Source organism: Nicotiana tomentosiformis, chromosome 4 (genome assembly GCF_000390325.3).
Source record: "Nicotiana tomentosiformis chromosome 4, ASM39032v3, whole genome shotgun sequence".
NCBI classification, from domain to species: Eukaryota; Viridiplantae; Streptophyta; class Magnoliopsida; order Solanales; family Solanaceae; genus Nicotiana; species Nicotiana tomentosiformis.
Window position 1 is genome coordinate 41,883,925 of NC_090815.1, and position 72,089 is coordinate 41,956,013.

Consider the following 72,089-nt stretch of genomic DNA (forward strand, 5'->3'; position numbering starts at 1 on the left):
ACCTTTGTTTATAATATACATTAGTAGTTTGTGACTAATTATTATGTTCTGCTTTCACATGTTATTTTTACTATTTGAGTTAATTATCTCCTGATAACTTGTGATTATTCTAGTATTGTCGATCAAGTTAATGAACTTCATGACTTAACAAGATAAATATATTCTATAATGAATGATACAAGTCCTGCCGAACCTTTGTCATTAGTTAAAAGTCTTTTGATGATTCTACATATGCTTTGTCGGCTATACCTAACATAATTGAATCATGCTTTAGACCTCTTCTGATGTCCTGATAAGAGTTCATGCTTGTTGCAATATAGTGATCCTCATCATAGTTCCATGTCACATATTTAATGTATCTATTTTGACTGAATAATCTATTATTGAAATCATGCTTACTTTAGACACTTCAGAGTTCATGTGTCGTTATAATCTGGACTTATGTAATAAATTCATTAGCATAGTCATCATGTTATCTGCTTATCTGATGTCCTGTAATTATGAAACTCTTTAGAAACCTTGTCGTATATAGGTTGAGTAACTTTTGTTGACCCCCATTCTTGTGTTTGCCTAGTTATGCTCATGAACCTTCTGTTTGATATTCATTTAATAAAGACTCATGCCTAAACTATTATATTCTTCACTTGAAACTTTCTTATATAAGAAGAAGTTTAACCCTGCCCGCTTTAATAACTTAATAATGTAGAATCTAAAATAAGAGTCTACTGTTGTCATTCATAGGCTTAAACAAACCTATTAATACTTGTTTGTCTTGTTAAAATGAACACTTCTCCATACTTTATTGATGTCCTTGTCTATAGAGCCTTAATCATGAGCCTGGAAGTTGTTTGAGAACATGATAGAATAAGGATCATGCTGTTAAGTTTGAACTAGATCAAAACTAACCTTCTTACCTCTATGAATGCCTCTGCTGATGTTGTTACCCTTTAGGAAATCTGAACAAGGTTATCAGTATATGTGTTTAGTAGAGTGAGACTTCAACCATGTATTTGTTTACATCTGATTGTTATAAGGACCATTAGAATGGCTGTTGATGAACTGAAGACCTAGTTAAACGCCCTGAAATGTTAAGTCCAGCAGAACAAATAAAATTAGTGCCTGTGTATGCTCCTAATATTCACCAATGTTCATATCACTCAATTAGGTATTCTTGAACTTAGATTAGCTTACTGATAGTTTGCCATTAATCCTCCTTGTTTAACACCTATGTGAAAGTCTCTTTAAATGTTCTGATGCATACTATGAATGATCTATGACATCGCTGGATACTATAAGCACTTGCAATAGTATTCCTCCTTATATTTGTATTCTGATTCTAAGGTTAATGGTGTACTGATAATATTCTATGGAAATTATGTCTGAACCTTTATATCCACTTCCGCTCTCATGATGATTGCTAGGTGAATACCCTATTTGTATATAAACCTATGAGGAAGACTAAGTGTGAGTAGCTAAGGGTATTTGGAGTGAAGTTGGATTTGTGGCTAGAATGCCCTTGCATGACACAAGCAATGCTCGGGGTCTATGAGATCCTTATGAACTCTGAAGTGCTAGGGATCCAAGGGGTACCTCGTCCATGAATAGGGTTTTATTTCAAGCTCTTAGTCATTGACTCTCATTAATCCTTTTAGGATTAATGCAAACAAAATCGATTTCACTATACTCTTTCATCTTATCTACTTGTTACAATTTTTTGTTGGGCGTCATATTGATTTCACTAATTGACTTTATTTTCCTTTATGTGCATGTATGAATTATGCTTGTCGAGTTTTATGGAACTCTTGCCTAAGTTCCAGTCTAGGATGCCTTTATTGAATGAAGTCTGCTGCCACTTGTAGATTTGCCGGGCCTGGTCCACTGGCCCAATATTGAGAGCCCAGTTTCCTTTTCCTTTTCATTCTTAGATGATAAATCTAACTGTTTAATTATATGTATATGTCTGATACTAACATCATTATTGAATACTTTTGGTACTTTCAACTATTTTAGGAACCTAGGAAAATCAAATCCCATAGGTAAATAAAAAAAAAGAGAGTTTATATCATGTTCACTAAAATATTTCGATGCTTTGATCACTTACTTCCTTAAAAAATAAAGGATTGATTTTTTATTGCTAACCCCTTTTTCAATAAAGTTTTGAGAATTATTCAGATTTGAAAAGCAAAAAGATATCTCTTTGGAAAAAAATCAGAATCGAAAGGATGTATACACAACCGATTTTCAAGAAAGAAAAATAAAAAATCAAACATGGCTTGAGATTGCAAACTGGAATGAGTTTCAAAAAATAAACTCCTATTGAAACAAGTACTTAAGAAAGGATACCTATCACAATCTAGGATATTTATTTCTAGTAGTTTTTATTTCATTAAGTCACGGGTAACCACACTTTTTCAAAAGAGATAAACGTTCAAATCTTCTTTCAAATATAGAAATCTTTCACAAAGCTTTTCCTTAACTTTTTTAGGCAAAAATATTTCAAAGGATTGTTTCATAAGTTATAAACCTTATAAAATCTATAACTCTTTTCCAAGAACATATATAACTTTCTTTCAAAATGTAGACTTTAAACGAGACTTAGAATATGCCACGGACTTTAAAGACTTAATCAAGCAGAATATAGACCTTTACTTCTCCGAATCTAGCCTAAGTTTAAAGGATCTACCTTAGGTAGATTTTAGGAGGTGCCTAACACCTTTCCCTTAGAATAACTAGAACCCTTACCCAAATCTCTCCGGTTAGTAGACTATTAGGTTAATAATCTACCAGACACATAAGTACTCTAATATAGCGTAAATATTAAGTGGAGACTCTTTTTATCAACCACAGAAGAACCACTAATTGAATCTTATTTTGACCTGTGCAAAATAGGGTGCAACAACATGGAGACTCTGCTGGGGATTTACACTTAGGTTCTGATCTTAGCAGACTTAGGCTAGATCTCAAATTTAGAGACGTTTGCTTATATGCTGCTTTAACTCCACTTAATTTTACGAATATGTGCTTACTTGTCTTACTTATTTATATTTCTATAACCTGCCAAGCATGTACTTATTTTCCTGCTTTTAATATTGGTACTGCTATCATCAATTATCTGTTACTGCTTTATACACTGTCATCATATTTCTCCTTATCGAGTCTTGGCCGTATACTATTACACACAAATAACACGCAAGGGTTGTCTTTTACACCCCTCCGAACCTTCTTTCAAAATTCTTTAGTTTCAGAGAACTGCTTTGTCAGGTCAACTAACATAACGTCGCCCAGTGTTTAATCCAACTCCAAAATTAGAAAACACTCTATTTTAGCAAGTATAGTTCATACTGCATAAAACCTTAGGCGGGTCGATCCTTCGTACTGACTCATGATTAGGAAAGCCACCTTAATATCAACGGGTCATGCACCTAATGACATACCTTTTGTGAAATGATGAACCAATCCAGATTAGACGCTAAAAGATCCGGAGAAAAAACTTACAAGACCTTTTCACTTCTTTATATGAAAATCAACTGGAACGTCCCCAAAATCAATATGATCATGGGTGCACCATACAAGCTGAAGCAGTGGTGGAGAAATATTTACCGAGAGCCGGATGAGATCAGGACACACTTGGGAGCATTGACCTCTTTGATAAATATTCGAGCCGACAAAGTCCTTACTAGGTTGCTGATAGAGTTTTGGGACCCAGGTAAGGTGGTTTCAAGTTTGTCGACTGTGAGTTAACGCCAATACTGGAGGAAGTCACTAGCTTCACAGAGTTACCGTTTGTTGGGAGAAAACCAATACTGCCAGTTGTCATGCCCGGCCAAAAGTTACTTCATGCATTGGGTTTATCAAACAACAAAAAATTGAGAAACAGTGAAGATAGATGGGTGAGTTTAGACAAGCTGTTTGACAAATTCAGACACTGAGAAAGTTACGAGTAACACATTGAAGAATTTTAATACGATTAAGAAACATGGGAGAGTCTCTGTCGTCTAACCTTTTCTCTGGCATTGTTGGGATTATTGGTCTTCCTGCAAAAAAAGGGACTAATCAATATCAACCTGCTTCCCCTGGTCTTGGCAACCTTTCAAGGGAATCTGCAAGTTACCCTTGTCCCCATGATATTGGCAAAAACACTCCGAGCACTGTCAGCATATTCCGGAGGATATGAATTTTTCAGAGGCTACAACCTACTACTCCAGATATGGATCAGAGAACATTTATTTCAGAGGGAGCCACCTATTGATTATTTTGTGGGCATAAGTAACATTATCAAGAGCCACAATGTGAGGATGAGGCACTATGTTATGCCGCACGGGCCAGAGGAGTGGAGAGACATGCTGACTATCTGAGTGGAGATTGGGTAAACTGGAAGCTTTCACAGTTAAGTGGCAGGGCAATGTTGAGAAGCCCAAGAAAATGCTTCATCGAGTTAGTGGGACTTGAAGAAATTTAGCCGTATACAACCCTAAAAGTTCTAAGGCAATTTTCTGTGATTCAAGACGTACCCCTCTGGTCGAGAACAACTTTGTATGAAGATGACTACAATAGAAAAATTCCAATCCGGAGGGTGAGGAGACTTCAAGATAAATGGAACGACTTGATCATGATGCCAATGGGTCAGAATTCCTAGTGCATTTCTGAGTACTTTATGTTGATCAACGAGGAGGACGAGTTGGCCAGACCACGTAGAGAAGGGTTGACCGTACTAGAGGATTCAGCAGTAGCTCTGCAGATATATGACGAGAGTTTGCCTCACTGTCTTGTTACCATCGCCATGCATCAACAGGTAGTGCCAGGGTCGGTCGACCTCATGTTGGTGACTGAGTACATACAGATTGAGTGAAAGACAGATCTAGAAAAGGATCCCAAGAAAGAACCAGAGTACAATAATGATGAGGAAGAAGAAGTCGAAGAGGACCCTTAGGAGAAGCCTGAAGAAGAAAACCTGGGAGGTGACTCCGGGGAAGATTATTAGAGGCTGCTTGATTTCCCTTTATCTTGTACCCCTTTTTCATTTCCCTAAGGGCGAACCTATGAGCCCATGTAGTCTTTTGAACTTAGAAAACAATGTTGTAACCACCGCTCCCATCTATTTTAATCCAAAGCCTATCAATGAAATATCAATGTTTGCTTCGGATCAAAATGCGTCAAATCTGATTGTTCATCAAACATTCGCAAGATAGGACTACCTACGGAAAAGAGAGGTCCTTCATATCTTAGGAAACGCGCTTACCTGAATACGTGAATTAATTGCTCTATGTGCTTATATTTGTGCAATCTCTAAAACTAACTTCTACTTTTCCTTATTTTCCTCCTTTATTACATTAATTTATCCCCGAAAACAGAGGTTTATTTGTCTTGATATGTAAAATTGTCTGAGCCACCGTACAATCTGAGATCCAAGAGCAAAATGTCAACAACCGACGACTCGGCCGAAAATGCTCTAGTAATAGCCGACATCCCAGGGCAATCAGGGGAAAGGACGATCCCCAAAATGATGAACATGTTGCCAGAATTGCACAGGAATTGGAGTCGCTAAGAGAAGAAGTACAACATATTCGGGAGCTAGCGCATTTGACCATGATGATGCTTTGCAAACCACCCCGCTTCTCTTCATTAGATTTTATCCCTGATTATTTCTCTTCATAACCGGACAAACAACCAGTACCCCAACCACAGTCACTACAAATCTTACAATCCAAGTTGTGCCACCAGTAAACCCCATAAATCTGCCAAATCCCCTATACATACACCTTATGTCCAATCACCATCAAATCCACCAGCCACCACCAACTTAATTCACATCCTTCCTCGCGATAACATCACTTTTACCAACAACCAGAATTAGCACATACCCGCGGTACACAACGCCACAGTGAGCGGTATGTTTCACCTGTATATGTCAACTCTGAACCTACCTTTACCGTGCCTGTCACGGTCAGAATGCCTTACGATCGATCAATATGCTGAGATGGAGAATGAAGCAAAGTATAAGGAAGGGGATTCAGTGTCGAAACAACTGTGAGTGTTGAGAAAGAAGATGAATAATCTCCAGGTTGATTAGGGAGCGAGAGTCTAGATTGTGAGTACTTTTGTATACATCCCGATTTTGACATGCTCGCAGGGTATAAGCCTCTGAAGTTCTACATCTTTGACAAAACAGGTGATCCCCACGCTCATTTGAGGGCTTACCACGAGAAGAAATGAAAAGCTGAGAATGAAATTTTTATAAGGAGTTTGACGGGAGAAGCGCTTACTTGGTATACCCACAAAGACCCTAAGAATTGAAGAGAGTGACAAGAAATGGCAGAGGACTTTATGAATCACTTCTAATTTAATACCGAGATCACTGTAGATAGGTTTTCCCTAGTGAATTTGCAAAAGAAACCCTCAGAATCATTTCAAGACTATGCCCGCCGTTGGAGATCGGAAGCTGCCAGGACCCAACTCCCTGTTTATCAATAAAATGATACAGTTGAATTTATATGTGGTTTATAGACAAGTTAATTGATTTGATCCAAAAATAATAGATGAATTAGACAGAAATATAAGACTTAGCCTTAAAATTGAAATAGACAGCATATATCTTGGTTCCGGGCGCAGAGCTGCCGGGAGCAATAAGAACAATACAAATAAACAAGAAAGTAAAATGTTATTGAGCTTTTGATAAAATATAATGTATGCTTGCCAAAAAATTCGTGTCCCCTACAATGATAATAGAGCTCACTATTTATAGCTGCACCTAGGGAACAAAGTTCTAGGATTAAGCTCCTCTTTAATGACATTTATGAGGGCAATTGAAGGATGTGTAAGGGAGGACAGTGAATGTCATATTCTCTGTAATGGATCATGCACTTAATGCTGTAGAATATTCTTCATTGAATACTACCCAATGACTATATTAATTTTGTCCTTATGAGTATCATTCTCTCCGATAAAAAGTGAGATCATTGCCTTCGGGTTTAGCTATCTTCTGCCTTCGGTTCCACGGGTCACATTCTCATGCGATCATTAAATATAAACATATTTTAACCCATATAGATAGTCCCCCTACTTTCCGATGGCATAACTTTATGTCACCAGGAAGTTGGTAGAAATACCTTTTTTGGCAGAAAATTCTCTGACCCCCTTTGAAAAGTTTCTGACGGTTGATTAGACGCACGTCTCTACACATTTAATGCCCCGAAAATGCGTCATCCCACCATTTAGCATCACTTTTGTCGATTATCGAGGTAATTATGGCCACAATTTTAGCCGCCTATACCCTTACTTATACACATCAAACCTCTTTATTTACACTTCATAATTTTCTACACTTTCTCAAACTCTCTTTACTCAACTCGTACTTTGTCTTCAACCTTTCTTTAACCTTCTTCTTGAGAGAAAACCTTCCCTTCATTCTCATAAAAATGGCCTCTTCTTCTAGAAACCCTAGTTCTTCAAAGAATAAAGGTAAAGCTGATGACACCGTTCTTCCTACGGTAAACACTATCATCCTGAAGAGTCTTGTAGCAACCAAAGATTTTGAAGACAAGTTTCCTTACACTAACCCTCGCACATAGGCCATTGGCGTGCACCCTTCTTCCATCTGTCCTTCCAGCATTCCCGTTGTGAAGGAAGAGTACAATTGTCGGGATATAGACCTTATTGCTCCTGACCTGGCAGAGCAAATAACTCTCCCCAAGAAGAGTTTCACATATTTTTATACGTATCCCTTCACTTTGGGGCCATTTGCTTTGAGCGGGGAGCTTGATTCCGTTATTGTGGAGTTTTACATCTACTACCAAGTGTGCCACGATACGAGAGAAGAGCTAACCCTATCTCAGTTAATGAATCCTTATTCCCCCAAGAGTTTTTGTGGGGGAATGATAAAATTCGACAAACATTGCCACCATGCCCTACTGCCTAGTATGGATGATGACAATAATCGTGGATGGATGGAATAGTTTGTTATAGTTTCCACCAAGGATATCATTCCGGCCTCGGCTTCATCCTTTTCGGAGTTGTGGAACCGTGTTCGTAAGTCCATCTTTTATCTTTTCTTCTAGTTAAAAATCATCCCATGCTGTCACTAATTCCTTTTCTTTTACTTGTTTCAGCAACTCGGTGGGTTCCATAGCGGGTTGAAGGTTTGGACCAGTGCGTCCAAAAGATTTTGGAAGTTACTACACCAGAAACCCGTACGTAGAAGGAATTAACCCTCAAATACGGATGGAAGACCAAAAATCATAGTAAGTAAAATTTATCTCGTTTTTCCCTTTCATGTAAGGAAGCTGTTTACCTCTTTTTCCTTTGTTGAATTTAGGTATACCTAGGGCTCAGTTGTTGATGATGATGGAGATGCCAGTTATGATAGGGCTTCTCTACATAAAAGACGACGACCTTCATCAACTAAATGGGATGCTCAATCTGTTGAGTTAGCTACACCAACCGGGGACGATGCCTCCACACTCTGGGGGCAATTTGATGTGGTCGAAGATGCCAACTCACACTTCCGAGTCCTAGCTGACGCACCCGGTACTATAGGGCTAAGTACCAGGCCTCTCCTGTCTTCGGTTGACGAGCAACCATCAACCAGCACAGCACCTGCCGCAACTGCTTCTCGCCCTATAATGCCATATGCTTAACCTCCCTCTTCTCCAACTCAACCTTCGCCACCAACCACTGCTACATAATTTACACCGGCCGTGGGTGCCCGAGAGGATGATGTCCCTCTTTCTCAGTCCCCAGTTCATGGGAACCTGGGGCAAAAATATGCTGCCCCCTCAGAAGATCCCCAAAGGAGGAGGAGCGCCACCCTCTCGGTTTCCACCGGGTACAATCTGTTATCCTGGCCGGTGGAATTTGCTGACTATCTGAAGCCCCTGTCTTCAGAGAAAGATTGGGAAAAGATACAAACTCTCTCGGGAGAATGTTTGTTAAACAATTCCATGCACAATGCAGCGGCAGTATAGTCTTTGTTTTCTTCTGTTGTTTCTTCTACTTGTGTTATGGCAAAGTTTTGAATTTTCATTCTTGTTTTGCAGGCCAACATCCTTGATTTTGAGGGCCTTCAAAGATTGATTCGTGATAAGGAGGAACATACCTCCGAGCGGGATCAAAATTTGGCCGAGAGGGACCAAATTGCTGCTCGCCTCTCAGAACTGGAAGCTCGAGCTGCTGAGGCTGTTGAATTGGAGGCTCAGTTGCAGTAAAATGCGCAAGAAATAATGACCCATAGCCAAGAGGTTATCCCATTAAGGGCACAATATAAAGAAACTGAGGCCAAATGGGTTGAAGTTCATAATGTCGTCCTTGCTACGTCCGAGATGTGAGGTTGTCTCTATTGAAAGATTGAATAATTTGGAGGTAACCTTAAACTCCAAGGGTAAAGAACTTGCTGTTGCCGAGGAATAGCATGCCCAGTTGGAGGAGAAACCTTAGAGAATAATAAAATTTATTGCTCCACTGTCCGTGATTTATAAGCCAGCCTCTGATCTATGAGATTCGTGCGAGACAAACTCTCTGTTGAGGTCGGCTAGCTTAAAGGAGAACTTCAGCGCCCAGTGGCTTCCCTCATTATTGAAAAAATATATGCTGTGTACAACATGAGGAGAAAAACCTTAGAAGAGGCTAAAGCGGACGTCATTGACTTTGATGCCGAAATCGGCAAAGCCCGTGAGCTGGAGTTGGCTACTACAAGGGTCTTACGGCTAGGCCCGATGCTACTAATTCTTTTGGTTCTAGTTCTGAGTTCTCAGGAACTGAAGAGGAACCGGAAGGTGATGATGCTGAAGGCCAAAATGACGCAGGCCAAGATATTGAACCAGTGACGAATCTACCCACTTCTCCTGGGAGAGTGGATGCTTCTCTTCCTCCGAGTTCCGGGGATGCAGCAGCTTAGTTTTTGATTTTTTTGCCAATTTTTTTATTTGTTCTCTTTGGAACTTTTATTGTAAATAAAAATACTTTTTTGCTCAAGTATCGTATAGGTTTCCCCTTCTGCGTACTTTCGTTTAAACATTTGCGCACATTTGCTCTTTGTGTCTTTTTTCGTTAAGTGTTTGCGCAAGTTTTACTGTTTCCGTCTGATCATGCAAGGCTTTGATGATGTCCAAATCCACTACTAAGAAGTAAATGGACACGGTCGCATGTAATATAATATACCCAAACTATGAGTCGGGGTCGAATCCCATAGAGAGCAATATGTAGGCGATTAGGCGTGTAAGAGAATTATCCCTTATTATGCTAAGCCAAACGCTTAAAAAGGTTTTGAGAAAATATTTATGTCTAAATGAAAAAATGTAAACTAACCTAGAAAGCAAGTAAAATAATCAATGGCTACAAGCATGGATACATGGGAAATTACACTCAAGTAACGATCCAATGTATTTCACGATTTTATAAATATGAGCGATTTTATGTTAATTAGCCTCGGGTAATAATTCCTTATTAGCTTCTTTCAAAGACTAACAAGACTTCGTAATTGAATTATCCCTAAAACAATTATGATATTAAGCACGCCCGAATATGGCTACAAGTAGTTCAATCCTATCCCTAGATAGAATCTATAAAGTGAGGGTTAATACCTTAAGTTCTTTTTAATTAATCTTTCTCAATCCCAAATTATCTTTTCCAAAATTAATTCAAAGTTAATGGGCGAGTCCTAGGGTTAGCTAATCCCTTTTGAAACATTAAAGAGCAGGAATAATTATAGAAACAATAACTCATTTCATAATAAATAAAAATCATTCAATACATAAGAAAAATAAGATATTTAATCCACACTTTAAATATGAATATTCTCATAAACAAGATTCAAGTGTTGGAATAAATACTACACACTTAGGTATTCATTACAAAGCAAGGAAATGAAGAAATGAACATAAATGCGTAAGAAATGCTCAACCAAAAGCTTCAAATCTTCAAGACCCAAGTGTGTGTGCAAGAACCCTAGCTCCAAAACTTGTCTTCTCTAGTCAAGAGACTGAAAAATAAGCCAAAGATCCATTTCTAATAAGCTAGGTTGTATATTAAATGGTTTGGGGGTCAAAAATGTGAAATTCCAGAACTACCTAGTTTTTTCCACCCATTTCTTCTTCGTGTTCGCGATCTTTCCTTCGCGTTCGGGAAGGTTTTTTTCTTTAGCTTCACGTTCACAGTCATTACTTTGCGTTCGCAAAGGTTTGGTTTCCTGCAGCTACGCGTTCGCATTACTCCTTTGGGTTCGCGAAGGGTAATTCACTGGGCAGATTTCCATTGTTCATTTTAGCTCCTTTTTGACTCATTTTCACTTGGTTTCTTTACGATCACTTCTAAATTACATAAAACCTGTAAAATAGAAGTAAACAAAATTAAACACACGATTTAATCAATAAAACATAGCAAAAAATCTATGATTAAAGACGAGATAAATTAGTTAAATACCAACTTATCAAACCCCCAAACTTAAATTATTGCTTGTCCTCAAGCAATTCAACAACTAAGAACATCCTTCAATAAAATCATCAATTAAGCCCAGAGGCATATGAAACATCATTTCAAGTCAAAAAGGTTCAAATCAAACACAACCCAGTTGCTTCGGTTGGTACCAATAATTAATCCAAAGCATATGAATCGCCAATAACTTATCACAAATTTCATTTCAATTCAAGTGCTCAAACACCACATTAATTAAAGTAGCAACCAAGTCATGACACTAAATCTTCAAAATTGTCTCATTATCACAAATAATTTTCTTTTGTTCATTCCTCCCAATTGGAGATTGGATTAAGTTAACAACTCAAAATTTCATGTGCCCTCACACTTAAAAGAGAATCCTAACTTATATATTGCGATTTAAATACAAATGGGATATCAAATGGAAAGAATTAACTCTCTCCCTCACAAAGATATTCAAATGCACATAAGTTGTGCCATATGCCTGCCTTTCATATATTTCTCCACTAATGTAGACACGCTTGGTTCAAAATCAAGTAGGACTTAAAGGATTGTAATGTAGGTCTTTGGTTAAGGTAGGACATAATTTGGATAAGAGTGACTCAAAACCTCTCTAAGCACTACAATTTGCAATAATTAAAGCACTTCCTTCAAAAACTTTTCCATCCTATCTTCACTTATCATTCCACACCTAATCTTCCCTTTTTTCACAACTCCTTATATTTTCCTTTCTTTTTCTTCTTTCTTACTCAATTTTCTTTTTTTTTTTCTTTCTTTTCTCTTTTTTTTTGGTTACCTTTCACCTTTTAAGCATCTTCCACATCACAACTTTTCCAACCTTCACCCCTAAACTTAGGCTTTTAGCCTATGTTTATACTTTCAAAGTACTTAGGGAGGTAGGATGCCAAAAGATAGATCAATAAAGAATGAAGGGTTAAATCTTGTAACATTGTTGCCAAAAAAAAATTTAAAGGCTCAAAAAGGGTTGACTAGGGAAAATATGCAAGGGTAGGAAATTTAAGACACAATAACGATTCAAGGAAGGCCTAACATCATTTTTCAAACCAAGTTAGTCTAGGATTTCACCTTGAAGCACATTCCGGGCAAGTTCTAGATTATAAATAATGCAAAAGAACTCACAACAAATCTCACCACACATGGCATATGCAAACACGAGTGAAATATAAATTCAAAATTCAATTAAAACCAATGAACTCAAGAAAATCACTCATAGCCTAAACAGACTATTTAATGAATCAAAGAGACAACAATTGAGTCTACAAGTCATGACAGTGATCCTTACTTCAATCATTTTTCTTTTTCAAAGATCAAGAATTCATATGCCAAAGTTTAAATCATGTTGGTATCAAGCAAGCCACAAATTTATTTATGGACAAAAAGATCACACCCAATAACTAATTTATTCACTACTAGCTACTAAACTAACTAAAAAACTTTACCTAAAAAAGAGAAAAAAATAAACAAGACTAATCCCTTAAGAAAATTGTCACGCCATCCATTATAGAAAAAAGTCACCCGGTTCAACACAAATATATTCCTCAGAAAAGAACCGTAGCATAAAAAAAACCCCAAGGAGATCTATTGAAAAGTATATTACTACTAAAGAGATAAAAATAATATAAACTAAAAACTACTAAAGGAATAAAAATAAAATAACTAAAAACTACTAAAGAAATTAAAATAATAAAAGCGACTAATTCACAACTACATTAATCACAACACAAGCCCGACAAGGGCACACAATATCCATACAAACGCATAAGCCCGGTAAGGGCATAAGTCAACCATAAATATTTAAATAAAGTGTGCCATGCCAACTAAAATCATTGCAGTGTCCTCACTGCAAAATACCAAGACAAAAAGCACAATAATTAGAGGGGCTCCCTGAATCGGCCTCAGTCAGAGCCGGAGGTGGAAGGAAATTTGAGCTCATTCTCCTCCTCCTCTATCATCATTAGAGTCATTTGAACTACAGAACGACCTCAGCTTATCCATCATATTGCTCAGGAGTTTGCTCTTTTTCTTTTTGTTCTCCCTGAACTTTCTCTGTCGCTTTTTAATCTTCCCTTGCCGGCGGCTCATATTTTCCAATTTGCTGTTCATGGCCTCTATCTTGCCCGTTATTGCTCTTTTCTGTTTGATCACGTCATCCAGGGATGGTGGGGAAGCAGTGCCAGTAGATGTGCGAGCCCCAGATGGGCCAGTAGGAAGGCCAACTGTAAGGCCCCGTAAAACTTTTCCTAAAAACTCGGATTCTGTGATGCCAAAGTAGGCGTAGAGGTTAATAATAGTAGAAACTCTTCGGCCCGGTTCAGACTTTTTGTATTGAACAATGCGCTGGGAGTTGAAGGAAAATATTGGGCAGAAGTAGGCATTTCTGCGGCCCATTTTGCGGCCACATAACCACTCTGCGGACCGCATACTGGTCGCAGAGTGGGACAGTTTTCTGGGCATTTTGATGTCAATTTCGCGGCCATTATGCGACCGCATAACCATTTCGCGGGCCGCACTTTAGTCGCATAATCATCCTTACAATTTTTCGGAGGAAGGTTCTGCGGTGCACTATGCGATCGCAGAACCGTTTTGCGGTGCATTATGCGATCGCAGAACAGGTCTGCGGGCTGTATAGTGACCTCAGACCAGGTCAGTTTCTTTCCAGTTCTGGCACCCATTTTTGCGGTCATTTCGCGGACCGCATAACCACCATGCGGTCGCATATGTGACCGCAGAACCCATTTTGGAGCTTTATTTTTGGGGTGTTTAAACCTGACCCTATTCTATTAAAATACCTACCTTGGACCATTTTGATCATATTTTCTAATATATTTAGAGTGAGAGAGAGGTTCCTAGAGGGAGAAGTGATTTTTATCATATTGCTCTTCAATTCTCACTTAAAACCTTGAAGATTATCTAGAGAGGCACATAGGTCTTCTTCCTAAGAGGTAAGATTCTATCACCCAAACTCTTAATTTCAAAATGTAACTAGAATGGGCCATTGATAAGGTAATTCATGGGGATGGGAGTGATTATCTTGCATGCATGTATCCTTGAAGTATGTGGTAAGATTGTGAGCTAAAAAGGATAGAGAATGGGTTGGGGAATGATGGAATCTTCCACAAAAAGGGCCTTAAAATATTGATGCACACCTATTATTTGATAATATGCTCAAATTAGCTAAAACCATGTTCATCTTCCTAATTCTGGTTCAATTTTGTTATATTGCTAAAATAGATTGAAGTTGCTAATATTCCGGAACATCTTAGAGTTTTAAGAAGCTCAATTGAGGTATGTTGGCTAAACCCCATCTTCTTAGAATCGAATCCCACGATGTTCATGTAATCGGAGTAAGCCCTTGATCATTATAGAATTGGCGATTTCTAAGGTATTTGTGTTGAAGGATGTAAGTTCAATATTTATTCTAAATGCTTCATAATGTTATCTTGTTATTTGAAGAGGTGTTCAAAAATGTGGAATATGTGTTAGAAATGTTAAGACTTCATGTCAAGATCGAAATAAAGGTTGTTATGCCAAATCGTATGTAAAGCCTCTATATGCCTAAGATTTCCAAATTGTTCATATGTGAATTTAATGTCTTGAATGAGAAGCCTTATTGTTATTGATAATGATAATGATATTGAATGTGGAAAAGGACTGGAACTATGAAGTACGGCCAAGTGCTAAGAATGACTTTGTAATCGTAATCACTAGTGCCAATGAATTAAAAGTATATGAAAGAAGTACGATGTGAGATGATTGACTAAAAAAGAGTAATGTCTCAAATGAAATGGCCTAGATGATCGGGCCGAGATCAGACTCCGTGTAAGAACACGATGGTATTATGGATGAAATTGTGAAAATGGTTGATGTCTCAAATGAGATGGCCTAGCCAATCAGGCCGTGATCGGACTCCATGCCACACACATGGTGGTAGTGTGCTGGAAATTATAACGAGATTGTTGTAATGTCTCAAATGAGATGACCTAGCCGATCGGGTCGAGATCGGACTCCGTGTAAGAATGCGGAGGTATTGTGAATTGTGGAATATCGGTACTAAAGATCACCCAACCTAATAATATGGAAATTGACTTGAAAACGTATATGATCCTTAACTTGTGGTTCTAATATTATTTGAAGTCCGTGTTGAACTCTTGACTGTTCCTCTTGTATTGTTATTATTCATTCTATTGAGTAGGTGTTTAGCTGTACATACTAGTGCTATTTGACGGTACTAGCATCCCTTTTGTCGGGGGCGTTGCATCTTTAAATGGATGCAGGTGGTTACATAGCAGAAATTGTTGATCACATATAGTGCTGCATCATCTTCTTAGCGGACTCGGTGAGCCCCATTTAATTCCGGGGTCATGTATTGTACCTTTTTATTTATATTGAGGTCACTTTTTGAGGTATAGTCGGGGCCTTGTTGCCGGCACCATCTTTACTTTCCTTTGTATCTTTAGAGGCTTCGTAGACACTATGTGGGTTGTTTATGGGTGTTGGGAATGTTAAACAAGTTATGTTGTGTTTGATCACTTGTTCCACTCGAACTATAAGAAATGTGTATTTTGAGACTTAAAGGCACAATGAGTAATGAAACGATTTAGGATTGTATGAATGAGCTTCCTACTATTTAATTAATGAAATCACGTCTTTTCTCGATCATGGGTTAATTGGGTAGAAAGTATCAAACAGGCTTGCTCGGTCGGGTTCACTCGGTTGAGCGCCGGTTGTGCTTCCCGAGGTTGGGCATGACACCGACTATAAGCTGTCTAATGTGTGCATCTACTCCATGTATATGACTGGAGAGGTGACGCAGGGTATGAGGGCCGGACTAGAGTGGTCCCATGGGGTCGAATGACCCTGGTGCAGGTGCATAGGATCTAGCGGGATCAGTGGTGGCCTCTCTCATCATCATTTGTGTGTTTTAACACTCCAGCATCATAGCATAGCCGAGTAATCAATGATGGGAAGAATAGGCTCTTGGACCCCCCATGGGTGGCTTCCTCGATTTCTCTAACAATGTATTCCCCCACGTTCACGGGTAGTCCATCCATGATAGCAGCAATTATCAGTTCCCTCTCTACTGTCACATCAGTGTTATTTGTAGAAGGCAAGATCCTCACACAGATAATGGAGAGCCAAATCTTCGCCTCAGCAGTGAAGTCATGAGAATCAACTCCCTTGTTCAATGTCAACCACTTCGAGGCCACCCCGTCATGCAAATTTTCCACCAACCATTGGTTTTCTCATACTTTTACTCTATCTCTACAAACCTCATTATTGGCATTGGGAAGGATATAAATTCCGTTGATTATCTCAAGGTTGATGTTGACTTTCATACCCAGTAGTAACTAAGGTTCCTTGGAAGTCGGTCCTCAAGGCATTTGCATAAAATTCCAACACTACTGTGTAGTTGGCATCATTTGGTTGAGCGACAAAACAAATCCATACGCTTTCTACCAATCTTGCATAGAAGCCCGACATTTTAGCTTCAACCTTTTCCATATTTATGCTTCTTTCCTTGACAATTGTTTTGGACAAGAGTACGTCATATTTTCGTTCACATTCCGCAGATAAAACCCTGTCATGATCAAATGGTTCCTCTTGTTCAGCTCCGGAGATATGTTCTTCCTCAATTTTATTGTGTTCCGGATATGCACAAAGTACCTACAAAATATACCAACAATGTTAAAATCTCATATAGACACTTAAAACATTGTATTAGGAAGTATTTCAGCCAAAGAAATAGGCAAAAAGGGTTCTGGGCAGAGCTATGCAAAGCTATTGTTTTTAGCCATTTTTGGGACCGCCAGGGATTTCTCTTCGCGTTCGCGTAAGGGCCATTGCATCCGCAAAGAGCAAAAATATTTTCCCCATAAATAGGCCATCGCGTTCGCGAGCAGACCATCGCGTTCGCGAAGGTCATCTTCATCGCCCAGACATATTTTTCTCTCAGGCCTTCTTTCAAACAGTTTGCTTGCATTGTTTTCTTGCTCGTCTTTCAATATATGTTATCACACATCTCGCCCAAAATTTGACAATAACATTCACACACTCACACACAACCAACCTCACCCAGCAAGCAAGCACACATTCACACATAATATTCACATCAAAGCTCTAAAATTTCAGCCCTAACCATGTAGAACAAAGATTACTTTCCAGAAGGAGGAGAGTGACTAAACACATACCTTTGAGTGATGAGTGAAGATTGAAGATTATTGGGAAATTTGATTTTAGGTGTTAAGGAGTAGGAAGAAACTGCTGCTACGTTTTGGGCAGAAGTGTCGTGATTTCAGACTTCCAACATTTTTAATTTTTGGGCACTTACCCGAGGGTCACAATCGCGAGTGTTCTACCCCGTTCACGTGTGTTCTATCGCCTTCTTGAAGGGTTAAAATCTTTTTACCCTTCACGATAGTGAGGGTCTACCGCGAACGCAAATCAATGCTTATGCAATTTCCAGCAGCTAGTGCCTTTTGGCTGTCTGGTCTCCCTGCTCAAATCAACTACAAAAATTCTAAAACTTGGCAGATTAGTCGAAAATAATATACTAAGTTATTTTAAAAAAGAAAATTTAAAAAACAACTAAATATTTTGAATAATGATGGGTATGTGCTTGGCCAATGTGCGACCGCATTTTCGGTCACATAACCGTTATGCTGTACGCAGAATTGGCATTCCACTGCATTTTTGAGCGACCATAACTTACAAACTTCTAACTAATTCCGCGACCAGTATGCGGTCTGAATAACCACTATGCGGTCACATTCCTTTTTCTGCTACAAAGCAAGCTTAGCAACTATTTCTTTACTTTCCCTGCACTGTAAGACACGCACACATCAAAATGTTCAACAAAAATAAAAATCTAACAACATTTGAAAATGATGGGTTGCCTCCCACCATGCGCCGCATTTAACATTGTGGCATGACGCAAATAAACTTTACCACTTTTCTCTCCACTTGGAAGATATGAATTGGGCACCTGAGGGTGGTAAGTAGATGATCAAGCCAAACATCAATTTCTTCGTTTTGCAATTATTAGCTTTCTTTTGAGAAATGTCATTTTGCGTTCTTGAATTTTCAAATTGCAAGATGTATGGCTCTTGTCGCACTTCTTTACACTTCCATATAGATTCACATGGCTCAATTCCCATATCACCACGAAACTTCAAAGTTGAAAAGTGCTTGGAATGAGATATCAAACTCCGAACTTGCAACGTTTTCCACATTTTGACATGCTTTTTCCCCCCCGAACTAGGGTCATTTTCAACCATCTTTTCAACTACATCGATTGACTCTAATTCCATATTTTTTCGGCATCACCAACAAGCATGGAGTCAGTTGGCGGATGTTCAATTCTTGATTCCTCAAAATAAAGCTCACTTTCTTCCTCAAAGTCGGACTTTTCTTGAACTCTTTCCACTCTCTCTAGTTGGTGGGCATAATGAGTCTTAACCAATATTTTTATTTGATCTTCCAAGGTGCGGATATTCTCATCATTTTGAGTTAGTACATGTTTCAAATCCTCGAGTGCCAAGTTGTGCTTCTCCTCATTTTCAAGAAAGGTCTCCAACATGAGCATTAACCTCTCATTTTGAGCATTTGAGAGTTCTTGATTTGGATCAAGTGCCAAGGAAGGATTTTCGGCTTCATCCTCTAAGGAAGGTTCTTGCCTATCATTCATTTTTTGAGGCTTTTTGGACCTCTAATTCTTCCAGCATTTCTCCCATTTGTGAGTTCAACCTTTCAAGTGCCAAATCATTTTGGAGATTATTTTTTAAAATCTTCTCCAAAGCATTTTTCTCTTTGTTTTCTCCTTCAAGTAGGCATTCCATCATGAGCTTGAACTCTCCGTATTGACCATGCTCACTTTCTTCCACTTCCATATCGCTATAATTATCACCACAAAAAGTAGAATCATCACAGCGAGGGTTGGGGGAAGGGAAGGAAAAATAATCATAATTAACCCAATGGCCATTTTGACCACCACACTTATCACATATACTCTACTCATGAGTTTTAGATTGTGCGCACAATCCGCCCCCGGGAGAATTTAAATAATTTTGCCATGAGTGTGGTCCTCCACAATAAGGACAAGGGTCATCAAAGCATGAACAACTACCATCCGACCAATTTTCGTTACATGATGCCATTTTTCAAAAACTTGGAAAATATACAAGAAATAAACAAGAAAGAACAATAAAAATAAACATAAATATTCACAAGTTTGGATTAAAGCATGTACGCTTATTTCTCAAACAACCTAAATACGCCAAATTGTTCTCTGGCAACAGCTCCAATTTTGAGGACATCCAAATCCACTACTAAACCGTAAATGGACACGGTCGTATTCAATATAATATACCAAACTATGAGTCGGGGTTGAATCCCATAGAGAACAATATGTAGGCAATTAGGCGTGTAAGAGAATTAACACTTATTTATGCTAAGCCAACACTTAAAAGGGTTTTGAGAAAATATTTATGTCTAAATGTGAAAATGTAAACTAACTAGAAAGCAAGTAAAATGATCAATGGCTACAAGCATGGATACATGGGGAATTACACTCTAGTAACGATCCAATGTATTTTACGATTTTACAAATATGAGCGAGTTTATGTTAATTAGCCTCGGGTAATAATTCTTTATTAGCTTCTTTCGAAGATTAACAAGACTTCCTGATTAAATTATCCCTAATATAATTAAGAGATTAAGCACACCCAAATATGGCCACAAGTAGTTCAATCCTATCCCTAGGTTGAATGTATAAAATGAGGGTTAACGCCTCAAGTTCTTGTTAATTAATCTTTTCAAACCCAAATTATCTTTTTCAAAATTAATTCGAAGTTATTGGGCGAGTCCTAGGGTTAGTTAATCCCATTAGAAACATTAAAGATCAAGAATAATTAAAAAAACAATAATTCATTTCATAATAAATAAAAATCATTCAATACATAAGCAGAACAAGATATTTTATGCACACTTTAACTATGAATATTCCCATAAACAAGATTCAAGTGTTGGAATAAATACTACACACTTAGATATTCAATACAAAGCAAGGAAATGAAGAAATGAACATAAATGAGTAAGAACTTCTCAACCAAAAGCTTCAAATATTCAAGACCCTAGTGTGTATGCAAGAATCATAGCACAAAAACTTGTCTTCACTAGTAAAGAGACTGAAAAATAAGCGAAAGATCCATTTCCAATAAGCTAGTCATGTATTAAATGGAAATCTGCCTAGAAAATTACCCTTCGCGGATGCGAAGGAAGGAGTAACGCGAACGTAGAGTTGCAGGAAACCAAACCTTTGCGAACGCAAAGTAATGACCGTGAATGCGAAGCTGAAGGAAACAACCTTCGCGAACGCAAAGGAAAGATCGCAAACGCGAAGAAGAAATGGGCGGAAAAACTGGGCAGTTCTGGAATTTCATGTTTTTAACCACCAAACCATTTATTTGTTCATTTTAGCTCATTTTGACACAATTTCACATGGTTTATTCACGATCACTTCTAAATCATATAAGACCTGTAAAATAGAAGTAAATGACATTAAACAATCAATTTAATCAATCAAACATAGCAAAAATCTAAGATTAAAGACGAGATAAGTTAGTAATATACCAACTTATCAGGTTTCGCATGTATTTTCCCCCAAAAGCATTTGGATTCCGGGCATAAGTCCTTCCGAACTCAACCCTTTAACGTGATAGTTTTCATAAGAGAGGGCCCTCTTATATTTACGGTGCTCTTGAAGAGGATGTCTCCTATTCAATACGACACTAGCATTTGAAGTACTTGTTTAATTTTCAAATGATAAAATCAATTCATCATTCAGACAAGAAACAATATAGAAATAAAAGGACTTTACTTTATTCCTTCCATTTTCAAAAGTACATAAGCATTCATTATGCTAAAAAGAAATGGCCATTTCTTGTGGCTAACCTTTACAACTTGTTTCTATGGGGCTGGCCATGCAGTCCTCTGTCCTGATGATACAATTATGTTTCTGGGTTTCGTATTACGGTCGAAGTGGCAGTCGTTGTTGCCATATCCTCATATCATTCCCCCCTCAGTGTTCAAATGCGAAGAATGCGAATTAGAACACTAGGAGTTTTACACCTTTAAGGATTCCACTAGTGAATTGCTAGATAATCTTCAGCTCAGTAACAAACTTCCCTTCCCCTTAGGAATAAATGCTATCGATCCAAAGATTATCTAATAATCCCTCAGTTGCTTGGAAACTTTTCTCCACCATGATTCTATAACTCGTATGAACCTTTTCCGGTGACAGCTGAAACCCGGTACGGGCCTTTCCATGTTGGACCTAGATTTCCTGCATTGAGTTCCTGGGTGTTTTGAGTTACTTTTCTTAAAACCAAGTCTCCTACTTTGTAATAATGGAGGCTAGCTCTTTTATTATAATATCTCTCTATTCGATGCTTTTGAGCTGCCATCCTTATATGCACCAAGTCTTTGCGTTCATCGAGCAGCTCCAAATTGACGACATTTGTCTCATTTTTGAACACATGCTTTGGCGTCTTGATCCATCTGGGGATAATAGTATCCTGCCCTTATTAATTTTAGTACTATGGAATCTGCGCCCGAGTGATTCCCGCAGATCCCCCCGTGGACTTCTCGCATAACATAGTTAGCTTCGGAGGCTCCCAAACATCGGGCCAACAGGCCTTGGAAATATTTTCTATACAATTCACCTCCTTTTAAACTATATCGTGCGACCTTAGTTCGTAGTGCCCGAGATGCCTTAGGATTCTCACGCAGTTACCGTGTTCTAGGTAGTCAACAATTTCATTTCTCCAATCCCAGACTAAATTGGTCGCATTTACCTCATAATAACTATCTGCGTCTAGTACTGAGTGCATAAGTTGTACGACCGTACTTGATCCTTTCATTTCCGTAGATGAGACAAGGTTAGCTAATGCATTTGCTTATGCATTTTCTTCCCTCGGGATATGTGTGATTGACCACTCCCGGAACTGAGAGAGCAGAGCCTGAACCTTCATTACGTATTGTTGCATGTGTTCCTCCTTTGCTTCGAAGTTCCCGTAGACCCGATTTACCACCAACTGGGAGTCACATTTTATTTCAATGACCTCAGAGTCTAGTTCCCGGACCAATTCGAGCCCTAAGTCCTTACGAACTAAAACATCACTTACTGCTACCTCCAAGACTGCTAAGTAGACCAATAATTTTTCTCCTTCTTCCGATTTGGATAGTAATAGAGGACTTGACAAATACCTTTTGAAATCCCTCAAAGCTTGTTGACATTCTGGGGTCCATTCGAAGTTGTTCTTCTTTTTGAGCGGCGAGAAGAAATGATGGCATTTCTCCGAAGACCGAGAAATGAATTTGCTCCAAGCGGCCAATCTCCCCGTTAGCCTTTGAATCTCTTCTACGCTTTTTAGCTGGTCCGTAATGTCTTCCATGGCCTTTATTTTATCGGGGTGAACCTCGATCCCCCTTTGTGACACCAGGAATCCCAGGAACTTGCCGGAGCTGACCCTGAATGCACACTTCTCGGGGTTAAGCTTCATGTTATGCTTTCTTATGATGTCAAATATTTCTTGCAAGCGTTCATATTATTTTGGTTGTACCCACAATAAGCATCTAGAAAATTCATTAACTCATGCTCGATTGGTGCATTAATCATTTGATCAGTTTTTGGTAATACGAACGAGTCTATTGGGCATGCCTTATTCAAGTCCTTATAGTCTACGCATATACAAAATTTATTCTTCTTCTTTGTAACTAATACTACGCTAGATAGCCAGTCTGGGTAATTTACCTCTTGGATCAAACATATATCAAAGAGGCGAATTACCTCTTCTTTGACAAATTTATTTCTGGACTCGACTACATGACATTTTTTCTGTCTTACCAGAGGAATGGTTGAATCCAAGCTTAGCTTATGTACGGCTATTTCCGGTGGGATACCTGTCATATCCACATACGACCACACAAAACAATCGACATTGAATTTAAGAAATTCAATAAATCCAAACCTGAGTTCGGGGTGCAGTCATGTTCCCAAGTGGAATTTCCTTTCTAAGAATTTTTTGAATAATGAACAAGAGCCGCCCCTTTCCCCTGGTTGATTTCGCTTGGCTCGGGAACAGGAGCCGGCTCCTGTAATTTCTATGCCGCATGCTCCTTCCCTTTGCCACTAGAGACTGAGATTACATTTATTTCCCTTGCTGCCGGTTGGTTACCTCTTATTTGTTTAACTTCCTCGTAAGTTTGAAATTTCAGCAACTGATGATATGTTGATGGCACAACCTTCATTTTGTGCAACCATGGTCTCCCCAAAATGATATTGTAACCCATATCACCGTCTACTGCCTCGAAAAGGGTCGTCTTCATCACCCCTCGGCATTTGTGGGCAGCAAGATTTCTCCTCAGGTTGTCACACTTGCCGGATTGAACCCGATGAGGAATTTTGTGGCCGGAATGAGACTTTTGGTGAGCTTGGCTTGCTCCAACACTCTCAATTATATAAAATTGGCTGAGCTCCCTAGATCAACCAGGACACATCTAATCTTAAAATCTAAGATATTTAGAGAGATTACCAAGGCGTCGTTATGCGGTAGCAGCCGTCCATCAGCGTCTTCCTTCGTAAAAGTAATGTCATCTTCAGCAACTTCCTGGAGTCTTTTGTTGTGGGTCACTGATACCTCATCCTTTTCACCGCCAAAAATATAACCCCGTTAATCTTGTTCGCCCCAAAAATCATGTTGATCGTCAGGCGTGGGGGATCTTCTCCTGCTTTTGAAGACTCTACAATATCACGATTGTGGCCGTAGTTGTTTTTAGCCTGTCGCTTAAAAATTCCTTGAGATGGCCGATTTTCAACAATGTCGCCACCTCTTCGCGCAGATGCCGGCAATCCTCAGTCCAGTGATCGTTTGATCCGTGGTATTCGTGACACAAATTAGGATCCCTCTAGCTGGGATCAGATCTCATTGGCTTCAGGAATCATGCTTCTATAATGTTCCTCATAGCCGATACCAGCTCTACTATGCTGATGTTTAAGTTGTATTCGGAAAGTCTGGGGTAGGAAGAATCTTGAGAACTTGACGTTTCCTTGTATTGTAATGACTTTTGTTTTCAGCCACGATCAGTTCTCCTATCGGTAGCAAATTTATGCCGACCAAAAAACTCTGCAACATCCCCCGGCACGTTCATAGGGCTAAAACGGACTCCTCGAAGAGTGTCGATCTGTATCAAAAGCATCTTTTTAATTATTCTCCCAGTCACGACCCTTTACCGAGACGGGAAATGGAGCTAATCGTCTTTAATCTTTATCTTTGACTCATACCGATTGTGAACATCCGCCCAAGTTGTTGCCTGGAGCTCAAGTAAACTTTCATTCAACTTTCGAGAAGCATCTAAACTTCTCAGATTCAGACCTTTGGTGAATGATTCAGTCACCCATTCGTCCAGAACGACTGGTAGCAACATCCTTTCCTTCTGGAACCTGGTTACAAACTGGTAGCAACTCTCCTTGTGCAATCCTGAATATATCGGCCTTTTGGACTTGTACTTTTCTGGCCCCGGCATGGTCCTTGATGAAAGAGTCCGCAAGTATCTCAAAGGATTCTATGGAATGCTTGGGCAAAAGTGAATACCACGCCAGGTCTCACTCCGAAAGAGTCTCCCCAAACCTTTTCAGCAAAACAAACTCAATCTCATGGGGAGCTAAATCGTTTCCCTTCACCGCCATTGTGTATGTGGTGATATGCTCCTGAGGATTCGAAGTCCCATCATACTTCCGCACGTATGACATTTTAAACTACTTCAGGATCAGTTCTGGTACTGCACGTGTTTGTACAATAATTATGTGTAATTTCTTGAGTCCTGCCCTTTTAGCACTGGTGGTGTGCCTAGAATTTGATCCATTCGGGTGTTTACTTCCCTCATAAATCACATGAGTTCGATTTTAGAGGGATCACTCTCGTTGTTGTGACCAGATCCATTCCCCCAAGCCCCTTCGGAGCCGACCTCGCCCCTCGGGGTGTTGATGTCGACCCTCTACATTGTTTGGTTTGCGGGAGCATCAGGAAGAACTAAGCCTCACCTATTCGCGTTGTTGGAAGGGCCCAACAATGCCTGCGTCAGTTCCGTCATGACCTTATCATGTCATGTGAGGTGGCCTATAATGGCCTCTTGTTGCTCTTGCAAGAACCTAACTACTTTGACAACATGCTCTTCTTTAGCATCATCAGGAGTTGCCTCCCAAACATGTTGCGAATATCGGCATAGTGAACCGATATGGCATCGTTCCCCTCATTGCAAGTATCACTGTTTGAATCCTCGTGCTGAGGCTGATTTCCTTGGGCCTCAACGTTTTGTATGTTGTTAACACCATTATCTACCATTTTTAATGCTTTTTACTAGGAACAAAGAATCACACTAGTTAGTAACAAGTTTAGGGATCAATTCGATTACACGACTGTCTATGCCCCATGATGGGTGCCAAACTATTTACCAATAAAATGGTACAGTTAAATTTATACGTGGTTTATGGACAAGTGAATTAATTTGATCCAAAAATATAGATGAATTAGACAGAAATATAAAACTTCACCTTAAAATTGAAATAGACGGCAGATATTTTGGTTCAGAGCGCCGAGCTTCTGGGAGCAATAAAAACATGACAAATAAGCAAGAAAGTAAAATGTTATTGAGCTTTTGATAGAATATAATGTATGCTTGTCAAAAAATTCGTGTCCCCTACATTGATAATAAAGCTCACTATTTATAGTTGCACATAGAGAACAAGGTACTAGGATTAAGATCCTTTTTAATGACAATTATGAGGGTCATTGAAGGATGTGTAACAGAGGACAGTGAATACCATATTCTCTGTATTGGATCATGCACTTAATGCTGTAGAATATTCTTCATTGAATGCTACCAGATGGCGACATTAATTTTTGTCGTTATGAGTGTCATTCTCTCCGATGACAAGTGAGATCATTGCCTTCGGGTTTATCTATCTTCTTTTTTCGTTTCCACATGTCACTTTCTCATGCGATCATTAAATATGATCATATTTTACCCCATACACTCGCACTAGATGATAATGGGCTAACCAAGTACTTAATCCGGGACCAGGTGGGAATGCATTTTGAAAAGATGATAGGTATAGTGGGTTAGAAATTTCTCGAGCTGGTTAAGATAGGAGACTTCTTGGAAGAAGGTATCACATTAGGAAAAATACAGTCAATGGCCGCACTGCAAGCAGACAACAAGGCCATACAATCTGGTTCCATAGGTAGTGGGAAGAAGAAGAAAGAGGAAGTAACAACAATCGTCCCCTACTATAAGTCATATCCCCCTCACAGAAACAACTCCTGAAACAACTCCTACCCCATGGACACCCATCCCTCACATCAACCCACCTAGGCCCCAGTATACAACACTCAACCGTACTAAAATTCTCAACCTCAGTACAACCTGCCCCGAGCCAACGCACACCCAAACCCACCATAACAATATGGCCCAGTCCAAACCACTACCCACCAAAATAGACTCGCCTATGCACCACGACCACGCCCAAACATTGAAAGGAGAATTCCCGACCAACCCTCCAAATATTTTTATGCAACCAAGCATTCTACCTACCATTCGGGTGTTCCTGGGCATGATTATAAGGAATGCTATGGATTAAAGAATGAGATCGAGCTGGTAATCAAGAGTGGAGGCATCCAATATACCCCAACTCCAACGAATACAAATTGTAACCCGCTGTCGAACCATAGGAATCTAGGAGCTAACATGATTGCATTGGACGGGGATTATGATTTGAAGGGGACCAATGTCACTACTCGGAATGTCGAAACCGAAAGAGTACCACCCTAAAAGATCCTATTGATTACTGTGCAGTTGAAACTCCTATGATGGTTCAAACATACCAATAACGGTCTACCGCAGCCGTCAGAAATGAGGAGAGTCGAGAATATAAAGCAGTGTCATGGACTTACTAGTCAAAAGGCTAGGGAAAAATGACAGACTCTGCACCTCTTCATGGAATGACTAGGTCAGGAAGGTGTTACAATCCAGAAGAGGTAAATCGAGGGAACCCAAATAGAGAACAAAATCAAAGAAGAAACATAACAGACATCAAGGCTGCAGAGTTTTGGAGGAAGATTCTGGTTAAGGAGTATTCCGTGGAAGAACAGTTGAGGAGGAACCCTGCTCACATATCAATCATGGACTTTTTGATGAGCTCCGACAGTCATAGGGATTCTTTGGTGAAGGTGCTGAGCAGAGTAAGTGTGCCAAGCAATACTACCAGCGAAGCATTAGCAGAAACTATTGGAAAGATGGCCGAAGCAAACATGATTTTCTTTCATAGGAATGAGCATCTTGTGGATGGTGTGGATCATGAAAGAGCTCTTCATATCACAGTCAAGTGTGGGGATAAAGTCGTGTTTTGAGTACTTGCCAACGGAGGATCCGAAGTGAACAATTTCCCATTCTCTACTCTACGAGAATTGGGTATTCATTTGAGGGTAGTAAAAGAAAGCTATGTAAGAGTGAGAGCTTTTGATGGGTCGTAGAAGGATGTTATCGGAGAAATCTACTAAGCCTTACAGATTGGAACAGTTGAGTTCTCAATATTGTTTCAAGTGATGGACATTTCGTCTTCGTACTATCTATTGCTGGAAAGGCCTCAGATACATATGGTAGGGTAAATTCCTTCCGCCCTCCATCAGTGTATGTAATTCAAGTAGGATTTCCAATAGATTATGATACATAGGGTGTTGAGTCATTCAGCTTACTTGGAGCATGCGGTCCCTTTCATAGAAGGATTAGATAGGGTCGCATTTCATGCGGTTGAGATCATGTAAGCAATGGAAATGGAGAAGAGTGAGAAAAGCCATGGTATGAAGTCACCGTACGGATCAATGATGGAAATGAGACAGATAATAAAGTATGGGTATCGTCCAGGGACCGAGTTGGGAGCCCGATCAGATGGGATAACATAGCCGATTGAACCAAAATGGCAGAAATATATGATTGAGGAATGAGAAGATTGTTCATTACTGTGATTCAGGAATGTTGAGGCGAAGCTGATATCAAGACATCGACCATTCGGGATGTTGAACCAGGAGAGTCCTTGCGGAATTGGACCGCCAATCCGTCTATGGTTCAGTGGGAGTATTGGTAGTGTAGAATTGTAGTAATTGTGAAAAATGCACGGTTAATTTAGGTTTGAACCATTCCTGTACTTTTCTATTAATTGGGTCTTTGAATGCTGAGACGTTCCTTTTGATGAAATAAAAAGAATTATTTTTTAAATCATTGCAAATTCCATTTTTAGCTCTTATTTATACTTAGTTTTCCTTGACAATAACCAAATCGATAAAAACACATGTTCCATAATTATGACATGTAACGAGACCCTTAAGAAAAATGATCTAGACTACAAAGAGTATGATGAGAGTATGATGCATGATAACCTCCCGCAAGAGATCGAGTAGCTAGAGGTCTATAAGAAACCCAACCTTAAAGAAACCGAAGTAATCAACTTGGGAAGTGAAGAAGACATGAAAGAAACTCGAATCAGTATTCATCTGAAGATGGAACAGAGGGAAGAATTGGTAGAGCTCCTCCGAAAATATGTCAATGTATTATCTTGGTCATATGACAACATGACCGGACTAAGTACTGACATCGTCTCACACACCGATTGCCCATCGATCCTGCCAAAGCGCCAGTCAGGCAGAAACTAAGAAAATGCAAGCCAGATTTAAGTCTAAAGATAAAAGAAGAAGTCACCAAGCAGATAGAGGTAAATGTGGTGAGAGACACTAATTATCCTACATGGTTGGTGAACATCATACTAGTACCAAAGAAGGATGGGAAGATTAGGATATATGTGGATTATCGAGATCTTAACAAAGCAGTCCAAAGGATGATTTTCCTCGACCAAATATTCATATCCTCGTCGACAACTACACGAAGAATGAGTTGCATTCATTCGTAGATTGTTTTGCCGGGTACCACCAGTTCTGATGCATGAAGAAAACAACATTCACCATGCCATGAGAAGATTATTTTATAGGGTCATGCCATTTGGTCTACCTACATGAGTGCCACACCGACCCTCTTTCGGAAGAGTGTGGATCATCTGACTGACTTAAAGAAGTTCATCGAATGCTTCCGGAGGTGCCGTCTGAAGTTGAATCTCGTGAAGCGTGCTTTTGGAGTCCCCGCAGGAAAACTGTTAGGTTTCATCGTCAGCAGGAAAGGGATAAAATTGGACCCTTTAAAGATAAAGTCCATTTAAGACTTTCCACCTCCCAAAAGCAAGAAGGACGTGATGAGCTTCCTTAGTAGATTAAACTACATCAGCAGGTTCATAGACCAGTCAATAGTAATTTGCGATCTTATTTTCTAGTATTTGAAGAAGGATGCTGATACAAAGTGGACGGAAGAATGTCAGAAAGCTTTTGCTAGGATCAAGGAGTATTTGTCAAATCTGCTAGTGTTAGTTCCTCCCAAACCCGGGATGCCGCTGTTATTATACTTGTCAGTTTAGGATAATGCATTCGGATATGTGTTGGGACAACATGAGAGACTGGAGGAGGGAGAAAGCTATTTATTAGCGGAGTAAGAAGTTCACACTGTATGAAGCTAGATATACTTTGTTGGAACGGACCTACTATGCTTTGACCTAGATCTCATAAGTTAAGGCACTATCTGTTAGCATATACCACGCATCTGATATCCCGACTCGATCCGCTCAAGTTCATCTTCCAGAAGCCGATGCCTATAGGAAAGTTGGCCAAATGGCAGATTCTCCTAAGTGAATTCGATATTGTGTATATGACAGAAAGCTATAAAGGGACAAGCATTGGCCGATCATCTCAAAGACAACTCGGTAGACAAGGATTACAAACCACTCACCACATACATTTAGATGAAAAAGTGTTGTTCACAGGAGAGGATATTGCAGAGTCATACTCGGGGTGGAGAATGTTTTTCGACGGAGAAAAAAGTTTAAAAGGTGTAGGGATTGGGGCAGTCCAAATTTCTGAGTCAGGACAACATTACTCGGCTTCAACCAAGTTAAGGTTTTCTTGCGCAAATAATATGGTAGAATATGAAGCATTCATCCTCAAAATTAGGACGACAATTGACATGAACATCAAGGAACTTTTGGTCATAGGAGATTCTGGTTTGCTAATACAGTAAGTTCAGGGCGAATGGACCACCAAGAATGTCAAGATCCTTCCATACTTGCACTGCATAAAAGAGTTGTGTAAGAAGTTCATCAAGTTCGAGTTCAAACATGTTCCCAGAACAGGAATGGGTACGGTGACGCTCTTGCAACCTTGTCATCTATGATCCAACATCCAGACAAGAATTACATTGACCCCATCAAGATAGAGGTTCAAGATCAACATGCGTACTGTTTCCATGTGGATGAAGAGCTAGGTGGTAAGCCTTGGTACTACAACATTAAAAGGTTCCTCTAAGTAAGAGAATACCTAGAGAATGCTACCAATGGTCAGAAGTGAGAACTAAGAAGACTAGCAACAAGAGGACCCTGGACTTAGGTATGTTAAGGTGTGTAGACGCCGCTGAAGCAACACGATTACTGAAAGAGTTATATGCAGGAACATGTGGGCCTCACATGAATGGTTTTACTTTAGCCAAGAAGATTTTAAAAGCTGGATACTTTTGGATGACCGTGGAAAAGGATAATATCTGTTACGTGCAGAAGTTTCACAAGTGCCAGATTCACAGGGACTTCATATGGGTTCCACCTAATGAGCTTAACGTAATGGGTTCTCCTTGGCCATTCGCCGCTTGGGGCATGGACGTGATTAGACCTATAGAGCCTGCCGTATCAAACAGACATCACTTGATCCTGGTATACATCGACTACTTCACCAAATGGGTTGAAGCTTCTATGTACAAGGCCGTTACGAAGAAATCAATGGTAGATTTTGTCCGTAACAACATAGTCTATAGATTTTGCATCCCATAGTCAATCATAACTGATAATGCAACCAATCTCGATAGCGATCTCATGAGGGAGATTTGTGAGAAGTTTAGAATTATCCACCATAACTCCACAACCTACAGGACACAAATGAATGGAGAGGTTGAAGCTACCATAAAAACATCAAAAGGATCTTATGAAAGATAATGGACAATCATAGGCAGTGGCATAAGAAGCTATCCTTCGCCTTACTAGGTTATTGCACCACTATTAGAATGTCTACTGGGGCAGCACCATATATGTTGGTATATGGCACAAGAGCTGTGATACCCGCAGAGGTCGAGATACAATCTTTGAGAGTCATTTAAGAAGCAAAATTAGACAATGCAGAATGGATATTTTTCAGGCAAGAAAAACTCACACTCATTGATGAAAAGAGAATGGACACAGTACTTCATTGTCAGCTGTATAAAAATTAGATGGCCAACACGCACAACAAAAAGGTGAAACCTCGTCAATTCACACTGGGGCAGCTAGTTGTGAAGAAGATATTCCATCATCAAGAAGAGGCAAAAGGCAAATTCACCCCAAAATGGCAAGGTCCTTACGTGGTCCATTGACTATTGTCAAAAAGAGCATTGATCGTAGAAGAAATGGACGGTAGATCCAGCATGAAGCCTATCAACTCAAACGCAATCAAGAGATACTACATTTGGAGATAGTAGAATTAGGGTTTGGTTGTAATAGAACTACGCCGGACCTGACTTCCCATGATGGAATACGTAGGCAACCCATGTAGGGTCTGGTCTACCTTCCCCTTTTTGTAATAGAAAATCCAAATATCATTTTGTATGTATTGTGAACTATGCCAGGACTTGCTTTCCTTTGGTAAGAATATGTAGGCAATCCACATCGAATTCAGTCATCTATTTTAACCGAACTACGTTTTGGCCTGATTCCATTTGGATACGTAGGCATTATAAGTCAGACTCGGCCACTTCATTTTAGTTCATTATCATTTTTCATGTATTATAACTGAACTACAGTTTGACTTGATTCTATTTGGATACGTAGGCTACCTGAGTCAGGCTTAGTCATTCCATAATAATTCATTCATCATCCTCGAACTATGTTCAGACCTGATTCCGTTCGGATATGTAAGTAAGATGAAAAGGTTCGGTCATAACCCTAGGAAAGCCGTTGTAGTGCATTTGGTTAGATTAGGGCATGATCACGACAACAAGAAGCTACGTCATTAGGGGCATCTCCAGGAAACGTCATCAACGGGGCAGAATCATCCAAAAATGATACTCTCATCGAAGGGAACATCCAAATATTTTATAATCTGGAACAATAACATTTGCCATAAAATAAATAATTTTCAAAATATTTTTAAGCAAATTCTATCTTACCACCTACTAAACTTCATGGCATAATCCACCAGATCCGGGGCAAGGTCAAACCCATAATCAACATAAACCAATGCCTTTCCCCAATTAGGAATTTTTCTTTGAGTGCAGGAACAAGAGGAATCGAGAATGCAGGAACAACAGAAATTGAAGGATACTAGAGTACACTAGGAGAACTGACGGACCCACTGCTATCTCATGATCCCTCATTTCCCCCTCATTATTCAATTCATTTTCTTATATGATTAAGGACTAACTTCAAATTCTTTATAGGTATTCCAGAACTAAGTCTTCGATACATTCGGAGCACCTTGTATATAGCAAACCGTTTGCTCAATCGATCAGCGTGCCTTGTACGTATCGAGCTGCCAGCCTTCCAACTGGAGCCTTGTATGTAGCAAACCATCTACTTAATCAATCAGAGCCTTGTACATACCGAGCCGCTGGCCCCACCAATCGGAGCCTTGTATATAGCAAACTGTCTGCTCAATCAATTAGAGCTCTTTGTGTATATTGAGCCGCTAGATTGGACAAACGGAGCCCTCTATATAGCAAACTGTTTGCTTCACCAACTGGAGCATTTCACACAAATCGTACCGTCGCTCTGCCATATCGGGGATTCTAAATAGATAGTTGCAAACTTCATCGCCGGCTCCACCGATTAAAGGATGGACCATCCACTTCCGCCATACTTTCCGTTGATCGACATCCGCAAATTAGTTTTGCAGTCAAGAGTATATCTCGGGCATGCTCCTTTATTTATATGCTTTGTCTCGAATCTTTGACGTTTTATTTATGCACCTTATAGGCATTTTTACATTAAAAGTTATCTACTCCCATCACATGGAGATACTCCTATCGTGCAGAGGTTTTTACATTTTTCAAAGTCATCTACTCCCATTGCGTTGAGATACTCCCACCGTGCGAATATTTTTACATTTTTAAAGTCAACTACTCCCATCGCGTGGAGTCTTAATGCTTTGATAGCTACATAACGGTACACAAACCCGCTAAGAATCAAGTCAAATTCAAAATCCCATCCCCTGCATCACAAATAACGCTTCAGAGCTCGAATATTTCAGATTCAAACATCCCGTCGCTCTGATCCCAAATAACGGTTAGTCGGCAGTCAGGCATCATCATTCCTACATTATGTACATTATTTCTTAATGTATTTGCATTACGATATATGGGTATGTGTGTATCTTATTTTGCAGGATCGAACATTGCGACGTGGAACTTCTTCTAAGCAGCAAACTGAGCTACATTGTTATGAGGGACAACAAACTCATAAGCGAGCCAAGGAACCAAACTCTAACTCAATCTAATCATTAGAACCCCAAATTGTCAAATCTTTCAACTCTCATAATCAAGCTACAATCCGCAAAGTCATTCTGGTTCCAAGATCTTCCCGTCCCGCAGTATAGTCATAACATGATACTGCGACAACTCCTGCAAGCACCACTCTCTCTAAATAATCATTCCAGAACCACATGATGCCCGATCCTCGTTAAGCCCGAGGTATGTGGGTGATTCAAAGCCAGAATGTCATGCTCTGAACTCGGGGAGCGCGACCGACGCTCAACTGAGTGAACCCGATCAAGCAAGCCTGTTAGATACTTTCTACCCAAACTCACTTATGAATAAAGAGGAGATGTACTCCAATAATCAAATACTGAGAAGATTTCATTAACAACTCCCAATTAATTCCCATTAGCAGCTTCCTTCATAACTTCCAAAATATTAAAAGTTTATAGATATAATGAAAAACATGTTTTCTAAATACCAACAATTTTAGTTCAATTCCCCACATCAAACACCACCCACAACCTGTCTACGGAGCCTCTAAGTACAACAAAAGAGCAGTATGGAAGTGCCAGCAACAAGGCCCCGGCTATACCTTAAAACAAAATGTACAACTCAAATGACATTAGGCCTGGAATAGAGTAGGGATCACCAAAACCAGCTGAATAGAGAGTCACTTCTAACGAGGACCAAAGCTACCTACTGATGAACTACCTGCATCCATTGAAGATGCAGCGTCCCCGGCTATAGGGACGTTTGTACTTATGGAATAGTACTAGTATAACAATCCACTTTCAAAATAGAATGCTAATAAAAGAAAGGGAAAACCACAGAAGTAGGAAGTCACAACCATTAATATCCAAATGCCAAGTTAAAACATAATAATTTCCAAAATATGAAGATAATATTATTTTTGGTTGGGAGATCTTCATCACTGATATACCACTGTTTACAATATCACTGAACTTTTAGCACGCAGTCTGATCATGACCTGATTGGCTAGGCTGTCTCATCCGAGACATCAACCAGAATCACAAAATCGATCATAATTTAAATTAGAATTTCCAGCACAATCACCGCCATGTGTGTGGCATGGCATCCGATCACGACCTGATCGGCTAGGCCATCTCACCACAATGCCGTGTGGATTGACATCATCCTTTTCAATCAATCATCTCATCCCAATTAAGGGAAATAATGTTATCATATCAATCTTGGGAGCACCTAATTTTTCTTTTGGGGGGTAAAAAGGAGGTGTGACAAATCTTAATTTTATCACATCAATCTCATCCCAAATAAGGGGAATGATCACAATCCACTCCTATACCAGCACATGTAGTTTCGGGGTTAGGTTTTTTCAACCTACCCATACTCGGTGACTATCGATACTCCCAAAAATATTTTTTTGATTTGCATACAAAAGAAATAACAATACAAATGCATTTACCTCATAACCTTTCACACCATTTATAGCCTCATTGGCATTTTCATCCATTTACAACATCATTATTTCATTGTCTCTCTTGGCCATACATATGATTCTTCATTCATGGCATAATGACCATATTTCATATTCCACACTTTTATATCTTTCCTTCTCATGGATCATCATCATAAATATCAACAAAAAGAATATTTCGAAAATCATAACTTTAGGTTCATTAGTAATGAAGACTTTAGACACAATGGATTTCTTTCCAAGAAATGGAGTAAAATGATTGGCAATCGAAGCACAAGTTAAAATCATAAAGGAGTAACACATCATTTATTCTTGAAACACTTTTTTCCAAAAGGGCAATACACAATTTCAACTCATGAATACATAAGAGCTCAAAACACGTTGGAAATACTTACAAAGCATAGTATTAGTTGATACAACCTCATTTGGGCATGACTTGGGTACATAAGCTTTTAGATAAATCTATTTTCGAAGTCAATTTGGAACAGTTGAATCAAGGCTCATTTATTAACCTTTCTTATATCATTGCATTTCATTGGCACCATTGGCCACAAGTGTAACTTTCATTCTTGGCACGGTGGCCACACTATACATCTTCAACCTAGTTCTTTCACTTTCAAGCATCCTTATAGATTATCAACAATAAGACATTTCAAATCAAGACTTTAGATACACATATAAGCAATTGGAGTTTTAGCCGCATGGAGTATTCTTTCCAAGTTAAGCATAATGGACTTTCATTTGAAACACGACTCAAAGCCATAACATTTTAATACTCATATCATTCTTGAACACATTCCCTAAGGACAACATAATGTGATAGGAATATTCGGACCACATTTTGAATACATAATTCTCGACACTTTCTTAATCGGGACAATCGAATTTATTAGGAACTTCAGCCAACAATACTTGAAACCTACGGGAACGTCATGAAATTCATTTCTAAAAGAGTAGTTTAACCAACATACCTCTCTTTGAGCTTTCCTTAAATTACTACAATGTTCCGAGAATCCTAGAAATTTCAATCTATTTTGACACATAACAAAATTGAACACAAATTAGGAATATATTTATGGTCTCAGCTCATTTGAGCATTTTATCAAACACTAGATGTGCAAATTGGTTACAAGGTTCTTCCACAAGATTTCTGTCACTTCACAACCCAATATTTACCCATTTGGGCTCAACAATCTTCTCACAAATCTTATTGGTACATGCATGTATACATAATACTCTCATACCCAAGAATCATACTCCTAATTACCCATCTTTTACCCCAAGCTCGAAATTGAAGTCTAGGGTTAGAATCTTACATCTTGAGTGAAGATTTTGTGAGATTTCGTTGTTGGATTTCAAAGCTTGGACAAGATCTTGATGAACAAAGCACTTGAGCTTCTTCCTCTCTCTAGAACACTCTCGCTTCTATCTAAAAATATCAAGTTTTTGCCTTCAAAATGAGCCCCAAAGGCTATTTATCAAAATGGGGTCGAGTTATAAAAATCAATAAATGGACCTTCCGATCTCAGCTCTACGGTGGCACAATGCACTGCAGATCACGTCTGCGGTCCGCAAACTGGACCGCAAAATGGTCCTCAAATTTTGGGCTAGACTGGTCAGGTCTGCAACCGTTATGCGGTTCGCAGACAATTTATGTGGCAACAGAATGCATTATGCGACCGCAGAATGGGGGAAAAACAACTTTCAAAATTCAACAACTCTCTGCTAAACTATACAACGGATATGCGGTCCACAAACCTATTATGCGGTCGCAAATTTGACCGTAGAATTGCCTTCTCTTGAAAAATACTTCTATCGACTCCTCAGTGTAATCTTCAACCCAAAAAGTACGAGACGTGATTTGCAATATCGTCGCAAAGAATTCCTACAATCATCAATGCCTAAGTCTACCTCGACACAACATAACCTTAAATTACTTAGTGAATTTTCCGGGGCCTTACATTCTACCCCGCTTAGGATCATTCATCCTCGAATGAGAAGTAGAGTGTGCCCCAAACACCTAACATAACACATCTCTTCTCTCACACATCTCACACTCCCAAATTTGACTAACTCTGACATTTTTCAGAAATTTCGGCAGATTTTCCTTGATAATTGGGCCTATCCACCTGCCAGAGGATCACCAAAACTACTCCTAACAACACATCCACAACTCAACAAAGCATCACAACATACCAATAATATATATTCCAACATTACCGGCATTACATTATCAAAAGTAGCATCTGGACATGAACTGCACATATTTAAATCATAACAGAAAGAAAGTACCTTTCGATCCACAATCATTTGACTATACATTCAAGTGAGAACATTTTATTTTCTTAAAACGTTTGGCCCTCAAGGTGGCCTCCTAGACTTACAGACTTCGCCATAACACATTAACGGAGGCAATCTCAACTCTCGGACTTATCTAACAAGGATGGCAAATAGATACTCCTCATAATCCAATTATCCATTAACTTCTCCTTCACTAGTCTTCACCGGAATGATAAACAAAGGATTTCCAACTACCTTCATAGACATAGACACATGAAACACCAGGTACACGGAGGACAATAATAGGGAAACATCATACTCATAGTTTGTCCTATTTCCTTCAAGATTTCATAAGGCCTAATATTACTACACATACTTTACCTTCCTTAACAATTCACCCAATATATTCATAAAGAAAATCTTAAGAATAACTATTCATTTTCTTCAACTCTAAATCCCTACGCCGAACACCCAAACTAAACCTTTGGCGACCTTCAAAGATTTCTCTCAGATGTGCTAGCTTGAATATTACCATAAAACTTCCTATCCAATATATTTGATCACGGGATGATGCTTCTTCTTTGACATGTTCAAACCTTCAATCCCCATAGGTTACTATAAATAGGAACAACGAGGTCTGAGATTGGGCTGGAATTTTTCAAGAATACATTAACGTGCTGAGTAGGCATTTCAGGAGGTTATATCCTAAGAGACATGAAGGTTAATACCAATAACGCTGGCATGGTTAATCATTGTGCTGACATCATTATTTTGACAAATGAGGCATAGAGTTGCCTAGTAAGCATTGATAATGTAGGGACTATGTACATGATCCAAAGATGTATAACAAGTGAGTCATTTTAGACGTGATATATGGGAGGCATGATCGGGAGGATATAGACATTAGCATCCATCATTATTGGATGACTATGAGTTATGAAAGGACAGCAACAGTTGTTTCATTCCATACGTGCCTTGTTCGGCAATAGTAAGCCTAAAGGAAAAATAGCCAAGTACGTGACACTAGTCGTCTCCTGGAGTGTAGCGAAAATTAGTTTAACTTGAAATGAGAATATTTTGGCACCCTGAATGTGATATGGGTTTCAAAATACATGAAGTTGCATTATGCTCTTAACATTAACTGACACAAAGAATGGATATGCCACAAGCCCATCAGGTTGAAAAAGAAGTTGAACACTTGTGAGATTATTATCATTCTGATAGCTTAACACTTCCTGATAGTTGATCCTATATGAGAGAACTAGAGATATGACAAACTTGTCTTTCAAATAAATATGCCCATGGTATATGCCAAAATCTAAAAGCATCTAATTTCAACCATTCAAGAATGAAACCACATAGCTAGGACATCATAATATTGGGATAAAATCATGTATTGGTTAGAGAGAATGAACACTTTGCTATGAGCTAGACATGTTTCTGCCATAATAACTCTCAAGCTGCAATACCAGGCCACTTCATGGGCAACTACAATACTAGGAACAAAGTGAGTTACTTACCGAGGCATGCTCTAGGTGGATATAAAAGTCATAATGAGATGGGCGAATAAAAAGATCTTCTTGTGACAAATTTGTGAAAATCTCAAATTTCCCAGAAACTTTATGCGGACAAATGACCCCTTTCAATTGATAGGTACACATATGATAGGTGATGAGATATGCTCTCATGTTACTAGACAGTGAAAAGGTTTCATGATAATTTTCACGAAGGAGTAAAGTGACTGTTCAAACCATAGGAGCCACATACACCAGAGAGAGAAAGAGTGGCTCAAGAAAGATCTCAACACTAGGCCGCTATACATTGGGATTTAATACCACATAGGTAAACATTATGACTGTGCATGCATAAGCACAAGTGAGCAGATTTTATCCATTTGAATCAAAAGGTTATGTAAGAAATTCATCAAGTATAATCCCATGTTAAGAGTATAGGAAAGCAAGTGGGAAGTATTAATCCTAGAGTTATAACTCAATTCAAGGACATGATTATAGAACTCAATTCCTCAAGAGGTCATAAATAAGAGAAATGTGATCAAGAGGCTTCACGCATACTGTGTCTCATTCAAAGAGTAGGTACATGCAATGCTTTGTGATTCAACGTTTTGGTTTAGACCATATTTATGTAGGCCCCTTCAATATGGATGTACATATACAACAAGAAAAATAATTCAGTGTTCACAATGAGGTAGCAAAGAGTGACTTACTTGGTGATTTTAGATTGACAGGGCAGTACATTAATTGATGCCCCTCCACTCCATATCCGTAACATACATTGGTACCATAGTGACACACCCCTGAATGACATCTCCTACACTTCACACAATAAGGATGAGGTCCGATAAACTGACTCGCCCCATCGACCTGATATTTACCCTTTTTGCATACATCATAAGCATTCCCCCTATCCTTCCTCCAGGACCCCGTGACGGGATTAACAATCTCTGCACCAGCTCGTTGTATGGTCTTTTGGAATTGCCCAATTCTACCACCCCTAACACGCTCCTGAGCATACTCACAATACGATGCAAAATGTTCTCGCCCGCATATCGGGCAGAACGGGATGGGTGTACCCAACTTAAGGGCGTTTAATCTTCTTGTGCCCCCTCTTTCCACAACCATAACATGTTTCAAGAATCATTCAAAATAAAACCGAGTGGCTCTTCGATCAAGCCCCAACCTCGGGGAGCACGACCGGCGCTCAACCGAGTGAACCCGATCGAGCAAGCCTATTAGACCTTCCTACCCGACTCATTCATGATCCGAAAAGAGGACGCGTTACCATCTGCTAAATAGGGGAGAGATAAAATATACATGCATAAATGTTGCTAGTCCATTTTTCATTATATACATTATGCCATAGTTATGTTTTAAAAATACAACTTATTGACCACTCCGATACCCATATACGACCCATATGAACGTTTTCGGAGCCTCTAATGATACAAAAGACCAACATAACAATGCAGACAACAAAGCCCCGGCTATACCTCAAAATGTGAAAAACTTCTACAAAAGAAGGACTACATGACCCCAGTAAGAAATGGGGCTCACCAAGACTGCTGTGATGAGTGTGAGGGAGTGCACCCCTATCTGCGATCAGTGCTATCTGCGATGGAACCACCTACATCCATTCAAAGATGTAGCGCCCCCGACAAAAGGGACGTTAGTACTGTCGAATAGTACTAGTATGTAAGGCAACCACCAATCTTAGTAGAATGAACAGTGAAAGAAAGAGAAGGCAGTCATAATAATCAATAAGTACTTCACAGAAATACAAAGAAACACCAAGTAAGGATCACATAGTTTCCAATTAAAATTTTCCAACTTTTTAGGTTAATAATCTTTAGTGCGAAAGCCACAACTCACAATGCCACCATGTTTTTACACGGAGTCCGGTCTCGGCCCGACCGGCTAAGACATCTCAAGTGAGACATATCCATATCCACAATGTAAATCAATAATTCTAACACAAATGCCACCATGTGTACAACATGGCGTCCGATCTCGGCCCGATCGGCTAAGCCATCTCACTTGAGACATAACCTCTTTCAATTGTTCACTCAATTCACATTTCCTTCCCATCTTTCGTTACATGGCACAAACAGCCTCATTTATTAAGTAGTTCTTGGCACTTGGGAATATTTTACAATTCAAGTCTTTCCCTTTTTATTCATTCAAATAACATCATCATTCATGTCGATAAGTGCCATCACATAAGGCATTTCACACATAAGGGAAGGGTCTTGGGAAATCATAATTTCGTTCCCAAATAGCATGATGATATGGTAACCATCTAAAACAATTAGAGAACATGAATCTTTCAATCCAACACACTAAGGCAAAAAATTCTAGTATGATCAAGTTGGAACTTACACCCATTATTCGGACACCAGGAATTCGATTCTAGGAAGAGGAGAGTTAGCCATACATACCTAAATTGCGCTTCTTTAGACTCTACAATTATCCGGAACCCTTAGCAACGTCAATCTATTTTAGCCATATACAAATTGAACCCAAAATTAGGAAAACGTTCATAGTTTTAGCTCACTTTTTCCCCACACTCTTTATCACATATGCATGCAAGATAAACCACCCTTTTTCCCATGAAGTATCTCCCTAGTATCCCATTATAGCTATGTTTGAAATTAAGAGCTGGGGTGATGAAGTCTTACCTTTTTCGATGAAGAATTTGTTGCTCTACTTGAATATTTCCAAGCTTTGAGTGATTGTAGAAGATTAATTGATCAAAATTAGGCTGTCCCTCTAGAACCCTCTCTCTCTCACTCTAGAGATATCAGAAATGAGCTTCAAAATTGACTAAAGAGGTGTTTTAACGGAATGGGGGTCGGATTTTAGATTAAGAAAATGGGTTCCCCGATAGAGGTCTGCGGTCGCATATGCGACTGCATAATGGTTATGCGGTCGGCAAAGTGACTGTAGAAATGGCCCTCAGGGGCCTAAACTTTCGGTCTAGATATGCGACCAGTATGCTGTCCGCCTACTTGTTCTGCTGTCGCATAATGCACCGCAGAATTCCCTCCGCAGAAACCCTAGGGGAATTATGCGACAAATATGCGGTCCGCATAGTGATTATGCAGTCGCATAATCAACCGCAAAACTAACCTCAAATTGTCCAAACTTACTGCTTCACTCTGTGGCCATTATGCGGTCCACAGAGTGATTATGCGGCTGCATAATGGCCGCAGAAACGCGTTCATCTGCTAAATATTTTCCTCTAAGTCCGTAGGGTACTGTTCAATCCAAAAAGTCCGAACCGCGGCGAGCTTGCGAGCTGCGAAGAATTTCTACTGTAGTAACACAGGAATCTATCTTTGTACCACGAAACCCCGAGTTTTTGGTTAAAATTTTTACGGGTCCTTACATCCTCCCCCACTTAAGATCATTAGTCCTCGAATGAGGATCAAGGTTCACTTAACAAAGTTTCAGTTATGCCACATACCATCAGCCCCAAAGTTGCCTAACTTCCTAATTTTTTGAAAATTTTTGCCAGAGTTTCCTTTGTATTTTGGCCTATCCACCTGCCAGAGAGCCCCTAAAACACACCTTAGCAACATATATATAGGATTAAATGACACAACAGAATACAAAATAACACCAACCGAAGCCTCATGGGGGACATATAACTAGAAAGTAGTGTCTTTATATTAGCTGAACAAGTGATACAAAATTTAAGGGGGGCAACTTTATAGCGCTATTACATGGCTATTCAAATAAACAAGGGTACTTCTTTTTCATTTCATTCTCGGCTTCCCAAGTAGCTTCTTCGACTTTCTGGTTTCGCCATAATACCTTTACGGATGCAATTTCTTTGTTCCTCAACTTTCGGACCTGTCTATCAAGGGTAGCAATCGGAATCTCTTCATATGACAGTTCTTCACTAACCTCGATGGTCTCAACCGGCACGATAGCGGACAGATGTTCAACTACCTTCTTCAACATGGATACATGGAATACCGGGTGCACTAATGACATCTCAGGTGGTAGATGAAGCTTATACGCCACCTGACCTATCTTATGATTGAATCTATACGGCCCGACATACCTCAGACTTAATTTCCCTTTCGTTCCAAACCGCATGATCCCCTTCATAGGAGATACCTTCAAGAACACCCAATCATCTTCCTTGAACTCTAACTCTCTGCGACGAACATCCGAATAGGCATTTTGACGACTCTGAGCAGTTTTCAACCGCTCCTTTATTATCTTAACCTTTTCCATAGCCTGATGCACAAGGTCTGGTCCTATTAGTTCAGTTTCTCCAACCCCAAACCACCCAATCGGCGATCTACATCTTCTACCATACAAGGCCTTAAACGGCGTAATCTGAATACTGGCATGGAAGCTGTTGTTATAAGCAAATTCTATAAGCGGCAAATGACCATACTAGCTACCCTTGAAGTCAAGCACAGACGCACGCAACATGTCCTCAAGCGTCTGAATAGTCCACTCTGCTTGCCCGTCAGCCTGTGGATGGAAAGCTGTGCTAAGATTTACCTGTGTACCTAAACCTTGCTAAACCTTCTTCCAGAAATTAGCTGTGAATTGGGCCCCTCAATCGGAAATGATGGAAACTGGAGAACCATGAAGTCTGACTATTTCCTTGATATACAATTGAGCATATTGTTTCGCAGTGTCAGTGGATTTAACTGGCAAGAAGTGCGCTGATTTCGTGAGTCGATCCCCGATCACCCAAATTGAGTCAAACTTACGCGGAGTGCATGGTAACCCCTACCACAACATCCATATTCATAATTTCCCATTTCTACATTGGAATTTCTATGCTCTGTGCTAACCCACCGAGCCTTTGGTTCTCGGCCTTCACCTGTTGACAGTTTGAACATTTTGCCACAAAGTCTGCCACACCCCTCTTCATGTCATTCCACCAGTAAACTTCCTTGAGATCATGATACATTTTTGTAGAGCCTGGGTGCACGGAATACCTAGAAGTATGAGCTTCTGCCATGATTCTTTCCCGAAGACCATCTACATTTGGAACACATTGTCGTCCTTGGTACCGTAATGTACCGTCATCCATGCCAAGAGGAAAAGCCGTAGTCTTATGTTTATGAATCCCTTCCTTCAGCTGCACCAACACTAGATCATTATATTGTTTCTCCTTGACTTCCGCCACAAGCAATGATTCCACCCTATTTCGCACAATCACTCCCCCTTTATTAGAGTCCGCAAGATGAACTCCCAAACTGGCCAACTGGTGAACCTCCCAGGCCAAGGGCCTTTAACATGCCTCCAAGTGAGCCAAACTACCCATAGATTTCTGACTAAGAGCATCCGCCACCACATTAGCTTTCCCCGGATGATACAAAATGTCGATGTCATAATCTTTGAGCAACTCGAGCCACCTTCTCTACCTTAAGTTCAATTCCTTCTACTTGAAAATGTATTGAAGACTTTTGTGGTCCGTGAATACATCTACATGGACTCCATACAAATAATAACGCCAAAATTTTAATGCAAAAACCAATGCCGCAAGCTCTAAGTCATGAGTTAGATAGTTCTTTTCATGATTCTTAAGTTGTCTTGAAGCATATGCTATAACCTTACCGATTTGCATTAATACACACCTAAGACTGATCCTTGAAGCATCACAATACATCACAAACCCCTCGATACCCTCTGGCAAAGTCAATACCGGCGCCGAAGTCAATCTTGATTTCAATTCCTGGAAGCTCCTTTTACAAGCATCGGACCATTGGAATTTAACCGCCTTATGCGTCAATTTAGTCAATGGAGAGGCAAGTGTGGAGAACCACTCCACGAACCTCCTATAATACCCGGCCAAACCCAAGAAACTGCGAATTTCTATTGGAGTAGTAGGTCTAGGCCAATCCTTCACCGCCATAATCTTTTGAGGATCAACCTTAATTCCTTCTCCGGAGACGACATGACCTAGGAATGTAATAGATTCAAGCCAAAATTCACATTTCGAGAACTTTGCATACAATTGTTGTTGATGAAGAGTTTGCAGAACTGTCCTAAGGTGGTCGGCGTGATCCTCTCGACTTCGTGAATATACAAGGATGTCGTAAATGAATACTATCCTAAATGAGTCAAGAAACGGCTTGAAGACCCGATTCATAAGATCCATGAAAGCTGCCGGGGCATTTGTTAGCCCGAAAGACATTACCAAAAATTCAAAGTGCCCATACCGGGTTCTGAAAGCTCTTTTCGGAATATCCTGCTCCCTTACCTTCAATTGATGGTACCCGGATCGCAAATCAATTTTGGAGAAGAACTTAGTACCTTGTAATTGATCGAACAATTCATCTATTCTAGGCAATGGGTATTTTTTTTGATTGTGACTTTGTTGAGTTGCCGGTAATCAATACACATCTGCAATGATCCATCTTTCTTTCTGACAAAGAAAATTGGTGCGCCCCAAGGCGACACACTTTGTCGGATGAAACCTTTCTCTAGCAAATCCCTTAATTATTCCTTTAGCTCTTTTAATTCTGTCGACGCCATTCTATAAGGTGGAATAGATATAGGCTGCGTGCCTGGCATCACATCAATCCCAAAATCAATCTCCCTATTTAGAGGAATTCCAGGGAGCTCATCCGGAAAGACATCGGGGAATTCATTAACAATTGGTATAGATTCAAGGGTAGGCACCTCAGCAGTGGTGTCCGTAACTCGAACCAAATGATAAATACACCCCTTCCTGATCATCTTCGTGGCCCTAAGGTAGGAAATAAACCTACCTTTTGGCATAACATTATTGCCCTCCCACTCAACAATTGGCTCGTTAGGAAACTCAAGCCTCATGATTCTGGCTCGGCAATCGAGTTTGGCAAAACATGAATAAAGCCAGTCCATTCCCATTATTACATATAAATCAATCATCCCTAGTTCAATAAGATTGACCATGGTATCCCGACCACGCACCGTGACAACACAATCCCTATAAACCCGGGCGGCCATAATAGACTCGCCAACCAGAGTAGATACAGAGAACGACTCATGAAGTTGTTCCTGTTCTATTCCGAAGTTCATAGCAACATAAGGAGTAACATAGGACAAAGAAGATCCGGGATCAATAAGAGCATACACATCATGAGATTGAACAGTCAATATACCCGTTACGACATCTGGGGAAGCCTCTGCACTCTGTCGACCACTCATAGCATAGAATCGGCTGGGCCCCCCGAACTCTGTGCACTACCACTAGCTGCCCCACGCCCTGTGGGTGCTGGAGAGCCTCGAGCTGGAGGGGTGCTGAAGATTTAGCAGCTGTGTGACTGGATGACTGAGCCGTGCCCCTGCCTGCACCTTGACATGATGCACGACACTCCCTTTGAATATGGCCTCTCATTCCACATCCGTAACATACTGGCATGTCTAGGTAGCAGACTCCTGAATGAATCCTCCCACACTTAGGGCACGGGGCCCTCTACTGCTGCTGGAATCTCCCCCCTGATCGGCCCTGATGGTGGGACCCCCTGCTGCCCTGACCGGGCCTAAAGAGACTCCCCTACTGCTGACAGTGCCCTGATGGTGGGGCACTAGTTGAAGACTGAGCATAAAAGCTGATCTCCCACCTCCGAATGAATCCCCAAGGTTTCCTGCTGATTGGGCCCTACTACTACCTTCTCGTTCCATCCTAAGCTTTAATTTTTAAGACTCTGTAGCTTGGGCAAATGCCACCATCTTTCCATAGTTCATGTCACAATTTAGAGCAGTTGTGGCAGCCTCATTAATAACCAAAGGGCTAAGGCCCTGCACAAATCGACGCACCCTAGCCTCTATAGTCAGCATCATATTAACAACATACTTTGACAGGCGCACGAACTCCATGTGATACTCCCACACACTCTTACTGCCTTGTTTAAGGGTCTCAAACTCCACAACACGGGCTGCCTTAGTCTCGGCAAGCAAGAAATGGTCTCTGAAGGCATCTGCGAACTCACTCCATCTCGCCAGAGGGCTCCCCTCCTCACATGAATCCTCCCACATTTCAAACCAGGAATATGCCACCCCTTTCAAATGATAGGAGGCCAACTCTACTCCCTCCGTCTCAGTAGCACGCATAACTCGGAGAGTCTTATACATCTCATCAATGAAATCCTGAGGGTCTGTCCCGGGATCAGTTCCTGTGAACACTGGAGGGTCTAACTAAAGGAACCTGTTTACCCTGGAACCAGAAGAATCTCCTTGCAAGCTAAATGAGGTGGGTGCAACATTTGACCTCTGAGCCTGGGAAGCTACTAACTGAGTCAGCATCTGAATAGCTCCCCTAAGATCCCCATCAGAAATACCGGGACCGGGAGCTGGGGCTGGAGGTGAACATGTATATCGGCAGGAGGGATTGTGGCAACCTCCGCGGGTGTAGAAACTGGGGTAGTCTGTTCTGGAGTAGACGAATCAGGCAGTGTGATAGTAGGGGGACTATCCTCATCCGCATTATCAAGTAAGGGATCAACAACCACTCCTGGGGTGGTATTGGTTTCTTGGACAATTCTCGCTCTCTTCTTAGGTGCCATTTACTGAAAGTTAGAACAATGCACGAGTTAGATGAGAACAACCTCTTATTCCGTTCAATCGCACGATATAGAACAACATTGAAGGGTATTATTCCTAAATGTCCAAGTAGCCCCCTAATTATAGATGTGGTCGACAACACACCGATAAGAAGGGCTCTACTAGATATGGCTCCGAGACATCCTAGGACACTTCAAAACCTTACGCTCTGATACCAAGTTTGTCATGCCCTAACCTCGGGGAGCACGACCGGTGCTCAACCGATTGAACCCGGTCGAGCAAGCCTATTAGACCTTCCTACCCGACTCATTCATGATCCGAAAAGAGGATGCGTTACCATCTGCTAAATAGGGGAGAGATCAAATATACATGCATAAACGTTGCTAGTCAATTTTTCATTATATACATTATGCCATAGTTATGTTTTCAAAATACAACTTAGTCCAGTGACCACTCCGATACCCATACATGACCCACATGAACGTCTACGGAGCCTCTAATAATACAAAAGACAAACATGACAATGCCGGCAACAAGGCCCCGGCTATACCTCAAAATGTGAAAAACTTCTACAAAAGAAGGACTACATGACCCCAGGAGGAAATGGGGCTCACCAAGACTACTATGGTGAGTGTGAAGGAGAGCACCTCTATCTACGATCAACGCTATCTGTGATGGAACCAACTACATCCATTCAAAGATGTAGCGCCCCCGACAAAAGGGACGTTAGTACTGTCGAATAGTACTAGTATCTAAGGCAAACACCAATATTAGTAGAATGAGCAGTGAAACAAAGAGAATGCAGTCATAATAATCAATAAGTACTTCACAGAAATACAAAGAAACACCAAGTAAGGATCACCTAGTTTCCAATTCAATTTTTCCATCTTTTTAGGTTAATAATCTTTAGTGACAAAGCCACAACTCACAATGCCACCGTGTTTTTACACGGTGTCCGGTCTCGGACCGACTGGCTAAGCCGTCTCAAGTGAGACATATCCATATCCACAATGTAAATTAATAATTCCAACACAAATGCCACTATGTGTACAACATGGCGTCCGATCTCGGCCTAATCGGCTAAGCCATCTCACTTGAGACATAACCTCTTTCAATTGTTCACTCAATTCACACTTCCTTCCCATCTTTCGTTACATGGCACAAACAACCTCATTTATTAAGTAGTTCTTGGCACTTGGGAACATATTACAATTCAAGTCTTTCCCTTTTTATTCGTTCAAATAACATCACCATTCATGTCGATAAGTACCATCACATAAGGCATTTCACACATAAGGGAAGGGGCTTGGGAAATCATAATTTCGTTCTCAAATAGCATGATGACATGGTAACCATCTAAAATAATTAGGGAACATGAATCTTTCAATCCAACACACTAAGGCAAACAATTCTAGTATGATCAAGTTGGAACTTACACCCATTATTCAGACACCAGGACTTTGATTCTCGGAAGAAGAGAGTTAGCCATACATACCTCAATTGCGCTTCTTTAGACTCTACAATTATTCGAAACCCTTAGCAACCTCAATCTATTTTAGCCATATACAAATTGAACCCAAAATTAGGAAAACGTTCATAGTTCTAGCTCACTTTTTCCCCACACTCTTTATCACACATGCATGCAAGATAAACCACCCTCTTTCCCATGAAGTATCACCCTAGTACCCCATTATAGCTATGTTTGAAATTAAGAGCTGGGGTGATGAAGTCTTACTTTTTTCGATGAAGAATTTGGTGTTCTACTTGAATATTTCCAAGCTTTGAGTGATGGTTTAAGATTAATTGATGAAAATTAGGCCCTCCCTCTAGAACCCTCTCTCTCACTCTAGAGATATCAGAAATAAGCTTCAAAATAGACTAGAGGGGTGTTTTAACGGAATGGGGCGGTTTTAGATTAAGAAATTGGGTGCCCTGACATAGGTCTGTGGTCGCATATGCGACCGCATAATGGTTATGAGGTCTGCAAAGTGACCGCAGAAATGGCCCTTAGGGGCCTAAACTTTCGGCCCAGATATGCAACCAGTATGCGGTCCGCATACTTGTTTTGCGGTCGCATAATGCACTGCAGAACTCCCTCCACAGAAACCCAAGAGGAATTATGCAACCAATATACGGTCCGCATAGTGATTATGCGATCGCATAATCGACTGCAAAACTAACCTCAGATTGGCCAAACTTACTGCTTCACTCTGCGGCCATTATGCGGCCCGCAGAGTGATTATGCGGCCGCATAATGGGCCGCAGAAATGCGTTCATCTGGTAAACATTTTCCTCTAAGTCCGTAGGGTACTGTTCAATCCAAAAAGACTGAAGCGAGCCGCGAAGAATTTCTACTATAGTAATGCAAGAATCTATCTTTGCACCACGAAACCCCGAGTTTTTGGTTAAATGTTTTACGGGTCCTTACATCTTCTTTCATATCAAACATTCTAGTTTATTGATGCCAATAGTCCTCTATCATTTATTATGTGCTTTCACCATATATTCCGGTGGCACGGTAACATTAATAGGTACAACGACACTTCTCCTAGCAACCGGTTCTTTCAATACCTCCTCGCTGCCTCGAACCCATGGGTTACTCATATGGAAAATGAGATGCGACAAGGAAATTAACTTCCTATCTTAAGCTCTATCGTACGAACTGGAGTATCAAAGAACTGTGAAATTCCTAAATGTCCAAGTAGCCTCCTCATTATAGATGTGGTCGACACACCGATAAGAAGGACCCTACTAGACCCGACTCTGAGATATCCTAGGACACTTAAAAACCTTAGGCTCTGATACCTAGTTTCTCACGCCTCGAACTCGGGTAGCCCGACCGGCACTCAACCGAGTGAACCCGGTCAAGCAAGCCTGCTAGATACTTTCTACCCAAACTCATTTATGAATAAAGATGAGATGCACTCCATTAGTTAAACACTAAAAAGATTTCATTAACAACTCCCAATTAATTCCCATTAGCAACTTCGTTCATAATTTCCGAAATATTACAAGTTTATAGATATAATGAAAAACATGTTTGCTAAATACCAACATTTGTAGTTCAATTCCCCACAGCAAACACCACCCACAACCTGACTACGGAGCCTCTAAGTACAACAGAAGAGTAATATGGAAGTGCCGGCAACAAGGCCCTGGGTATACCTTAAAACACAATTTACAACTCAAATGACATTAGGCCCGGAATAGAGTAGGACTCACCAAAACCTACTGAATAGAGAGTGACTGCTAACGAGGAACAAAGCTGCCCGCTGATGAACCACCTACATCCATTGAAGATGTAGCGCCCCCGACAAAAAGGATGTTAGTACATATGTAATGCTAACTGTCTACTTTCAAAATAGAATGCCAATAAAATAAAGGGAAAACCATAGAAGCAGCAAGTCACAATCAATGATATCCAAATACTAAGTTAAAACATAGTAATTTCTAAAATACTAAGATAATATTAATTTTGGTTGGGAGATCTTTAGCACCGATATAACACTGTTCACAATACCACCGTACTTTTAGTACAGAGTCCGATCATGACCCAATCGGCTAGGCCGTCTCATTCGAGACATCAAGCACAGTCACAATATCGATCACAATTTAAATTATAATTTCTAGCACAATCACCACCATGTGTGCAGCATAGCATCTGATCACGACCCGATCGACTAGGCCATCTCACCACAATGTCGTGTTGATCGACATCATCCTTTTCTATCAATCATCTCATCCTAATTAAGGGGAATAATGTTATCACATCTATCTCATCCCAAATAAGGGGAATAATTTTATCACATCAATCTCATCCCAAATAAGGGGAACGATCACAATCCACTCCTACACTGGCACGTGTAGTTTTGGGGTTAGGTTATTTCAACTTACCCTTCCTCGATGACTATCGATACTCCCAAAAATATTTTTTTGATTTGCATACAAAGGAAACAACAATACAAATGCATTTACCTCATAACCTTTCACACCATTTATAGCCTCATTGGAATATTTTCATCCACTTACAACATCATTATTTTATTGGCTCTCTTGGCCATACATATGATTCTTCATTCATGGCACATTGGCTGTATTTCATATTCTACATTTTCGCGTCTTTCCTTCTCATGGATCCTCATCATAAATATCAACAAATAGAATATTCCGAAAATCACAACTTTAGGTTCATTGGTAATGAAGACTTTAGACACAATGAATTTCTTTCCAAGAAATGGAGTAAAATGATTGGCAATCGAAGCATAAGTTGAAATCATAAACGAGTAACACATCATTTATTATAGAAACACTTTCCCCCAAATGGGCAATACACAATTTTAACTCATGAATACATAAGAGCTTAAAACACGTTGGAAATACTTACAAAGCATAGCATTAGTTGAAACAACACCATTTGGGCACGACTTGAGTACATAAGCTTTTAGGTAAATCTATTTTCGTAGTCAATTTTGGAACAGTTGAATCAAGGATCATTTATTAACCTTTCTCATATCATTTCATTTCATTGGCACCATTGGCCCCAAGTATAACTTTCATTCTTGGCACGGTGGCCACACTATATATCTTCAACCCACTTCTTTTATTTTCAAGCATCCTTATAGATTATCAACAACAAGGCATGTCAAATCAAGACTTTAGGTACACATATAAGCAATTGGAGTTTCAGCCGCATGGAGTATTCTTTCCAAGTTAAGCCTAATGGACTTTCATTTGAAACACGGCTCAAAGCCATAACATTTTAATAAACATATTATTCTGAACACTTTCACGAAGGACAACCTAATGTGATAGGAACATTCAGAACATATTTTGAATGCATAATTCTCCACACTTGCTTACTCGAGACAATCGAATTTATTAGGAACAACTCGGAACATGGGAAGTAGGAACTTGAGCCAATAATACTTGAAACTTACGGGAACATCATGGAATTTATTTCTAAAATAGTAGTTTAGCCAACATACCTCGCTTTGAGATTTCTTTAAATTACTACAATGTTCCGGAAATCCTAGCAACTTCAATCTATTTTGAGACATAACAAAATTGATCACAAATTAGGAAGATATTTATGGTCTCAGTTCATTTGAGCATTTATAAAACACTAGATGTGCAAATTGGTTACAAGGTTCTTCCACAAGTTTTCTTTCACTTCACAACCCAATATTTACCCATTAGGGCTTAACAATCTTCCCAAAAACTTTATTGGTACATGCATGTATACATAATACTCTCACATCCAAGAATCATACTCCCAATCACCCATCTTTTACCCGAAACTCAAAATTGAAGGCTAGGGTTAGAATCTTACCTCTTGAGTGAAGATCCTGTGAGATTTCCTTGTTGTATTTCAAAGCTTGGATATGATATTGATGAACAAAGCACTTGAGCTTCTTCCTCTCTCTAGAGCACTCTCACTTCTCTCTAAAAATAACAGGTTTTTGCCTTCGAAACAAGTCCCAAAGACTATTTATCAAAATGGGGTCGGGTTATAAAAATAAAAAAATGGACCCTCTGATTTCAACTCTGCGGTCGCAGAATTTACCGCAGATCACGTATGCGGTCCGCAAACTGGACCGCAAAATTGTCATCAAAATCTGTGCTAGACTGGTCAAGTCTGGGACCATTCTGCGGTTCGTAGACCACTTATGCGGCAACAGAATTCATTATGCGACCGCAGAATGGGTACAAAACAACTTTCAAAATTCAACAACAATAATAACAGTCCTAGTTCGGCAACAAAGCTTGGCAAAACATGAATAAAGCCAGTCCATCTCCATTATTACATCTAAATCGACCATCCCCAATTCAATTAGATCGGCCATGGTGTCCCAACCATGCAACGTGATGACACAATTCATATAAACCCACACAGCCAAAATAGACTCACCAACCAGAGTAGATACATAGAACGACTCATGAAGCTGTTTCGATTCTATCCCAAATTCCATATCAATATAAGGAGTGACATATGACAAAGTGGAACCTGGATCAATAAGAGCATACACATCATGAGATTGGACAGTCAATATACTTGTGACAACATTTGGAGAAGCCTCTGAATTCTGGCAACCCCTCATAGCAAAGAAATAGCCGGATCCTCCCGAACTCTATGCTCAACACCTAGCTGTACCATACCCTGCGGGTGTTGGATTGCCTCGAGCTGGAGGAGGTGATGTGGATGTAGTAGCTGCAGAACTGGCTGGCTATGCCGTGCCCCTGCCCGCACCCTGGCGGGACGAACGACAATCCCTCAAAATGTGACCCCTCAATCTGCAACCGTAGCATATAGGTAAGTCCATGTAGCATATTCCTAAGTGCATCTTTCCACATCTAGGGCATGGGGGCCTTGCTGCTGCTGGAATCTACCACTATGCCGACCCTGCTGGTAGGAGCCCATGATGCCCTAATTGGGCCTGAAACGGCTCAACTGCTGCTGATCGGGCCGTGATGGCGGTGCACTAACTGAAGACTGAGAAGAGGACTGAGATGGCCCTGATGACCCTCCCCTGAATGCTGACCTACCACCACCAGAAGAACCACCAAAGTTGCCCGCAGACCGGGCCTTATTACTACCCTCTCGCTCCATTATGTTCCACAATTTGCGAATCTTTGTGGCTTGAGCGAATGCCACCATCTTCCATAGTTAATATGATAATTCAATGCAGCTGTAGCAACCTTATTAATTACCAAGGGACTAAGTCCCTGCATAAACTGGTGCACTCTAGCCTCCATAATGGGCAACATGTAAATAGCATACTTGGACAGGTGCGCGAATCTCATATGGTACTCCCACACACTCAAGCTACCTTGACTCAGGCTCTCGAACTCAGCAACACGAGTTTCCTTAGTCTCGACAGGAAAGAAATGATCAATGAAGGCATCAGCAAACTCACCCCACCTTGCCGGAGGGATCCCCTCCTCACAGGACTCCTCCCACAGCTCAAACCAAGAATATGCCACCTCTTTCTAGCGGTAGGAGGCTAACTCCACTGCCTCTGTCTCAGTAGCACGCATAACTCAGAGAGTCTTGTGCATCTCATCAATGAAGTCATGGGGGTCCTCATCAGGGTTAGTACCCATGAACACTTGAGGATCCAACTGGAGAAAACTGTTCACCCTGGAACTAGCAGAATCCCCTGGCTGACTTGAAGAAGTGGGTGCAACATTTGGTCTCTGGGCCTGGGAAGCCACTATTTGAGCCAACATCTGTATGGCTCCCCTAAGATCCCCATCAGAAACACCGAAATCGGAAGGTGGAGCTGGAGGAGGAACTGGTATATTAGTTGGAGGGACCGTTGCAACCTTAGTAGGTGTAGGGGCAGGTGCAGTCTGAACAGTTGTAGTAGAATCAGGCAGTGTAGTAACTGGAGGAATATTCTCACTCCTTGGGTGCTCACTCGCATAATTAAATATAGAATCAATTGCCACTCCTGGGGTGACATTGTCTCTTTGGCCAGTTTTTGCCTTCTTCTTAGGCGCCATATACTGAAAGTTAGAGCAAATCACGAGTTAAAGGAGGAACAATCTTACAATCAGCTTTATCGCATGATCAACAACATGAAAGAAGGGTATTATTCCTAAATGCCCAAGTAGCATCCTAATTATAGATGTGGTCGACAACACACCGATAAGAAGTACTATACTAATCACGGCTCCATGACATCCCAAGACACATTTAATCCTTTAGCTCTAATACCAAGTTTGTCACGCCCCGAACTCGGGGAGCGCGACCGGAGCTCAACCGAGTGAACCCGACCGAGAAAGCCTATTAGATTTCCTTCTACCTAAACTCATCCATGAATAAAGAGAATACATATTTTTGTTAATTAGACAATAAGGTGATCACGCTGCAATACCCATTTCTTACCATTAGTTACATCATTTTAGAGTCTCAAATTTCACACACATTTTCATGGTCTAAAGTGGAACAAGTAATTTAAACACAACATAACATTGTTTGACTTCCCCAACACCAATATACAACCCACACTTGTCTACGGAGCCTCTAATAGATACAGAAAAGTATAATGATAATACCAGCAACAAGGCCCCGGTTATACCTCAAACATAATACATAAGGAATAAAAGATATATGACCTCGAAATGAAGTGGTGCTCACCAAGTCTGCTGGGAAAAGGGTGTACCGCTATCACCGAGCAGTGTCTCTTGCTGTGGAACCACTTACATCCATTAAAGATGCAGCACCCCCGGCAAAATGGACGTTAGTACATATGGAATCGTACTAGTATGAATGACACAACACCCTCTCAATAGAATGATAAATAATACGAGCAAGTACAATCATAATATCAGTGGAAGCCTCAAACAACATCAAACCTCAAATTATGATCAAGACAATGTTCAAATAAATTTCCATATTTTAAGTTGGGAGGTCTGTACTACCAATATGCTACCATTCACAATTCCAATAATCACAATACCAATACCACCGTACTTTTAGCACGGAGTCCGATCATGATCCTATCGGCTAGGCCATCTCATTAGAGACATCAACCATAATCATAATTTCCAGCTCAATCACCACCATGTGTGCGACATGGCTTCTGATCACGACCCGATCGGCTAGGTCGTCTCAATAGAGACTTCATCCTTCTTATACCAATCATCTCATTTCATACTTCATTCGCATCTTTTCATTTCATTGGCACTAGTGGCTACAATTATAAAATCATTATTGGCACTACGATCATATTTAATATTTCATGCTCACCTTTTTCACTTTCAAACATCATCATCATCATCCACAACAAGGCATTTCAAATCAATGTTTTTAGTACACATGTGAGCAATTAAGTGTCTTAGTCACATAGAGGTTTTTCACAAAATTTGGCATAATAGCCTTCGTCTGAACTTGATTTGAAGTCGCAATATTATTAATGCACAACCCATACTTTGAACATATTCTCAAATAATAACATAACATGATAAAAGCATTTTGGGATACATATTGAATATATATCTTTCAACACAAGCTTATTCGGAATAACCACTATCATAATGAACAATTCGGGACTTACATAAATTACATGAATACCGTGAGATTCAATTCTAGGAGAGGAGTTTAGCCAACATACCATTTGAGCTTTCCTTAAATTACTACAACTTTCCGAAAATCCTAGCGATCCCAATCTATTTTGAGACATAATAAAATTGAACACAAATTAGGAAGATATTCATTGTTTCAACTTATTTGAGCATTTTATCAAACACTAGGTGTGCAAATTTGGCTATAAGGTTCTTCTACAAGGTTTCCCTTATTCCATAACCCAATCTTTACTTATTTGAGCCCAACAATCTTCCCACAAACCTTATTGGTACATGTATGTATAAATAATACTCTTACACCAAAGAATCATACTCTTAAACCCCATCTTTTACTCCAAACTCAAAATTGAAAAATTGGGGGAAGAAATTTTTACCTCTTTGAAGCCCTAGCAAGATCCTTGTGAAATCTTCAAACCTTGAAAAAGAATTGATGGACAATTGACGAGGTCTTCACTTTCTCTCTCTAAGATGCTCTCACCACTCTCTAAAATATCAGATGAAACCCTTCAAAATGAGCCCCAAAGGCTATTTATCCAAATGGGGTCGGGTTATAAAAATTAGAAAAAGATGCCCCGACACAGGTCTGAGGTCGCATATGCCATCGCATAACGCTTCTGCAGTCCGCAGAATAGGCCACATAATTGTCCTCCGGAACTGGGCAAAACTGACTCAGTCTGCGGTCATTATGCGGCCCGCAGACCTGTTCTACGGTCGCATAATGCACCACAGAACTGGTCTGTAGTTGCATAATGCACCGAAAACCTGATCTCCAAACATGCCTAATCTGCTTCACTCTGCGGCCATTATGCAGTCCGCAGAGTGATTCTGCGGTCGCATAGTGGGCCATAAAAATATATTTTTCTGCCCAAAATCTTCCTTTACTCATCAGCGCATTGTTGAACCCAAAAAGTCCTTTACGAAATTTCTACAATCCTCAATCCCGTAAGCCTACTTCGGTACCACGAAACCTTAAATTTCTTTATGAACTTTTACGGGGCCTTACAGATAGGCTTGCCCGTAGTGTACAACTCTACTAATTGAGTTCATTCACTCAAGGATCAATTAGAACTTTCATTGGTTGTAATGTAGGTTGAAGGATGGGTATGATACAGTTAGATATAAGAGTGACTACACCTCCCTAAGCACTTTAATACATACAATTCATAGTTGAAAACCCACACATATGTAAAACTAAAACTCCACCTTCACATCAATATACATTAACTCCCTTCTTCATTAAGCACAATTACATCAAGAGTCACCATTATCAAAGAATATTTTGCACAACAATACAACATTATTTTTCAATTCAAGTGGCTCTTCCTTTTTTCAAAACAGTGCATCTTCTTCCTTATTTCATTAGTTCCACTCAAAAGCCAACCCAACCACCCCACACTTCAACTTTTACAAAGTTCATAACAATTTCAAGTGCTCACGAGAGGTACAAGGTTCAAGTAGATGGTTAATTTGAACAAATGGGTAAGGCTTGTAATGTGGTTTCCAAAGAAACAGGATTACAAGTTCAAAGGGGTTAACTAAGATACATAACAAATAGGTGGGTAAAAGCATATATCTGGCTCAATAAAGGAACGCCTAAATCACTTCCAAGACTAAATAAAACCACTATTTCGTTTTGCAAACACACGGGGCAAGTTCTAGACATCAAATGAAACGCACAGAATAATACAAAACCTCACACACACATCGCACATAACTCACTCAGGATCGGACTATCAAGATACTCTAGTCTAAGTAGTTAAGCAAAGTTAAGATCATACAGTTTAGGGTACTTATACAAGTGTCAAAAAACTGAGCCTAAACATCACAACTAAGGAACTTACTATTATAGAGGCATAATAAAGTCAAGAGATATGGCCTTCCATTCAAATTACAACACAAGGTTTCCTACTCCTAACAAAAAAATAAAAGATAACTACACCCGGTTCAAACAAAACCCTTGGAAAAGAACTGTGACACAAAACAAAACCAAGGGCGACTTAAATACACTACCTAAGAAATTTTTTTTTTTGTCTTTTTCTTTCAACTTTAATCCCTCAAGAAACCCGTCGAATGATATCCATCGTCCGAAAAAATAAAAAAGAAATCAATTTTTTATTTCAATTTTCCAACTACTACAACTAACAAAACTAACACATATACATACAACATATAATTATCCCCCACCCCACACTTTAAGTTGTGGCATGTCTCCATGACACACAATTAAAACGCATAAGGTAGAGAAAACTTCGCTGAACATCTAGTCGGGGTCTGAGTCGAAGTTAGGCCACATTCCTCGTGCCCAAACTAATGCGCACATCCATGCAGATAACTTTTACTCAGCCTTTTCGGGGTACACTCCACACTTATCTTCCTCACTCAATGCAGCCTTCTCTTTCGAGCCCTTCACTTTCCACTCAACACTAGCAACTGATTTTTCTTTTTGCACCCCCTTGTCTACATCTATATTGAAAGTCACAATATCCTCACCCACTCTAAGCATGAGTTTTCTATCATGTATATCTAATATCGTTCTACCCGTCGCTAAGAATGGTCTTCCTAGGATGAGGGGGACCTCCTTGTTCTCCTCCATATTCACCTCTATAAAATCTATAGGAATACGAACTTATCCACCTGAACTAAAACATCGCCCACTATCCCCTTGGGTATTACAATCGTTTGGTCTGCCAGCTGCAACGATATTAGTGCAAACCTTATCTATACAATCTCCTTCTTCAGTTTTCTATAAATAGATAGAGGCATTAGATTAATTGAGGCACCAGAATCAAACAAAGACTTATCAAAATTAATAGTTTCTAAAGAGTAAGGTATAGTAAAACTCCTTGGGTCTCCACACTTTTATGGGAGTTTGTTTTGCAATATCGAACTACAATGCTCTGTGAGCTTGACCACTGAGGTCTCCTCGATGTTCCTCTTCTTTGTAAGGATTTTCATCAAGAATTTGGCATAAGCAGGCATTTGTGAGAGCACTTCTATGAATGGTAAGTTTACATGAACCTGTTTCAGCATATCCGGAAATCTTCCAAACTACTTGTCCAACTTTTCTCTATATAGATTTTGAGGGAAAGGTAGCAAAGGCATATGCTCACTCTCATCATGTTCCTCCCTTCTCAAAATTTCCCCATTCTTCTTTTTCTCAGCTTTTATTAAGCCTTTCTTCTTCTTGTCATCATTACCTTTCAGCTGCTCCCTACTTTCTTTTTCAAGTATCACACCTTTTTGGATCGGGGTGGGTTCTTTCAACACTTGCCCACTTCTCAAGGTTATATCATTACTGTTTCTTTGGGATTTCTCTCAGTGTCAGTGGGTAGAGTTCCTGGAGCCTTCTCATATAATATTGTTGCAATATGTCCCACTTGTCTCTCCAGGTTTCGAAAAGATGTGCCCATATCTTTGATAGCTGCTCCATGGGCGTCCTGCCTCTCATCTGGCTTGATAATGAAGGACTTCATTAGATCCTCTACACCAGGCTGAACGGGCTGTTGAGGCTGAAATTGCTGCCTTTATTGATTTTGGTATACTGGAGCTCTTTGTCCATGGGGTCTAGAGTTCTTTTACTGCCAAGCATTCGCAATACCTCCAAGTAAACTCCAGAAGTTATGGATTTCTCGTCTAAACTTTCCCGTCTTAGTTGAGGAGAAATATTTATCAAGGAATTTTCTTGTCATCTCCTCCCAAGTTCTAATTGATCTCGTGGGTAAGCTTCGAAGCCACTGCTTCGCATCATCTTTGAGTGTGAAAGGGAATGCCCTTAATTACATTGTATCTCATGATACACCATTGTATTGAAATATGTTCATAATCTCCTTAAATTCCATCAGATGTGTATTAGGATCTTCATTCATTTTCCCTCTGAAGACACATCAATTCTGAGGAGTTTGCAGCAACCCTTGCTTCAATTCAAAATTGTTAGCTGCAATTGGAGGTGGTCTCACACTTGATAAGCATTGATTGTAGACCGGTCTAGCATAATCTCCCAAAGGTCTCCAAGGCATGGGAGCTATATTTTTGAACTAGTCTCCAGCCAAGGGTTGATTTTGAGCAATTCTCTAACCCCTCTCTTCTTCATAGATAATATGTGCATCTCTGATAGCTGCTTCCTCAGCATATCGTGCAACTTTTTCCCGTTGTTGGACTGCCTCTCTTGCAGCCAAATCTACATTATCATCACCGTTTCCAGTCATGAGTTCTTTGGTTGAGGATTGCCCAACCTTTTCTACCACTCGGTGAGATTTCTTTCCTCTTCAGTTATCGCAGGTTTTTTTTAATTTTTGGCTCGTATGGTAGCACTTCCTTCGCAGATATTCTAGACATGCACCACTCTGAACCTATAACCTGCGCACAGTCAAAGAATACTAGCCGTAAAAAGAGAAAAATAAAATTAAATAAAAAAATTCTTAAATTAGCACTACAAACTATTTGAAACACTGATGATTGCCAATCCACGGTAACGTCGCCAAAATGTGACGAGCTCGAAACACACACCTAAATTATACTTGCTAATAAAATATAGTAAGGTATAATATCGTATCCACAAGGATTAGATTTAAACAGTATTCTTGAAGTTTCTAGCTTGGTTGCTATCCAAGATGATCAACAATTGATATTTATATGATTTCTAACTAAAATTAACTAAGAATCTAAAGCTATTGACTAATGACAATCGAAAAAAAGATAAACAAGAAAGTTATCATTAGGAGAAAGTAGGGGTTGATAGGATAGATGCAAGATAATTGTTTGTGATCTAACTCTCGAGTGTTCACTTCTAAGGTTCATGTGAGTCTCTCGAGTACATGAACAAGTGAATATAGATGCAACAACTAATTCATCCAAAAGCGATTCAATACATAAAACTAGAGTTATAATCCACAAACATATATCAATACACCAAATCCATAAAACCGTAAAGAGAACTACTCCATAGATATGGAGAAATTAATCACAAATAAAATTAAGGTATAAAAAAACATAAATTCAATCCAAACGCGTGTCTTGAGTGAGGAAGGAATGATGAAATCCTTGTGCTCGTGTTCTTCCAACTCCTCCTTAGCCTCCTTAGGTCGAATATGTGTCAAAACTCTTAAAAATAATGTTTTTCCATATATTTATATCAAGTAGGGTCGGGCCAGACAAAATCACCCCTTCCTAGCCGAATTAGGATATTTACTCTATAAATATTGCACAGGCGCGCCGCATGGGGGACGCGCCATGCGGGCATTAGTGGGGAAATCCATAGAGCTAAGTTCTGACAGGCTGCATTAAATTATACAAGCGTGGCGCCCCACGTGCCGCAGCAGTGGGGATTTCTCAGAGTACGAACCAAACTTCGATTTTTGAAGTCCAGACTTGGTCCATGACCCCAAAACACAATCCCGGCTTAATTCAGTAGAAGTTTACTCATATTTCAAAGCTTCAAATAACATGAATTCATTCCACAATATCTACAGAGCTCGAAATCACTCCTACAAGGAATAAAACACACGATAAGTGCAAAACACTACCAATTAAAGCTCAAACAAGAATAAAGTGCAGTGAATTAGATTGCAATAAGCGACTAAAATACGTACTTATAGCCTACCACCAAGAAGAAAATCAGTTGGGGTACACCAAGTGGACTTTAAATTGTATGTCCCAGCTTAGCTAGACTCTGTGGAATAGGAAATAAGGAATTTGACCTTAGCTAAGGTCTAGAGTGAGGCGCATGCATCATGTGATTTTCTGTGGAATGAAATACCAACTCATGAGTGTTAGGCTTCAGCTGAAGAAGTTAATGCTATGGAGAACTATAACAGAGGAAATTACCAAGGTGGTAACAACTTCAATGATATAGGTCAAAGACATCCAAGTTTCTCATGGAACTCACCAAATGGGAATCTACGCTCGTAGCAACAGACTAATCCTAGACCTTAGAGTTAAGAACCTCTAGGTCTTTAGAACTAACCAAGGAAACAATACCAGCCATAACAGTCCAATCAATCTTTTATGAAAGATCTCATGATAGCTTTCATCAACAAGTCTGATGAGAGATTTGATACTCACAGTACTGCTATACGAAATTTAGAGAGACAATTGGGGCAAATTGCTAATTTATTATCTGAGAGGGATCCTGGAACTCTAGCATCTAAGACAGAAAAAAACAGGAAAGAAACAGTCAAGGTTTTGTCTCTGAGACATGAAAAAACATTGATAGATCCGATTGTGAAAACTAGATACGAGGTGGAAAGCAAGCAGACTGAAATGATTAAGGAATGGAAGGGTGGTGAACCAATAGGCAAGAATAGTGATTAAAAAAAGGAAGTAGAAGAGAGTAAATGTATGCCTTCTCTATCATTACCTCAAAAGATGAAGTGCGAAAAATTGGACAAGTTTTTTGGACGGTTCTTAGAGATGCTCAAGCAGTTATACATGAACATCCCCTTCAAAGAGGTGCTCACTTAGATGACCGCTTATGCTAAATTCTTGAAAGAGATATTGTCGAGAAAGAGGAAGTTACAAGAAATAACAGTGGTCAAGCTAAATGCCCACTACAGTGCCATATTGTAAAATACAATTCCTCAAATGTTTGGGGATTCAGGAAGCTTTACCATACCATTCTCGTTGGGGATGATAAGTTTGACAAGGCCTTTTGCGATTCAGGTGCATCTATAAATCTAGCGCCTTTGTCTATTTTCAGAAAAGTATAAGGCGAGCTTAGAGTGATCAAGTCCATACCAATGTTCATGCAACCAGTTAAAGAGGCCACCATCATACTTGAGGGAATAATTGAAGATATTCTGGTACGAATGGACAAGTTTGTGTTCTTCGTCAACTTTATTGCCGTGGACATGTAAGTGAACGAAGAGGTGACCCTAATTTTAGGGGAGCAATAACTCTACAGGGCCAGAGCAATTCTTGATATTTATGAGGGGAAACTCATGCTCATAGTGGAAAACGAGAAGGTGGTGTTTTAGATGAAAAGGATGATGAAGTATCTTAGTGATGAGGAAGCTTGAAGTTATTGAGGAGTTGGCTGAAAAATACAAGTTTGACAAGCATGTAGGTAATTCTCTGGAAAGGTGCATCACTCAATCTAGCACAATGGAGGATGAAGATCCTGAAATTAAGAAAGATGTTGAAGCCCTCGAGACTGAAAATCAAGTACTAGATGAGGAAAAACTCAAGAATTAGGTATCTAAGCCTGATATGGAATTAAAAGTTCACCTACTCACTTGAAATATGCTTTTCTTGAGATTAACAATTTTCTTGTGACTAGTTATGCTTACTTGACAGGTGAACAGGAACAAAAGCCAGTTGAGATACTGAGGAAGTACAAAAATGGAATTGCTTTGACCATAGCTGATATTCAGAGAATCAGTTCAGGCATATGCACACCCAAGATTTTATAAGAAGAAACAATAGTGAAATCTTAACGCAAGCTGAACAAAATTTTTGAGGAGGTAGTACAAAAAGAGATTATCAAATTAATAGATATGGGAGTGATTTTTCCATCTCTAATGGCCAATGGATTACACCTGTGCAAGTAGAGCCAAAGAAAGGGGCAATGATAGTGGTGAAGAATGAAGATAATGAGTTGATCCCCACAAGAATAGTCACTCGGTGAAGAATGTGCATTCATTATAGGAGGTTGAATGATGCAACGAGAAAAGGTAACTTCCCTTTATTGATCAAATGCTTGAAAACGTGGTTGGTGATAGATGTTATTATTTCTTGGAGGGGTACTCAGGACACAATCAAATAATCATCGCCCCTGAAGATGTTGAGAAGACTACTTTTACATGTCCTTCATAAATATTTGCTTATAGGAGGATACCTTTTGGATTGAGTAATGCACCAGCGACATTTTAGACGTGCATGATGTTTATCTTCTCAGATCTGAATGGGAAGTGCTTAGAGGTATTTATGGATGGCTTCACTCTATTTGGTGCTAACTTTGATGACTGGTTGAAGAGCTTGGAACTTGTGCTTAAACATTGTGAAGCCACTCATTTGGTACTTAATTGAAAAGAAAAATGTCACTTCATTGTAATAGAAGGAATTATTCTAGGGCACAAAGTGATTGCAAATGGCATTGATGTTGATAGAGCAAATGTTGATGTGATTTCTAGACTTACACCACCGTCTTTCATGAAAATCGTAAGGAGTTTCTTGGGACATGCTGGATTTATAGGAGGTTTATCAAGAGTTTTTCGAGCATTATCAATCCATTGACTGCATTTCTAGCAAAAGATATCAAGTTTGTTTTCACTGGGGTGTCTGTAGGCATTCAAATTGATAAAGAAAAAACTTGTTAGTGCTCCTATTATAGTGACACCTGATTGGAGCCAACTATTTGAGATAAGGTGTGATGATAGTGATGTAGTCGTGTAGGCAGTTTTGGGACAAAGGAAGGATAAGATGTTTAGGTTAGCTACTATGCAAGTCGAACTCTGAATAATGCCCAAGTGAATTATGCTACTACAGAGAAGGAGTTCATTGTTGTGGTCTTTGCTTTCGATAAGTCTGGATATATTCTACTACACTAATCACTCAACTTTGAAATATTTCGTAAGTAAGAAGGAGTCCAAGCCACATTTGATGTGGTGGATATTGTTGCTACAAGAGTTTGACCTCGAGATCAAGGATAGGAACGGTACTGAGAATCAAGTTGCAGATCATCTATATCGACTTGAGAAATCTCCTTTAGAGACGGTGGAAATAAGGAAAGATTCCCGCAAGAGCAGATTGTCTCTATTTGTGCAGTCTTTGAAAGACTGCCATGGTATGCTGATATAGCTAATGTTTTGGCTAGTGGAGAGTTGCTTTGTGACCTCTCTCGCGATTAAAGAAAGAAGCTACAAGGTGAGGTAAAAAGTGATATTTTGAATGACCCCTTTTTGTTTAAATTGTGTTCAAATGGTGTGATGCGAAGATGTGTACTAGAGAGGATATCTCATTTCCATGATGAAGCAGCTGGAGGACGCCATGGTGGAAATTGCACTGTAACAAAGGTCATGAAAGTATGTTTCTATTGGCCATCTTTGTACAAGGCCATCTTTGTACATGGACGCACAAGCGCATATATATATATATATATATAGCTGCATGTGACAAGTGTTAAATCTTTGAGATGCCTCTAAACTCGATTCTAGTATGTAAAATCTTTGACATGTACGACATTGACATTATGGGGTCATTCCCATTGTCCCATTCATATCAGTGAATCCTAGTAGCCGTTGACTACATCTCTAAATGTGTCAAAGTAATCCTTACAAGGACCAATGATGCTCGGGTGGTGTGTGAATCCTTAGTGAAGAATATCTTTACCCGCTTTGGGATACCTCGAATCATTATTAGTGACAACGAGTCGCACTTTATGAACAAGCAACTTGCTGCACTACTGTCTAAGTATGGGGTAACTCATAAAACAGGAATCTGGTACCATGCTCAAACTAGTGGCCAAGTTAAAGTGGCTAACCGTGAGCTTAAATGAATTCTTAAAAAAGGGTTACTGCTTCTCATAAGGATTGGTATGAAAAGTTAGATGAAGCTCTATGGGCATACAGAACTGTATGCAAAACAACCATAGGGACTTCACCATTCAAGTTAATGTATGGAAAATCATGTCATCAGCCTGTTGAGATAGAACATAAAGCTTATAGGGAAACTAAGTTGCTTAATCTTGATCTTAGTCTTGCAGGTGAGCACATGTTGTCGCAATTGAATGAGTGGGGGGAATTTAGATTGGACGTGTATGAAAATGCGCAAATATTTAAGGATTAGACAAAGATGTAGCATGATCATTTGATTAAGCCAAAAGAGTTTTATAAAGCGGACAAAGTTTTGCTATACAATAGTAGACTAAGGTTGTTCCCCAAACAATTCATGTCAAGGTGGACTGGATCATATGTGGTGAAGCATGACTCACCATATGGTGCTATTGAAATTCACAATGAGGAAGAAACGGAAAGCATTAAGGTAAATTGGCACAAGTTGAAACTGTATTGTCACAATCCAAAATACCACCAAAGGTTGTATTGACGCCTAACCCACTCGCTAAATAAGCCAACACTCAGTTAATAATAATAAAAGTAGATTATTATTTCATGATACAAATAATAAGGCGGGTAAATCTCAAACTAATTCATGAATACAAAATCAAATACAAGGTCTAAACACAATCACAACTATCTAACAAACGCCAAAATGCGTGTCACTACATCACGAACATCTAAAAAGAGTAACTTATATCAACTAAACAATGCATCTATCTGAAAAAGAATTCTTCACTGCATCGATCTTCTGAGTGTCGACACTAATACCCGCATCAGATATCACATGGCCAAGGAATGCTACTGAGTTCAGCAAGAATTCACATTTAGAGAGCTTAGCATATAACTTATGATCCTGAAGGGTCTGGGCATAAGCCTGAATACGGGAAATATCCATGCCCTCTACCAAGGAGGCTGTTGTGCACTCATTTATCAGATGTGGTCACCCTATCACTCATCTCGGCCACCATATGGGGAGTATACCTTGATAAAGAATCAAACTATATACTATACTCTCATGCACTCATATTACCCTGTCGAAGGTTCAAGAACTTATCAGCTCTAGCTCATCGTATCTCAGCTGGTAAGTAGTGATGAAGAAAGGCCTCAGAAAATTCCTTCCACACGGCTGGAGGAGCGTTCGGACCCCTAGATCTCTCCCAACTATCATACCATAAAATCGCTAAATCCCATAACCGATAAGAAGCCAACTCTACTGCCTCTGTATCACTAGCATGCATAACACGCAATGTACAATGAACCTGATCAATAAATGTTTGCGGGTCCTCCTTGGGGCTTGATCCGGTAAACACTGGAGGGTCTAGATTAATAAAATCACGAACTCCTGCACTAACCGGTTTATCAGCAGCACCGGTATTCTGCCTCTGAGCCTGAGCAGCTACTAAGCTACTCAACAACTGCACTGCACTGCGCATATCGTGGTCTGTAGTGCCAGACGGAGGAACTGGATGTACTGGGTGCCTCCTAATATCCTCTGGAGGAGACAGAGAGGTATGAGACGGCATCTCACTCTGAGGCTCACTTTGGCCTGCTATGGCTGGAGGCACCTGAATGTTACCCTCTCCTACAGCTGTATCAAGCCGTTTACTAATCGCTTGCTTCCTAGTCGAAGGCATCGCTAAAAGAAAACAAGGTGAATATTAGATATGAACACTTACGACTCAACTCTACGCACGATCTAGATTCAGGAAGAAGGTAACAACCCTAGATGTCACGTAGCCTCCTGATTATAAATGTGGCGCGCTACACATCCATAATCAAAACTCTACTAGACACGGCTCATAGACAACCCCTAGGACAGACTTGCTCTGATACCAAGTTTGTCACGACCCAACTGGAGGGTCATGACTAGCACCCGGGCCATACTTGCCGAGCACCAACGTACATTTTATCTAACCTTCCTTATTATCTTTAAGGGCCGACAAGATCAATATAAATAGTAGACATGGATCATGAACATCCAACAATGAAAGATAATGTCATGAACATACATAACATGGGACGACAAGACTGTCAAGAAACTATATATAAGGTACGAGCTATCATGATGCCATGAAAGACTATACAACAAAAATCAGCCGAAAAGGCATTCTAAACCATACATAAGTCGACACCTGTCTATGAGCCTCTAAAGGAACATAAGTGCTACAACATTGCCGGAACAGGGCCCCGACATACCCATAATGTCTATAACAAAAATGCATACCAAGACCACGGCAAGTCCGGAGAAGGGATCTCGCCAATAACCGCTGAACTGGACAGCCTACTGTGGTGGGGGAGCTACGTCTACCTGTCTATCAGGACCTGCAGCACGACATGCAGCGTCCACAAATAAAAAGGACGTCAGTACGAATAAAGTACTGAGTATGTGAGGCAAGAAAGCATAAGTAAGAACAGTAATGTAAACAGGGATAGAGAATATACAACCTGTGACATCTGGGTACCTCTGAGGGCTACTGACATGAAATACATGATACATACATATATATACATAAACTTTTAAAACATACGCCTTTGTGGGCATCACCATCATCATATCGTACCCGGCCATAATAGGCTCGGTAAAACGTACCCGGCCATCATAGGGCTCGGTAGAATCGTACCCGGCCACGTGGAGCTCGGTAAAACCCAACTGATCAGTGGTTGCACAATAGGTGCCATACCCGGCCAACTATAGCGCGGCTCGGTAGAGTAAAATAGATACATATATATGATGCATGCTGGACTCATTGGAATCACATTTTGAACCTTTCGGAGTGACGTAAGGTCGGTATCCTTCGTACACGTTATTAGGATTAACTCTTCATCAAGAAACTTATAAGAATCAGGAACTACCAACAACATTGATAATATAAGAATAAGAGAAGTAACATCAATACCAATCGTTTCATAAGAAGGGCAGCAATGTAAGTACTGCTAGCTTCTAAGAGTAGAGTATCTTTGGGAGCTCATTCATTACATTATGTACAATCGGAGTCGTGCAAAAGAATGAAGGGGATAGCCTCACATACCTTGTATATACTGCCCAACCTCAAGCTATGCAAATGTCATGACTCCTTAGTCTACAATAAGACAAATGACACTATCATTATCGTTTAAGCGTCGTAACTATTATGTATCGACCACAACCTATTTTACGATGAAACGGACAGCACCTCCCCTATTTATATGACTTCCCACAAGTCAATACAATCACCAAACAGCCCAAACAACATCATTAATAATCATATTGAGCCTCCAAAACAGTCCACCAACCAACAACATTACTACCAAGCCTTTCGATATATATATTTCACAAGTTCTAGCTTCAACGACTTAGCTGCAACTTGGATAATCTTAAATATATATAGAGTAAGAGGTTCCTTACCTTTAAACAGAAAGAACAACTCCAATTTGACCTTAATTTTCCACGAAATATCCCTTCAATTCTGCCACAAGAACAAGGAAGCGAAACTAGCAATTAATTCGGGTTTTTCGGCACTAGAATTACTTTAGAAGACTTGAAATCACCTAGGGTTGATATTAAAAACTTGAAGGTGTATTTACAGGACATAAAACACTTAAAACAACCTCCCACACGAGCTGGAACAACAGAAAAATCAGCAACAACAAGAAGAACAAGAAACTTACTAGCGCCACGGGATTCCCGATATTTCATTTGTGTTGTTTGCCCTTTGTTTGGGTCTTGGATCATGAGAGAACCTTGAGAGACTGTTTTTTGGGTTATAAGGTCTGAATATACTGAAAAATAATGACTTAAAACGGGGTTGAGGTATCTTATATATGTCCATATGTCTTAAACCGCCTTTGTGGGCCCCATAGAGAGCAGCTTGGCGCACTCTCGCGAAAACGTGAATATCTCTCTATTCCGAGATCGTATCGACAAACGGTTTAATGCGTTGGAAACTAGACTCATACATATTCAATTTAATAGGTAGATCACCCCATAATTCCAAGCACATTGGGATAAAAATACAGTAACATTTGACCTAAAGTTTAAGTAAAATTATAAACCTAAGTTGCGACAACCTTTATCGACTTTTGTTTCATAACTCGCTTGACTTCAAGACATATGATGCGGATATTATATGATTCAAATACATTAAAACAAGACCTCTTGGGACAATTAATCACCTCTAGTGTTACCCGAAAATACGGGTTACAACATCCTTGATTCGTTTAACTTCAAATACTTGTTAACCACTCTTATACACCCCCGTATCGTTTAAGACCAATAGGATTAACTTCTTATCATCTCAAAGATAATCTCTTCTTGGATTTACGACGACTAAATTAGGGCGTGATCTATGGTATGCGAATTTGGGTTGTAACAGATAGCCACCTGTATCACTCTAATAGCCACCCGTATCACTCTAATAGCCACCTGTATCACTCCACCCTAACAATGTCATTAGCCACATGTATCACTCCGCACAATCATCAACAGTGAGATGCCATCCTTACGCTCCGTATAAAAACAATGGTGAGATACCACCCTTATGCTCCGTATATCAACAATCAATCCATAGAACAAATTCACATGTGTTAACATCACAACAACACGACATATCAACTCGTACCACAAGTGACCATAAGCCACAACCTCTTAACAACAACAATACTAATATCACCACAACGCATGGTCCACGACTCAATCAAAATATATACAAAATCTCAATAAAAACCAAATGAATGAGGAAAGTAATTGAACAATGAAAATACCCCATTAAACAACTACTTCAACTAAAACAGAATAATGACTTTTGATAACATCAACTTCAATTAATTGCTTAAGAACAAACTCAATAATGAAGGTATTTTTCATGAAATTACAAACTTCGAATTCTAGGGTGTGAATAAGCGAACAATGAATGATATAGCATGAACTAGTAACTACTTCTAGAAGAATGAGAATAAATAGACAACAAAAGGATATCATGTAACAACAATTTCAATTAAGAATAACTCAACAATAAAGGAGGTCACATTACAATAAAAAAGGTAAAAACTTTAAATGAAGCATATAAGAGTAAACTTGACAAGTAAAGGATATCACATGTGCTAACAATTTCGAGTTAATACACAAAAGAAGGCTAAGAGTCTAAACCGGTCAATTTCCATATTTAAGCCCGACTATGCACTCATCACCTCGCGTACAGATCTTTCACATAAGTCAAATAACATAATCAATCCAAATCCTAAGGGGTGCTTACCCACACAAAGTTAGGCAAGATACTTACCTCAAAGAAGTTAAATCAATACTCGAAAATGACTTTCTCGTGTGAAACAACCTCCGGGCGGCTCGTATCTAACCAAAATAACTTAATATCATAAATAAAAGCCATAGGAAATAATTATATTTTATAAAGCTTCGATCTTTAATGAAAACTTAAAATTCAACCCCAGGCCCGCACCTCAGAACCCGAAATAACTCAAAAAATCCGATCATCCATTTGGATACGAGTCCAACCATACAAAAATTATCCAATCCCGACATCAAATCGGCCTTCAAATCAT

At 39.8% G+C, this 72,089-nt stretch overlaps 1 protein-coding gene across 1 annotated transcript; it reads left to right on the forward strand.

The window, feature by feature from the left end:
* The first annotated feature begins 30,243 nt into the window (after positions 1-30,243).
* On the forward strand, positions 30,244-32,090 carry LOC138909566 (uncharacterized). Its single transcript, XM_070200771.1, has 4 exons — positions 30,244-30,668; positions 30,785-30,918; positions 30,993-31,436; positions 31,906-32,090. Exons 1-4 carry the CDS (start codon positions 30,244-30,246, stop codon positions 32,088-32,090), a joined length of 1,188 nt encoding a protein of 395 aa, XP_070056872.1.
* Positions 32,091-72,089: the final 39,999 nt, after the last annotated feature.

Coding starts and splice junctions, on each gene's coding strand:
- LOC138909566 (XM_070200771.1), top strand. CDS start 30,244: ATGCCTATAGGAAAGTTGGCCAAATGGCAGATTCTCCTAAGTGAATTC. Junction 30,669..30,784: donor GATTCTGGTTTGCTAATACA/GTAAGTTCAGGG, acceptor TTCCCAGAACAG/GAATGGGTACGGTGACGCTC. Junction 31,437..31,905: donor ATCAATGGTAGATTTTGTCC/GTAACAACATAG, acceptor TATAAAAATTAG/ATGGCCAACACGCACAACAA.